This window comes from Motacilla alba, chromosome 12 (assembly GCF_015832195.1).
Source record: "Motacilla alba alba isolate MOTALB_02 chromosome 12, Motacilla_alba_V1.0_pri, whole genome shotgun sequence".
Lineage (NCBI taxonomy): Eukaryota > Metazoa > Chordata > Aves > Passeriformes > Motacillidae > Motacilla > Motacilla alba.
In genome coordinates this window covers 11,733,435-11,803,351 of record NC_052027.1, presented here as the reverse complement: position 1 = coordinate 11,803,351, position 69,917 = coordinate 11,733,435, and the positions used below count along the sequence as shown (strand labels likewise).

General features: G+C 49.6%; 1 protein-coding gene and 2 long non-coding RNA genes across 9 annotated transcripts; 1 reads left to right on the top strand and 2 right to left on the bottom strand.

Moving 5' to 3' along the window:
* Positions 1 to 15,665: 15,665 nt before the first annotated feature.
* Positions 15,666 to 31,234, bottom strand: LOC119706144. 3 transcript variants are annotated; one of them, XR_005258421.1, is made up of 5 exons: positions 28,922 to 31,234; positions 27,180 to 27,362; positions 20,502 to 20,630; positions 18,912 to 19,015; positions 15,666 to 18,221 (listed from the first exon to the last, which is right to left on the bottom strand). It is a non-coding gene; the product is annotated as an uncharacterized LOC119706144 (long non-coding RNA). The 3 variants fall into 3 exon arrangements; XR_005258422.1 differs by lacking the exon at positions 28,922 to 31,234 and adding an exon at positions 28,448 to 28,585; XR_005258420.1 differs by lacking the exon at positions 28,922 to 31,234 and adding an exon at positions 21,183 to 21,381 and having other exon boundaries at positions 27,180 to 27,308.
* GATA2 (GATA binding protein 2) lies at positions 18,937 to 37,994 on the top strand. 4 transcript variants are annotated; one of them, XM_038149382.1, is made up of 6 exons: positions 18,937 to 19,843; positions 26,800 to 27,287; positions 27,969 to 28,568; positions 31,244 to 31,389; positions 34,366 to 34,491; positions 35,320 to 37,994. In XM_038149382.1, the coding sequence occupies exons 2-6, from the start codon at positions 27,059 to 27,061 to the stop codon at positions 35,617 to 35,619; spliced, it is 1,401 nt and encodes a 466-aa protein (XP_038005310.1). In that variant the 5' UTR covers positions 18,937 to 19,843; positions 26,800 to 27,058; the 3' UTR covers positions 35,620 to 37,994. The 4 variants fall into 4 exon arrangements, with proteins under 4 accessions (XP_038005310.1, XP_038005308.1, XP_038005309.1 ...); XM_038149380.1 differs by lacking the exon at positions 18,937 to 19,843 and adding an exon at positions 24,749 to 26,271; XM_038149381.1 differs by lacking the exon at positions 18,937 to 19,843 and having other exon boundaries at positions 26,284 to 27,287.
* A 1,413-nt stretch (positions 37,995 to 39,407) lies between these two features.
* Positions 39,408 to 42,762, bottom strand: LOC119706183. Of its 2 annotated transcripts, XR_005258424.1 has the most exons (5): positions 42,338 to 42,762; positions 41,602 to 41,736; positions 40,457 to 40,597; positions 40,058 to 40,165; positions 39,408 to 39,520 (listed from the first exon to the last, which is right to left on the bottom strand). It is a non-coding gene; the product is annotated as an uncharacterized LOC119706183 (long non-coding RNA). The 2 variants fall into 2 exon arrangements; XR_005258425.1 differs by lacking the exon at positions 41,602 to 41,736 and having other exon boundaries at positions 42,646 to 42,706.
* Between the last annotated feature and the right edge of the window lie 27,155 nt (positions 42,763 to 69,917).

Below are 69,917 nucleotides of genomic sequence, written 5' to 3'. Positions count from 1 at the left end.
CGGGTTTCCAGCGCGAAGGAATGCCGGGCAGCGCAGCCAGCTTCCTGCTGCATGTTTCCTGCCCCTGTCCCTGCCCCCCGCCACGGCCACAGCCTTACTGGAAACTCTGAGTGCTGCTCCGTGTTCCCAGCCCAGCCACCGGCACGGCCCAGGTGCCCACGGGCTGGGGAGCCATGGCCCTGCTCCCACCTTCCCCTCTGCTTCGTGCTACTGCTGGGGCAAAGTGCTTGTGCTCTTTCCAGAGGGCATGGAAGAGAATGGGACGGTGGCAGCAGAGGGGAGGAATGGCACAAACCCTGGCTGCGAGAGATGACACTGGCACTGGGGCCATGGGGAGTTTCAGGCACTCTGTCCTGCTTGGTGCCTGGGCTCATGGGGAGTCACTCTCCATGGAGAGCAGCCAGCAGGCTGCATTTGCAGCTGCATTAGCCAGGCAGAGGTTTGGGCTCACAGAGCTGTGCTGCCTCATAGGAACAGGGCTCTTCATTCTTTGCCTTCTAAACCTCACTCCCTCCATCACTAAAGACCCATACCCAGGTTCCCCTCCAAGGAACTGGCTTCATCTCCTCCTTGTCCATCGTACATCTATCTATCCCAGCTCTATCCCAGCCAGCACCAGCAGTTTCTTGCTCCTCAAATCTGTCTCCTCTTGTGCAGTTTCCTCTGCCAGCCCTGGTCACCGTCACTGGAGGATGCTGCAACCTTCTTGGGACCCACCTTAGCCTCAAAGCTGCTTAGCAACACTGTGGATCAAATCTCACCACTTCCAGCCCAGCCCTCCTCACGCCATTTAGTCTCACCTTGACCTTGTTTCTGCAGCACAGACCTTGTCAGGTTTTTGCAGGGTTTTCTCTGCACAGCTCAAGCCTTATCCCCATTATCACTTTTCTTCCCACAGGGCAGCCCTGAGCCTTCTTGCCCTTTTCTCCTGAGGATGGATAAACTCATCCCACCTGCCTTCTGGGTATCCCAAGCCCTTCCTTCACACCATGAACAGGAGTTAACTCCATGCTTACACCCCACTGGGGGCATCACCTGACAGGTAAAGGCCTTCTCCAGGCCAGACAGCAGCCACCTGGAACATCCGTGGAGCACCAGGGATGCTGGTCCCCAGGCACACATCAAATCAGTGTCATCCAAAATGCACCTCAGCTGGTGGCCAGGAGTGTCTCACTCCGCACTAGGTAACCACCTAATCTCCCCAGAGACAGTCCTCCAAGGCTGTTCCTGTTCAGGCACTGATAAAAATCTGACCAAGATGTTTTCAACAGTAAGCTGGGAGTGATTACAAAGCAACCGACCCCTACCCTCCAGCTGGGAAAGCTCAGTTTGGGGTTTTCTTTAGAAACATGTGGATTTTTTTTTTAATAATTTAAAAAAATTTTTAGTCTCTGGTGCCAGCATGACTTGTTGTTGGGGTGGTGCCAAATGTGGCTTCCTGGGGCTGGGGTAAGGGAGAGGGATGGACCAGAGGTGAGACAGAGCTCTGCTCTCCTCCCACAAGGCAAGCCCCGTGGTGGCCCTTGGGTAGCAGCGTGAGGGGAACAGAGGCTGGACCTGGCTTCACCTCCAGCACACCCAGGCAATACCTTTGCTCTTGGGAAGGTGACAGAGCTCTGCCCACACTAATGCCCAGGGAGCAGGGTGAAGAAAAATGGGATGGCAGAGTAAAATGAAACAGTGGCTCCTGCAGAGGGTTTTCAGCTCCTGCTCCCTTTGGGAGTGTGCACAGCACAGCTCCACCTGCACTCCCATCTCAGACAACAGGTAAATCCAGCACAGAGCCATGGACAGGGCCCCAGCAGTGCCTGTGGCAGCTCTGCCATGTAGAGGCCAGTGAGTGCATCTGCCATGGCCCATCTTCCTCCTCCAGGCCCCCACACCAGCAGTGTTTGCCACTGCCCCATGCTCCCTGCAAAACAGGGCTCTAGTCTCTACCTGCTCCTTCTTGCAGCTGGCAGGGCAAGAGTGTGGCTGTGGGCTGGCTGTCCAGAGGGGAGAGCCATCCTTGGAGGTCTGCAGGCCTTGAGTGAGCAGAGCCAGAGCTGAGCTGATCTAGGATCAGCAACAGTCCTGCACTCTCAGGCTGCAGCCCTCCAGGAGTGGCTTCCAGCCAGCATCTCCAAGACAGATCCCCCTCTCCTGTGGCCAAAGCAGCTGGAGCTGCCTGCCCTGCAGCAGCAGACAGAGCTGCTCATGGGATGCATCCCAGACTCACATCAGTGAAGCTCTCTGGGCTTGCCACAGACTTGCAGTGCAATAAAATGAGTTACACCACCCCAGGCAGCCTTGACCCTCTTGGCTGGGCAAGTACAACACAAACCCATCAGAGCAGAGATGGGCACTGCCATCAAGGCAGGCAGCACCCAGCAGCAGCAACGTGTCTGTGCTGCACATCTCATGCTCTGGGCCAGGGCTGCACATGCCCACGCACACCCACAGTCTCAATAACCATCACCCAGCATTTCTTTGCAGCTCGTGGGATTTATATATGCAGTTATCCATTAATTTAAAAAAGCCACAAAAATCCTATCACAGATAAAGCACTTGGCATGAAGGTGAAGAAGATGGCAGTTTTGGCTGGACCCTCACTTGATACTGCTGCCAACCCACAGCACAAACGTGTCAGTGCATGAAAACCATTCTGTGAAATTCAAAAGTCTCGTTAGTCAAAGGCATTAAGGGTGAAAATTGACCAAAACACCCTGGAAAGTAAATCATGTCAGGGAAAAAAAAAAAAAAAAGGAAAAATCCTCCCAAGCAGCTCTGTCACTGCCACTGTGGGTCTGGCTCAGCCCTGGGGCTGGACTCGGTGCACCCCACATCTGTGTTTGGGCTAAATAAAGTATTTAATTAGCACTCCAACTAGCAAAGAAAGTATCACTACCTGATCTTGGGGAGCAACAGGTATTTTTAAAAACAACCTATTTTAATCCTTGGAGCCATAGGGAAATTACAAACCAGTCACCTGATGATTAGAGGAAAATTAAAAGTCCAACTTCAGTGACAACAAAAATAACACAAAGTCATGAAGTGTGATAAACAGCATGGGGACCAGAAGGCTCTTTAAACAGGTTTTTTAATCTCCTCTCCCCTCTGCTCATAATATTGCCTTTATTATTTTCTGATGTGGAACCTGATTCTCGCAAGTGCGGTGGCTGCTGACAGCGGGGTAATAGAGCAGCAACAGTTTCTCCTGGGCAGACCTCGGTGATTTAATATGCCTGCAGAGAGAGAGAGAAGGGCAAGAGGCAGCTCAGGAGGAGAGAGTGAGGCAGCCAGGAGGTGCCAGCAATAAACCACGGTGATTAAGAGCTGGCCATGCTGGGCAGGGTTCAGCAGCGAAGGGTAAGTGATGGCCACTCACAGCAGCACCATGTCCCTTCCCAGTGCTCTGCCACAGCCCTTGGCATTGGTGAAGAAGGTGTCCCAAGGACAGGGATGGGTAAAGGCAGTGAGAACTCTGTGCTGCAGCTCATTGCCCAAGTCTGCCCACAGCTGTACGTTGCCAGTCCATGCTCATGTTCCTGGCAATCCAGGAGAGCCAGGTTGTTGTACAAGTCCCCCTCACAGCCAAGGCCCCACTTATTTGAGAGGGCATTCAGCAAGAGCCCCAGAGAACAGAGGAACAGGATGGATCACTGGGAGGAAGGTGTCCTATTGCCTGCCCAGCACACTGTACTGACTGCCACGGGGGACAGCTGGGCCACGGAACCAGTGGGAAAGTCTCTGCTGGGTGAAGAAGGAGGAAACTTGGGATCTGAGCAGCAGCTTTCCTGTTGCCATCCCACATCTGGCCTCTCAGGGCTACTATAACCATCATCTCTGCCATGTTGAGCTTTCCATGGCCATTCACAACCACCCAGATTCTGACCACTGGTGGGAAATCAGCAGCTGTGACAGACACTGAAGGAGAACATCTCATGGTGGGATATTGGTGGCTGCGCAACAGAGAAGGTCTGAGAAGCAAAGGGTCCCGGGAGAGCTGATATCCCATCCAGGCCTGCACGAGAGCACCCATGGAGAGGGAGAGCTCTCCTGGTGCTTGCAGTCCCTGTGCTGCCTGTGCCCTCCTGCCTGACAGTGGGACACGTGACTGTGGCTGGAGTGATGGATGGGGCTGGAGTCCCTCTTTAATAGTATCTCACAGTGGTTTCCGTAAGTTGATGGAGATTGCACAACCCTGCCAACTGCCGTGCCGGATATATTTTGCAACCAAGGCTTCTATGCCACATCTGTAGGATGATATGCCAGGGTCTTCTGAGGAGGTCTGGGGAAGTTTTGAGCACAGGAAGAAAAAAAAAAAGAAAAATAAAAGGAAAAGAAAAAAGTCAACAAACCTCTTTCCATAGCAGCTATTTTGGTGAGGCACCCTGGGTGAGAGAGGCCGGCACCAGCCAGCTTTGGAGGCACAACATCCCAGCAGGCTTGCTCAGAGCTCTGCCCACTCCCAGCTGGGAGAAGGTCCCTTTCCCATGGGTGGGTGGCAGTGCATCATGAAACACCCAGACAGGAACTGCACAGTCTGTGCTCACCAGGAGTAGCTGCGAGGCAGGGCTCGAGGTGGCATCAGCCCTCCCTGGGGAAGCAGCGCTGCTGGAGCACTGGGGAGGTGTTGGACAGCTGCTGGGGGTGGCTGTGGGCTGCCCCAGCTGATGGCTCTGATGGGAAGTGCCATCCTTGTCATGCTGGTTCAGCAGCTCATGCCAGAAAGTCAATGCTCCTATAACTTGAGCTCATGCCATCTCCCATCTTGTTGGCCTCTTTCCAGAAGAGGAGGAAGGACTTCAGGATACAGGACTGGGTGGCTAGAGGATGTTGGAGAAGATGTTCAAAGTGCCTAGCCTAGCTGGTACCACACGTCTTGGACATCAGCAGCTCTCTGGCAGAAGCCCCAGCAGTGACCCAAAGTAACATCAACTCTCAACAGCAACCTGTACATCAGCATCACACTGCAAACCCCTCAACAATATTGATTAAATTCACAGCACAATCACAAATGCAAGCTAGCACACCCCACTGCAGTATCTCCACAAAATTACCTTCTTTGGAAAAAATTTGGGCCCAGCAGAAGAGGCAGCCTGTTGATGCCATCAGGTTAAGGAGGCCAAGCAATGAGAACTCCAGGAAGCACTGTGTTCCTGGACTCAGACATGGAACCATCAGCTTCTGATTTAGGAGGAAAGAGATGATCTCTGACACAGGGAGCCTGTAAGACTTGGTAGACCAAAGCAGGCCATGGGGGACAGGAGCACCTTACGGGGACAGGACATGGAAGACAGGTGCTGAATTCCATGTCCAACAGCTTCTCATCAGCAAGGAGATATGGATGCAGAGGGATGCAGAGGGAACCAAGGCTTCAAAGATGCTCAGAGTTTAAGTGTCTGAAAATTAAAGTGCTGGGACATTTTTTCAGCCTGCACTTAACAGTGGGGATGAGATAATGTCAGAATGCTGGGCAGAGAGCATCTCTTGCAAAAGATTGATTATGCCAGCAAAAAACAAAGCTGAAAACTTTATGGCAGTGCCTCTATCACCTTGGAGAAGAGCTCTGCCCTGTCTGGGATCCCTAAATGCTGATCAATATGGGTCCAGTCTCAAGTTCCTCATCACTGATGAGAAATGGTGCTGTTCACATCACTCCTGTGCCTTGTGATGGATCTCCCTGCTCCCAACTCCCACAGGAGCAAGCAGCTCTTTTGTCCCCAAATCTAATGGGCTGGAGACCCTTCATGTAGCAGGGAGTCTCTTGTTCTTCATGGGTGCTAAGAAAACCTTATAAAAACCCAGTAAGACACAACTCAGTGGTAGATCTGCTAAGGACTCCCCAAGCCTTTTATATCTCATCTATTTTCCACCAGACATCCTCAGTCCTACCTTGGAATAACCATGGCCTGACTGGAATCAAAGAGAGGAGAGTTTATTGAGCAGAGGTGTCTCACTGCTATAGGATGGGGAGAGTCTCATGAATTACCTGTTAAATCAGATGCAATGGAATCCTGCCATGGTTCTTCAAGTCTCAGCTACCCCAGAGGTGCCCTGACAACCTGGCCAGTCCTGACCACACCATCGTGCGTGGGTTCTCTCATCTTCAGTGTCCTGGTGCCACCTTTGGACAAGCAGGTGTCCAGCTCTTGGGCTGAAGTGAGGCTCCCCTCTCCCCTGAATTGCAGGGGTGAAACAAAGCTGGGATCACCCTCATTGCAGCAACTTCACCCTCATCTCGAGGAGCCACCTGGGAACACTCAGGCAGCAGAACTGGCTGCTGCCCACATGGGCAAGCTCCAGCTTCTCTTTGATGCTTCTATCCAGCCTGGTTTCAGTCTGTTCAGAGGCACAGATAACACAAACCTCACTCTCTGGCCACGCAGGATGCATTGCCCACGTTCTTCATTCAGGGCCAGCCCTTCCCACCAACATTCCCCGTCCCACTCTCCTTGTGATGCCACCAGCAGTGCCCACAGACTATTTGTTTCTGCTGTCTGGTGCCCTGTGAGCAGGTTTGAGAGCCAAAATGCTCCCTGGGGTCCTGGGCTCAAAGCAGCAATAATTGTGTATGTTCAAGCACAAGCATCAAGGTCCAGTAGGGAGTGGGGACCACAGACAGACTGTGTGACACAGAGTGAGGACATTGGAGGAATAGCATGGAAAACACAGCCTTCAAATTTCCATACACACCCTCACTCCTGGGAGAAAAAAAGGAAAGGGAAAAAAGTATCCTTTTGAAAGCAAGGATATGGTGAGGCCCAAACACTCTCCCCCGACACATGAGCCAGGACACAGAGATGCTGTTTTTTCCAGGAGGAAAGAAGGGATTTTGCTGTATCCTCCACTTAATGAAAAATTCATCTCACATTTCTACAGGTGAGGGCAGCTTAGCTCCACATTCCTGATTGCTGCCCCGTGCCTCAGTTTCCCCACCAGTAAATCAGGTTGGCACTCACCTATGGCAGAGCCAGACCACGAGCCTTAACCTGGAGCTACAAAGCCCTTGGGGGCCTCCACAGACTCCCCCATCCATCAATGTCTGCAGCACGGACACAGAGCTTTTGTAGTGCAAAGAGCAGGTCCCAGACAAGGAGAGGCACTGCCCTTTGGGGCTCAGACCCTCTCCCCTCTCCTCTCCCAGCAACAGTCTCCTTTCCCTCAGCTTCTTCCTGCACAGGCCAGACACAGAGCCAAGCTAATAATTCAGATAACAGAATTAAACTGATCCTGATTAGGAAAAGCCTTTACCCCAAAGAAAGCAAACTCTGGCTCGGTGCTGCCTGTAATCCAATAGTCTCCCACGGCCGTGCAGCAAACCCGAAACCTGCCTCCAGGCAAAGGCACTTTGTCTTGGAACAAGGGAAGTTAAATGTGTCTTAATGGGAATTTTGACACGTTTTGCTTTGATTTCACTAATGTTACAAAAGTAACTGTGAGAAAATATTTCAGCCCCCCCATGAGGAGTCAGGTCCTCGTGTGTATGGACCAACTGCCCAGAGGGGAACTTTGGAAAGGGATTGTGGCTGTGGGGAGAAGCGGTCTTGGCGTCAAATCCTTCACACTTTCTGGGGGGAACTGTTCCTGTATGGGTCAGTCAGGGAGGCAGGAACCCTTCAGCTCCCCCAGTTTGCAGGGGCACCTGTGGGACAGCCAGCACCACAGTTGGGACCTCTTCATGTTTGCCTTACAGACAAAAAGCAGAGAGATAATCCAGGCTGGGGGGGCTGTGACTGCCGGGAAGGCTGGTCTGGCACAGTCTCAGTGGGCACTGAGGAGAAAGGTCAGCTTGATGGGCATCCCAGGGGGCCCACAGAAACACCCATCACGAGAGGCAGGATAAAAGGATAGACATTGGAATTGCTGAGAGGGGGGATGCTAAACCAGCAAGACCGTGCAAGAGGCAAAGGCAGATTGTCTGCAACACGCCCTGGGACAAAGGAGGACCCTTCTCCGTGTATTTTCCACTTCGCTTGTGCAGTTTGGGTATGACAGGGCAGCCATTCCCTGCAGAAGCAACACCTGCTCCTGGGCTCTCCTAAATGCCATCTCCCCTCTCTGTGGAATGGAAAACCAAGTCACTGGGTGCCCTTCTGCTCAGGCATTTGTCACTGTTAAGGACAGAAATGGCCACTGCCGTGGCCCTGAGGGGGTAGGAGAGGTGTCCCCCCTTGCCCCCCATGGAATGCCTTGGCGGCCCCTCTTGGAACTTCCCCCCCCCCACCCCCTGCACTGTTTCCAGCCCCAGGTTCCATCTCATCTGGCAGGATGGAGGTGGATAGTAGGATTCAGCATGGGCAGGAGGGTGACACGAGCCCATCAGTAACTCCCTGAAGCTTCAGCTGCTGCTTTTCATTTGGCACCAGAACAGGACCTGGTGCTTCCTGGTCCTCGGTGACTTGGAGCTGGGGGATGTCCTATGTACATGAACCCCACGGACATTCTGGGTGCATTTGACTCTGAAGCACCTGGGGAAATACAGGAAGAGGGAACCAGATGCCTCCCACAGTGAAGCACTAAGGTCTAGGCAAAAACCTGGGAGAGCAGGGGCAGGACATGCTCTCCCCAGTGTCTGGTACTCCTCCACTCCACATTCAGAGACAGGAGCATCCCTGATGGATGCAGTCTGGATCTTTACTGCTAGTCCAATGAATAGCAGTGGTTGTGTACCACACAACCCCTAATCTCAGATATTTAATGGTCAGGAAGTAGGATTTCCTTGGCTTTCCAGCCCAGTGGTCACTCTGTGGGCTTGCAGCCCATGCCTGGCTGAGCTTTAGGTTGGAGAACTGGGGTTGCCACAGCGAGACTGCTGACAGCTGAGCAAAAAGTGGAGAAATAAAGCTGGTGCAGTTAGGACAGCACTAATTTTAGCAAGGCTGAATGCAACAAGCTCAACTGGAATAAATCAGACAAGCAGCCAGGGCTGTGGGCTTGCAGGAGGAATCTCTGTGCTCCATAGAGATGGCGTTTACTTGCAGCACCTTTTCCCATCCCTGCTCCAGTGGCCCCATCTCCACCAGGCCTGACACAGCCCACATTTGTAAGTTATTTTTTGTTGTTTTAACACAATGCTGCAATTCTAACCCACAGCCTCAGATTGTCAAGCAGTTTTTCTTTTCTTTCCTTCAGAAAAAAAAAAAAAATACAGCTGAACTAATTTGATGAAAGGAGAAAATAAAATGTAAGCCAGACTAAACACATGCAGTTCCTACCTACAGCCAGGGCCCGGCTTCTCCCAGGCCAAAGTCAACACATGTCAATTTTTAACATGACAGGGCTTTAAAGGGAGGTTTGAGCCCTGGATGAGAGGCGGCTGGAAAACATTAATAACAAGGTCTGTCAATTAAAGGCAGGCATGACAAGTCACCAAGACAAGAGCTGAGGGGTTTCCCTTCCTCCCCTTCTCTTCCCTCTTAGTTTGGTGAAAAAAAAAAAGATTTAAGGAAAACACCCTCAATGCTGACAAAAAAAATGTAGCCACATTACCTAATGAAGGATGGGTTTTGTTTAGGAGCCTTGAGAACAGCCCAGCAGGCAAGGGTTGAGATCAACAGGTTAAGGAAAGCATTGCTTTGAAGGAAGCTCCCAGTGGCTCCAGCCATCCCAGAGCCATTGCTCCTACTTCACCTGGGCATGCTGGGGAGGAGCAGCAGCTTGGTGCCTCCTCCTCCAGAGCATCAAGCATCACCATCCAGAAGGAGCTGCAGTTACTGCACTGAGGTGACTTGGTGGTGATGTATCTGTTGCACTGGAAAGGGCTATTTTGGGTTCTGGTCAAGGAAAAAAAAAAAAGGAAAACCACCACCCTGCTTTTATCAGCCCCATAGGAAGTGTTTCTATGGCTGTCATGAGCTGGGCAGGTTTCTGTCCCAAGCCACCCACTGGGCTCCAAAACAGTTGGGAAAAACAAGGCAAAGAGGCAGAGCAGTGGCAGCCCCACCAGTCTTTGGAAATGAAGGCAAAAGTGAGTGAGGAGAGGGGTAAGGGGGAAAGGGGGAGTGAGTGTTGGCACTGGGGGGTGGAGGGAAAAGGGCTTTACTCCCAAAATGCAGCAAACTGAGCTGGGAGGATGTTCCCGTGGTACAGAGAAGCAGTGTTGTCTTTCTGCTGGGAGAGCAGGTAAAGATTCAGCCCAGAGGGGAATGGCAGAGATTCATTTCACCTTCAACACCTAAATAAATACTGCATCCACAGTCACACACTCTGCACTGTGCACATTGTGCTGGTGTGCATCACACATCCACACGGCAGAGGAACCGGCTGGTGCAGCAGCTCCAGCATCCCCTGCTGCCATGTCCTGCCCCCAGCCAGGTGCTCCAGCAGGGCTGAAGAGCCCCCCATAGTCAAGGGCAATGTGCTCTGCCCCCCAGCATCAGCTCTCAGTCTCTGAAGGGGACAGGGCCTTCCTGGAGACCCCCAGTTACAGACATTGCATCCACCCACTGACCTGGCTGGTGGCCGTGCAGGGCTGGAGCAAGACTCTTCAAGTGGCTCAGGTGTGCAGGGGCTTTGAGGGATGAAGCTCTGCCCCTTCACGTGCCATTTGCCTGAGTGTGGCAGGTGAGCTGGGCTCCTGTCCTGCTCTCAGGCTGTGTTCCACTTTTTCTGGCCCAGCAAGCAAAACCTCCTTCCAACACACTCAGGGTTCACTTTGCAAGGACAGGCAGAGACATGCCAGGCTGGTTTATTCCAACAGGCCCTAGGGCAGGCTCCTGAGGTGGTGAAAGGCTTCTGGAGTCACTAAAATGCCATCTCCCCTCTCTGTGGAGTGGAAAACAGAGTCATTAGGTGCTCTTCTGCTCAGGGATTTGTCACCGTTAAGGACAGTAAGAGCAGACCAAGACCAACATGCTGAGTGAAAACAGTGGTGAAGCTGATGCTTTCACCCCAGTACAGATTAAATTCACTGAGGATGGAGAAACCCCACAGGAGAGCCCACCCCTGAGCTCCTGCACTGTCAGTCTTCTCCATTTGGGGCATGCTGACCTCGCTGCTCAACTTTGGCCACTGCCACAGCAGCACAGGCCACTAGCCCAGGCAGCGCCCACCCATGCTCAGCACCAGAGTGTAGTTGTGATATTTTGTGAAAATCCCTTTGCTAGGATTTTCTTCTCCTGAGAAGCTGAGAAGGCCTCAGCTTCAAGTGTAAACAATTTGTTATCTGCTACTGTGAATGCAGCAGGTGCTTTCTTGATTGGTCAATGTGAGATGTTTCTACTTAGTGACCAACCAAGTAAGCAGCAGCTCTCGGACTCTCTGGGAGTCACAGAACTTTGTTATTCATTCTTTTCTATTCCTGTCTTGCCTTCTGATGATTCTTTTCTCTCTATTCTTTGTAGTATAGTTATAGTGTGGTCTTTTTTAATGTAATATATATCATAATATAATAAACCAGCTTTCTGAAATGGAGTCAAGATCTCTCCTTCGCTTCACCAAGTCCTGACTGCCCAGAAGATCCACGGTAATAAATGGTGACCCCAGACGTGGCAATACCAGAGAGCTTGTGATGATATTTCACAGGACCCACTTTCATCATCAAAAAGCTTTTGAAGGCAGAGCTCAGAAAGCCTTTGGCTGTCCCTGTTCCGTGCCCACGGCTTCTGGAAGCTGCTTCATTGATGCTTCCCACTGCCGTGGTCCTGCTGGGACAGCTGTTGGCAGCACCGCTGACATGTCCACAGGCAGTGGCTGGAAAACATTGGTCTGAGCAATGGAAGCACTGTGGCTGAAGTCAAGAGAAGCTGCCTGTGCTCCTGGCCTTACTCATTTAAATCCTTGGCTCTGGTGGCTGCTACCAAGCCCCCTGCGCCACCCACGCTGTGGGCGAGTGCTGGCTCAGCTCACTCCAGTCCCTGCACAAAGCCAGAGTGTTGTGCACCACAGCTGGGACACGGGTAGGTGGCACCTGGGATGATTTGTGCCTTTGCTGCTGAGGCACTGTTCGGGCTTTTGGAGACAGGCTGTCAGTGCAGCTGAAAGGAGACTGAAGCAGGGGGATGATCTCTCTGTGGCCAGCAGGGACTATCTGTATACCTCCATCCCCATGGCTGCCTCTTGTCACTGTGCTGTCACCACACCCACGCTGTCCTCTGGCACACAGGTCGACCCCCAGTCACAGCTCTTAGTAGGTCATTCTCCAAATATCCAGAACAGCCTATCACACTGTCCTCCGCCCTCCCCTTCCCCTCCAGGCAGGCAGAGCAGCCCCTGCTTCCCACAGAATCACCCAGCAGGGTCGCTCAGCACTGGGGAACAAAACTGAAGGAAAGCCCTTTAAACCAAGTTCATGCCTTGTGTCAAGCAAGGTTAGTCTTCCACTCCCCAGATAATGGATACAGATGTTACCCTGATGCCACATTTGATCCCAGCCAAAAAGCCAAGAGAGTTTAAAACATTCATTCATCTCAAACTGTAAGCAAAGCTTATTTTTGCTAATCTCAGTAATTACTTGGCTTCTCCCACATCAGAAGGAACAGCCATACAATGGCAAGGTTTCCTTCCTCCGTAGGACCCTGCTCAGAGCAGGAATCAGAGATTTGCAAGAAATTCCCTTTAAAGAGACATTGCTGGGGTTGCTGAACTGGATTCAACGGGATTGCTTAGGACTCGAAGCAGGACTGGGGCCCAAACTCTTCCCATTCAAGACAAACATCTCTGACCCAAGAGCATCAGGGCTGTTGGTGCCCCTGTATGACCAGAAATGTAAAAATTCACCAGAGATCACTAGGACTTAACTCCCTCTCAAACTCCACAAGACCTTTTTAGGCATGCAATGGGGACAGGGATAAATTAAGCATCTCCAGTGTAGTATCAAGTGAACAATTAGCAGAGAAAAGCTACTCATGAGGGCCTGATGAAACAGAGCAGAGAGATTTTCTTCCCAGACATGTCTGCTAGAAACAGCCTGAAACATTTCCATTTCTGTTGCCTTTTAATAGCAAGGTCAGCTCCTTTCTTCCTACCCTGACATCCTCCATCAGGGCCTCTTTCTGGGAACTCACAGCAATGCACCAGATGTCACTGAGAGACAGAAAAACAACCAGGGGCCAAACTGGGGCATTCACCATGGCCCTGAATGAACCCCAGAGCATTTGGCTCACCAGGGAGGGGAGCAGAGAGCACCCCCTTGGTGGCACTGCCAAGCCTCCCAAGCCCTTGGGGCTGGAAGGAGCCCCCTTCTCCCAGCAGGAACATCCACCCTGCTCCTGGAAAAAGCCAGCAGCCCCACATCCTCCAGGCTCCCCCCAGCACTAACTGGACACCGGAAAAAATCTACATATTTGCAGCCCAAAGGACTTGTTTTCCCCATTTTTGCTGAGTTGGAACAGCACCCAGCATGGTACCCAGCACCATTCCAGTTCCCAGCAGCCCCAGTGGGCACCAGCACACATCCTCCAAACATGCCCACTTGCTGGAGGACAGGAATGCTCACAGTGAACTCTGTCACAGACCCTCCCTAACAGCCACACCACCAGCACTGGGGCAGCTTAGCCCCTGCCTGTCACAGCAGCACCCATCACGAGAGAGCCAGAGCTGTGAGGAAAGACCAACACCACTACCCCAAGAAGAGGGTGCCAACACCTTACTCAGGGAAATGTGGTTTTTTTATGGCTGAGGGATGCAATTACTCCCAGATTTCTAAAGGCTTTCTCAGGACCACAGACCTCAGGTACGCAACCACCATGACAGCTGCTGGCCAGGAGGGCAAGGATGAAGTAGGGGAGAAAAGAAACCACAAGACTTAAAAAAGAAACCCACCTGTGCTTGTTGATGGGCTCGATTCCTCCTTAAAATATTCAGCTCAGGACACATTTCCAGCCTTCTTCTCCTTAGTCCAAACTTTGAGACCAAAAATACATCCACCTTAAAAAAACCCAAACCACCAAGCATCCAAAGTTTAAAAATATGTGGGTCTGTATTAGCCCTAAAAATGCAGCCATCTGCTCTCCCCAAAGGAGAAGGGAGCAGAGAGCAGAGGAAGGGCAGGGGAAGGTGCAGATGTGGGCTTTTACGGGTGCACAGGTGCCTGGGTTAGTGCCCAGCTGGGGAAGCCACCTTGGCATCCCCTCCCAGGTGTGCTGCTGAGAGCAGGGGCTGCTCCCTGCCTTCAGAAGGTGGGCATGGCTCTGGCAACTGCTGTGCAACCCCTTCCTGCAAACAGCTTCTTGAGAGCACCCTGGGGACGTGCTGACCTCTGGCAACACCTCTGTGCCCTCACCCAGGCCGGGGGAAGCTGAGGCAGTGGGGGAACGCAGGGTCAGGCTGGGATTTGGCTTTGCCCACACCAGCTCCTGTCTCCCAGTCCCATTGCAGCTCTCGGCAGCAGGTGTGGATCATCTCCAGGGGTAGACTGGAATACAGCATCCCTGCCAAACCCCCCAGCTGGCCCCTTCTGAGCCGCTCCAACAGCATGGCTGGGGCCACTGGGACACCCTGTGGGGCCTCCTGGGGAGGGAGGGATGGGGAAAAGAAGGAAAAAAAAAAAAGAATCTTCCATCCTTTTGCCACCCTTGAGCTTCTCCCCTTCTCCACATATTTCCAGTGTGTCTATTTTTCCACATGAAAAAGGGCTGGAATAAATGTCACATTGCAGCACCTATCTGTGAACAAAGCCACAAGTGTGAATGGCCACATGCACAAATTCTCCCCCCTGATTTCCCAGGTTTTCAGGAGTGACCTTGGAGAAAGAGTGAGCCGTAGCTCTTCATGGCATGGGTCATAACATGTTTGTCACCATTCAAACTGTCTGAAGGCTGCCCGGGTTTTACTTTATTGCATTTCGAGGTGTCACCAAGACCTGGTTGAATTACGCTGCCAACTCCTTCATAAAAAAAGAAAAGTGCCTTCGCTTTCCCTCAAAGAGACCAGGGCTCACGGGAGCCACTCAGATGTGTATAACATTTTTTTTTCTGTTTTTTTTCCTGCGAGCCTGCAATAGCTAAAACTTGCGGGCGAAAGGCTTTGTGAACCCACTTGCACTAGTCAATAAAAGTGTTTAATCGCCGCGGAAAGCGGCAGACGCAGACTCCGGAGTGTTCCAGCCCGCGGCGGGATGGATTTTATGAATTGCTGCGCTCCGGCGCAGACTCGAGCGGTGCCGTCCCGGGGCGCCCCGGGGTACCCCGAGAGGAGCGGCCGGAGCCCCGGGCGAGCTCGGCTGTGCCGGGCTCCGTGCGGGCCGCGGCCGGGGATGCTGAGCGGGGCCCGGGGCCCGGCCGGGGATGCTGAGCGGGGCCCGGGGCCCCGGCCGGGGATGCTGAGCGGGGCCCGGGGCCCGGCCGGGGATGCTGAGCGGGGCCCGGGGCCCGGCCGGGGATGCTGAGCGGGGCCCAGGGCCCGGCTCCGCCGCGCCTCTCCCGCCGCCGCCAGAAGGTGCCGCCGTCCGCCTGCGAATCGCTCCCAGCCCAATTAGGCGGCAGGTATCGGCTGCAATCACGGCTGCTGATAGAGATAAATGGGCAAGGCACTATCTGCCCAACAATAGTGGGGTTTTTTTTAAAGGAAAAAAAAAAAAAAAGAGAGAGAGAGAGAGAGAGGAAAAAAAAAAAGAGAGAGAAAAAAAACAATTGAACTTTTCATCAGCTGCTAATCATGATTTTTTTATTGCTTTGCTTAGCATTTTCTGGGGAATAAAACCTCAGAGGAGCTCAGTCTTTTGTGGAAAATGAAAGGGCATATAAAAAAATGAATGTACATGGATTCTAAATATTTCAGGTTGTATGACTTTGTGTTTGACCTTAGCAGAAGATGAACTAATCCTGCAATATAATAGACTTTCATAGAGATATGGAAAATGGCTGCTTTTTTATCTCAGTTGCCATGGGAACCATCAGAGAGAAGGCCTAGCTGAGATGCAATAGAAGGTTATTAAATGTGTGCTTGTGTATATTGGAAAAATACAGCTTTTTGTCATCTTGTGTCACTCATAGGTCTTTAATGCGTAATGTTTAGGTTATTAATAAACTAACACAGGTCCATTTTTTACAGAGAACAACTGTGAATACAGCCATACAAAATTAGTACAAGTTGAACGTTTGCAAAACTTTCGAGTGCGGGCAGGGGCTGCTGCTTGCCTGCAACATCCCGTGAAAGTTTCTCTCTCTTTCCAGGCAGGGACCAGATGAGCTTTGCTGGACAGGCAGAGGGGACAGGGAGACTGTGGGTGTCCTGTCCCCAAGCCAGAATCTTGCTGTCCCCCTGGTCTGGGGGTCCAGGGCAGGGCTAGCACTATGTCATGTGCTACGGTGGTGCAGAATAAAATGATTCCGTGTCTGGTTCCTGGGCACAAGCTCAGGTACTGCCAGAGGAAAGAAGGTTGGGTGAGCCAAAGGGACATCTGTCCCTGGCTCTGGGTTGGGGGATCTCCTGCTCTGGAGCTGGGGGCTGCACACCCTGACTGGGAGGCATTTACTGTTATATAGATAGGTTTTGGGAGGGGGAAAAAAGGAAAAAAAAAAAAAAAAGAAGAAGAGAGAATAAGAAACAAGAAATAAAGAGATAATTAGAGAAAGAGAGGAAGAGAGAAAGAAAGGAAGAAAAATCTGATACTGTCCTGAGCTGGAAGGGACAGACTTCACACTAACTCTCGGAGTAAATAACTCCCTTTCTGTAAGGTTTATTTTTGTCCCTCAGAATCACCAATTGTTTCCCAAATTTGGGTTGTCTCAGGTGCCCTGTTCTGCCTGTGGCTGGGAGGTGGAGGGATCACCCAGCCCAGCCCGTGGAGGACCCAAGGCACTGGCAGGGCTCCGTGACCAGAGTTTGTGGGGGAACGAGCTGGGGGAACACGGGGAGTTTTCACTGGATTGACCCAGCTGGACCCTGAGACTGCTGAGGGCTGGGACAGGACGGGGACACAGCTGAGCCTGGCCGTGGCTTTCTGCGTGGGGACAGAGGTGCGGCCACACACTTCATCACTCCTGGAGCAGGGGCTGCCCAGGGATGCAGGTGAAGGAGGCTGTGGGTGCAGGAGTGAGTGTCGGTGCGAGCAGGTGCCTGAGGTGCCCAGGATGATGTTCACAACTCTTCTCCCTTCCCTGCCAATCCACCGGTACCTCAGCAGAGCATCCCCAAATTTCCAGGCATGCTGTGTGGCAGCACCCTGCACGGTGAGCTGCCGTCCCACCCTGCTCCCCTGGATCGCGGATGGGCAGGGGACACTCTTGTCACTCCACGGAATCCACAGCGAAGACCCGCGTGTGCCAAGAGCCCCGGGGGTGTCCCAGGCCCGGCTGGGGGCAACCCTCGTGCACAGCAGCCCCGCATCCATGCATACTAAGTAAAGCGAGGAATACATAGATTTTGCCTATCTGCCGATCAAACGCGGAGATCTGCTCTGGTAAATGATGCATTAGATGCGGTGGCTGTATTTGTTGTGTGAGTTTTGAAAGGGTTCCGATAATCTGGAAGCGAGAGATAAGGAACACCATTTATTCAGCAGCACTTTGGAACCAATTTTCAACCCTGTTCAACCCCATTCTCCAGCAGCCTCCAGGAGCCCAGGAGATAAGGATTGGGCTATTCATTATCTTCACAAGGAACAAAGATTAGCTAGCAGAGATGAAAAATTACCCCTGGATAGTAATAATAAGGAAGCTAACCTGGAGAGCTGCTGAGCCTATATTCTCCTTGCTGCTGGTGCTGCTTCTTCTCTTTTAAAATTCTCTTTTTTTTTTTTCTTTTTTTTTTTTTTTTGAATCAATATTGAAAAGGTTGGGGTTTTTTTTTCATTTTTTTTCTTTTTTTTTAATGGGGGAGGAAATCTTCCCCCACTGTCTATCATATTTTTCAATATGATATGGTTGTTACCGTGAAAGAGAGCAGAGCACGGTCCCCCTTCCTCCCAGACTTTCAGATGACATCTTTAGTACGAAAGCTTAACAGGAAAGAAAAACATCCTTCTCTTCCAGCGGGCATGAGGGGAAAATCCTGACTCCCTGCCCGTCCGGCCCCCAGTGTCTCTGGTGGCACGTGGAGGGGTGACCCGCTCTGTCCCGGGACAGCGCGGCTGGAGGGCAGGCACAGCGCGGCGAGGCTCGGCTGGGCACTGCTCCGGTCCCAGCCCCCTGAGCCCCCGGCCCGCACACCCCCGTGTGACCCCGCTTGGGGAAAAATCTGCAGCCTTCAAACCCCACTTTTCCCGTAGTTTTTCCGCCTGAGCGACAGTTCCTCGTTTCGGAGTCGTTCCGTGCCGGGCGATCCCAGGGCGCGGCTGCCGACAGCGTCTCCTCTTCCTGGGCACAAGGGAAAAAAGAGGGGATATATGTATGTATGTATTTTAATACCACATTCTTTTGTATTTTCCCCCTGCATAAATCTGGTGATGTATCTTCTCTCAGAGGATGAAGGGTAATACAGGAGGAGTAATTAAAACACTTACTTTGGAAATGGGCTGCGTGGGGCTGATAAGAATTATCTGCCGCATATCAAGGACCCTTTTTCCCCCGAACCATATCACAAAGACAGACAGAAAATGCCAGCAGAATAGGATCCCCCCCCCTCTTTTCCCTGCTCACATTTTTACCTCCATTATGATGATAATTCCTCTCCCGCGAAACTTTTCTCCTTCCCTTCCCGAACCATATTTCGTTACCCCACCACCCGCAGGGCCCCCACCGGACGCTCTGGCCTTTGTTTCTGCATTAATATGGTTTTCCTGCAGCCTCGGGCGGGGGTCCCGCCTGTCCCCCCCCGGAGAATCGCGCCGCGCCCCCGGAGCCGCCTCGCCGCGGCCCCCGCGCCCCCGTCAGCCCATGCAGGCAGCGGGCGCTGGGAGAGGGCAGCCCCCAGCCCCGCACACGCACGCCCGGCAGGGAAATGCCCGGCAGGTGAGGGCTGCCAAGCCAGGGCTGGGGCGCGCAAACATTTCCGAAAACATTCGTTCTGGCTGGATTTCTCAGTGCTCTACGAAATGTGTATTTTACCGTCTCTTTCCTAGCTATAACAACGACTCGTGGCGTAATATCTGCTCGTGCCTCTTCCAGCTTCGCTGCTGCCTCACTTACGTGCAGGTGCATAGCCCGAAAGGCTGAATTTGGAAAGGAAAGGTGTGAGAAGAAACATGAGGTTATACAAAAACCAGCTGGTCAATGTTAAAAAAAAATAAAAAATCCAAGACTCCCAAAGCATTTCCTTCACTAGAGAGGGAAAGAAAATTAATACGACTAGGAGTCATTTATAGGAATAATTGTTCCTACGAAGCGGCTCCCCCCAGCCCACCTTCCCTGGGATCAGAGGAAGAAACGAGAGGCTCGGGAGAGGCTGGGGCTGCGGCGCCCGCCGCGCCGGAGCCCGCTTTCCCTGCGCCTGGGATGTGAGTGCGTGTTGTTGGTATAATATCAATTCATTTAAAATATGAAAGTCAAGTCGCGTAGACTGTGACAGCAACCGTAACAAAAGGTGCAAGCAACAGACAATGTGATGTGCTTGTACAGATATTGTAATGATGCAAATGAAGTGGAGGGGACGAGCTGCCGTATTATGTACATAAATACACAGTGGCTCGCCGTGCCATCCGTGAATGCGGGAGAGCGAGAGAGAGAAGGGGAGGGAAAGAAGGGAGAGAGGAAAGGAGAGGGAGGGAGGAGGGAGGAAGGGAAGGGGGGAAGGAGGGAACGGAGGAAAAAAAAAAGGGCTCAGCTCGGAGCTGCTGCCAGTTTCCAGCACAGCCCCTCCGCCGGGCTGCGCGCACCCTCCGCCCGCGGCACAGCCGCCGCTCCCGTCGCGGGCAGGCGGGGAGGCTCCGGCGGCCGAACCCCTCCCCAGCCCGCGGAGCGGCCCCGCGAGGAGCAGATCTGACGCTTCCCACGCACCGTGCGGAGAACTGAAAGAAAAACGAGGATAGGCGAGAGGCAAGGTAAGGGGCCGCGGCAGCGCGGCTTTGCGCGGCCCGGGGGCGGCCCTGCCGCTGCCGAGGCGCGGGTCCCGTTGCGGGAGCGCTTCTCTCGGGGCAGTTTTCCCCAGGGACAAATCTGGCAGCGTTTGTAAAGAACGAAAAAATGTGCGGCCGGACCTCCCGGGCTGCCGCCTCCCAGCCGGCCGGGCGGAGCCCGGTGCAGCGCCCGTCTGCCCGGGGGCACCGCGGGGCTCCCCCGGCTCTGCCCGGCGGCGGGGCTCTCCCCGCATCGCACCCTGCGGGGAGCGGGGCCGCCGGGCCGTGGTTGGTTGTTTTGATTTTTTTTTTCCTTTCCCATTGTCACTGGGGTGATTATTTAAATCTCCATCTTGGAAAGTTGCATTTCACCCAGGGCGGCCAGGCAGAGATTTCCCGGAGACAGGGTGTGCAGAGAGCCCTGCGTCCCCTCCCCGCAGCTACATCCTATCTCCTCTCTCCCTTTGTTGGCAGATTTGGGCATTTAAAAAAAAAAAAAAAAAAAAAAAAAGATGCGAGGGTTTGTTCTGCCCCGAAAGCCGGCAGGGCCCGGCCCCGCTCTCTCTGCACCTGCCTGCCGGGGAGTCCTCCCGTCCCAGTCCCGTGCGGCAGCTTTACGGGGCTTTGCATGATTTAAAATTACCCAGGCACATCGGGGCACGGCCGCTCCTCTCCGCCGACTCTTTCACCCCTTCGCCTTTTTTTTTTTTCTTCTGTTTTTGTATGTGCAAAGTTCCCCTCTTTATCCTCCTTTTGCTTTGGGGTGCTCAGGCTGGAAGGCAAGAAAAAAAAAAATATAAAAAAAGAGAAGCGTCCAGGAGCGAAGCCTGCCTGGTTTTGATGCGATTTCAATAAGAAAAGCGATTTCACTAAGGGAGTGCGAGTTTCGGTGGCGGGGATTGTTCTTCCCCGGCGCACGGAGCATCTTTATTAAACGCAATTTTTTTTTCCTCGGAAGTCTGAGCTCCGGCCTGGCTCAGCCCCGCGGCTCGGGGCAGGCGGCCGCGGGGCACCGCCGCTGCCGGGCGTGAGTCGAGTTCCGTTCACCGTGCAGGGTCGGTCTCTCCCCACTAAAGTTTTGCCTGAGGAGAAACAAATCAAACCAGCGGGGTCGGCCTCGTTTCTCCCTCCTACAACAGCTCCTTCAGAAATAACCTTGAAAGAAAAAAATAATTTAAAAAAATACATAAAATTAACAAGAGATCCTGCAAACGAAATCTTTCCTGGCAGCTCCTGAAAAAGAAAATTATACCTTTTTCTGGACAAAGCTGCGCGTGTGTAACCTCTCCCTTCCCCACGCACGCATTTCTGCTCGGGAACTTACTCGAAAGGCGGTTTTGTGAACAGGCTGGGGGCTGCTCGAGGCTTTTCCTCCCCTTTATTTTGCAGCCTAGCAGCCGGGGGGCTGCGGGCACCAGGCAAGTTGCAGACAGAGTGCAGGTGAAGGCGTGTGCAGGAGCGTGTCGGGAGCGAGAGTGGGACCGAGGGTGCCCACGGTGGGGTACAAACCCCGCAGGAATCCTCTGCGGGATGGAGGATACCGTATTTACAAAAACAAGCAAAAAATTAAATTTTCCGTGATTTATTCCCCTAGTTGTATCTCTAGCGCTTTTTATTTTCTTTTTGTTTTTCTTTTTGGTTTTCCTCACTGCAGTTTAAGTAAGGGTCTTGTGGTTACGAGGTAACTGTCACTGTACAACATTATCAGGAGCCATTAATACGAGCTAGCAACGCAGGACGGGGGAGCCGGGGGAGACGAAAAGCAAAGCGGAGACAAGACCAGAGGGCCGAAAACACCGAGATTTATTATTATTATTATTATTATTTAAGGCAGAAAGTAAGAACTTTCTCTCCCCCCAAAAATCCAAGGAAGTATACCCGGCACGGGTGTGGGGGCTGCTCGCAGGGACCGGCTGGCCGGGGCTCCTACCTGGGAGCCGCTGGCAGAGCCGGCCGCTCCCCAACCTGCGGGGGAGCAGGGGCGGGACGCCCGCAGCAGGCCCTCCCAGCCCCCTCCCCGGCGAGAGCCGCCTCCCCCAGCCCGCCCGGGGCTCTGGCATCGCCCGCCGGCACCGCGAGCGCCGCGGCCCCGGGCGCTGCTCAGCGCTGAGCGCTTCTCTCCCTCTTCTTCTTTCTTTTCACGGAGTTTTCCTGCCCTCCCTGTCTGTGGGCTGCACCTCGGGGAGCAGCGGGCAATGCTGCACGGGGGGGTCTCAGCCCCCCGCTCTCCGTTCACCGGGACAGAGCGGGGCCCCGGGGGTCGCCGGGGGCACCCCAGGAAAGGGGTGTCTGCACGAGCGTGCCCTGGGGTCTGCGGGTTCTCCTCAGGTACAATTTGTCCCAGATCCAAATACCCAGAATGAAGGGGGGGGGGGAAGAGGAAGAATCCCCTCTCCGGACATGTAAATAAATGGTCCGTGTGCGGCGCCGGATTATTTGTTTTCTGCCTTCTCCCCTGCCCAGGAATAGGTGTCAACTCTATCACATGGCGCTACTAACTGTTGCTAAAACATGTTGTCGTCTCCCCCCTCCCTTAATGATATGACATCACTTGTCAATCAAATCAAAATAACCAGTTGTGCTTCCAGATCTGGGAAAGCTCCCTTATTAAAAGAGAAAAATAAATTGCAACAGCAATAATAATAATAATAATAATAAAGGTAATAAAACGGAGCCCGTAGTGCCCGGGGGAAGAAGGGGGGAAGGAAGGTAAAAGGGGGTTGGCAGGCGCGGGGTGAAGGAGTGGGGTCGGGCCGGACCCTCTCCGGGGAAGCTTTGGCAGAAAATTGAGGGAAGAGCTGCTTAACCAGCCGTGCGAGCGGCGGGCTGCGGAGCGGAGCTAAGCCGCTCGCCTCCAGCAGCCAGCGCAGTTCGCTGCTGCTCCCGGTGGGTGCATTAATTCAATTAAAAACCTCAGCCGTGCCGCCGGGGCGTTGAGCGGCCGAGACCAGAGCCGGCACCCGCTTGGCCAGAACCAGGCAGCGGGGACGGGACGCGTCGGGAATTTAAAAAATAAAATTGGATAAAATTATAAAATAGAACAAAATAAACCAACATTCTGCGAGCCGGCCGGTTAGGAAGTCTCCCAGCTCAGCCGGTCTCTCGGCAGAAATCTTTCATCCCTGCTGGAGGGGTCATTTATTTTACAAAGGGCTTTAATGGGAGGGGTTGCAGAAGGCGAGAGGTGGGTGCGAGGAGAGGCGCCGGCCGCCGGAGGAGAGCACCCGGCGGCGGGGAGTCGGTAGCCGGACCCCCGGGCCGGAGGTGGGGCGGGCGCCGGGGAAGCCGGTCCCGAGGCGGCGCGGCCGGAGCCGCCGCCGCCACCCGCTCGCCCCTTTTGTTTTCCTTCGCCTGCCGGGCCTCGGGTAACCCGAGACGGGGGCTTCAGGGAGCCCTGGCCGGGCAGCGCCGGGGTCTGCCTCGCCATAAATCAAGCCGCCTGATTAATCTTTACAATTTGTCTTTTAAAACAAACACGAACGAATTATCAGCTCGTTAACTGCGATTTTATCACCTGCCTAAAACAAACAGCCCACCCCGTCCCGTCCCCCCCCCCCAAAAATAACCCCCAAAATCGCGTCCCCGTGCTGACGGCAGGAGGGCAGTAATTAAAACATCCAAATTAATTAATAAGCATGTAGCGAGGAGCGGGATTTCGCTGGCGGGCGGGAGCGGGAGCCGGCGAGGCCCGGGCGATCCCGGCTGACCGCCGCCCTGCTCCACCGGCCGGGACTCCACGGGCGCGGCGCACCTCGGCCCCGGCCGCCTCCGGCGTGGGTACAACGAGGCGCCGAGGGGATCTACCTGCAAAGGCCCGCGTTTATTTTATAGTCACCTTTCTTTCAAAACATTAAAAAAATCCATTTTCGAGTGATACTTGAGTGAATTTGGTGCGTGTAGAAAGAAAATGCTTCGGAGGGAGAAGGCGGATTCCTGGAAAGCCCGCTTGGTTTTCTCTCTGCCTTTTAACTTTCCCTTTTTTTATTTTTTTTTTTTTTTCAATTTTTGCTTTGTTTCCCTTTCCTCCCGGTCACCACCGGACTGAGGCTCCCGGGCGCTCTCCGCAGCGCGGGGCGCATTTGCCCTCCCGAGCCCCGGCCCCTCTCCCACCAAGCCCGGCCCAGCGCCTGTCCCCGGCCTGCCCGGGCCAACCAGCCCGTCCCGGGAGAAGCCCGGCCCCACCGCCCCTTCCGCGCCCGGCAGCCGCCGGAGGAGCTGCTGCCCGGCCCCGCCGCTTGCGACCCCCCCGCAGCGGCAGGAGGGGGCGAGGGGCGCCGCGGTCCCGGCGCCACCGCACAGCCCCGAGGTCAGGGGGCCGGGAGGAGCGGGACACCCGGGCTTCGGGTGGAGGAGGCGTCAGAGCAGAGCATGCGGAGGGGGAGGGGGCGAGCGTAATCGCCTCCCCCTGTCCCAGCCTTTCGGTCCCACAGTATGGCCCCCGCTCCCGCGGGCTGCGCCGTGGGTTCCCCCGGGGGGCTGCGTTTAGGGTCCCTTGGGGGAAGGTTACAAGGGGACAACGAGTGTGGGGGGGGGAATAGTAAGAGAGGGAGCCCCAAGTCGCTCCGACCAGACGTGCTCCGCAGCGAGGAAAAGGAGCTTTATTATTATTGTTGCCATTATTATTATTATTATTGTTATTATTTTTTTAAAAGTTCATTTCCTGGCGAATTTGGCAGTGACGGGTGACGTCAGAGCCCCGGCGTCGTAGTGACTGGGGCGGTCGGGCCGGGGGAGGCCGGCTCCAGCTCCCAACCCTTGGCGCTGCCCGCCGCGGGGGCGGCCCCGGGGGCAGCAGCAGCAGCAGCATCCTCGGGGCCGCCCCGCTGCCCCCGCCCGCAGCCCCCCGGTGGGGCCCGGAGCAAGCCCGCACGGCCCCGGCCGCTCCCGCGCCCCCGGCCGCGCCGTCGGGCTGGAGCCGCTGCCCCGAGAGCGGAGGGGCTGCTCCCCGCCGCCCCCGCCCCGACCCCCGGGCAGGGACGGTGTCCGCGCCCGCGCTTAGCTAGGAGGGCTGGAGGATTGCGATCAGCGTTTCCCTTTTTCCCCGAAAGCAGCGGCTGAGGAACGGGACAGGAGCGCCTGGGAAACGGGACACGCAGCAGCGCCCGGCCTCGCTCCGGGGAGTTGTTTGTGCCTTTCCCATTATTATTATTTTCCGCCCCAAAGGCGGACCGGTTTATCCGCACCTTCGCGGGTGGCGAAGCCAGACCGGCGCCCCGGCTGCTGCCGCTGAACTGCACCACAAACTCCGCAGAAAACGCCTGTTGATTCGGGATGCACCTCCGCTCCCCTCCCCAAAGCACACGAATAATTGCAAATATTGAAACCGTGATGTTTGGGTTTTGTTATTAATTATTTTAAGAAAAATTTGTGAGGTTGGGGAGAAAAAAAAAGAAGTATTAGCGATGTCGCAGCCCCACTGGGAAGGCTGTACTCCGTCCCAGCGTCCTTGTGCCCGGCCCGGCTCCCCGGGCCCAGGGCTGCCAGCCAACCCCAGCCCGGGTCCGGCCCGAGCAGAACGGGCCGGGGAGCGAGCAGGGTCCGTCCCTGCCCTGCAGCCGGCTCGGCGCGGCCCCGCTGCCCGGGCCCTGCTCGTCCCGTCGGTCTCCGGGGTCGGCGCGGAGCCTCGCAATTATTTGTTTTTAATTATTTTTTCCCGATCCAGACAGTTATTTCAAACTAATGTGACCGGGCTGAGGTTTGTCCCGCTCCCGGCTTCGCGCTGCTGCGACCGATTTAAGGGATTTTAGCATATTTATCTCCCCGGTGCCGATTTCCAGCCCCGGGCATCCCGGCGGCGGCACTGAAAGTCACGGCTCAGCGGCGGGGCAGCACCCGGCGGAGTCGGCCCCATCGCCGAGCCCTTCCCGCACTCCATCTTCGCTCGCCCCCCCTCTCCCCACTCCGCATCCCCGCACTCCCCGGCGGGACCCCTCTGTTTGGCCGTCCCCGCCCCGCAGGGGCGTGCAGCGCCCGGGCGGGGAAAGCCCCCACGGCGCTGCCGGGCGAGATGCTGCGAGCAGGGGAAGAGGGGCGGAGGAGGGGGGTCTGCCGCGCTCCCCCCCCCCGGGCCGGCTCCGTTTGGGGCCGGGGGTGCGGCTGGGGGCGGTGTGGGGCGGCGGGATTGGCTGGCCCGGCCGCCGGCCCTGCGCACCCCGGCCCGTCTGCGGCGCCGCGGCCAGCTGGCGCCAGCGCTCATATAGGATGCGCGGGGATGGGACCGAGTCGGCCAGAGCAGCGGCTTTGCCATCTGAGTAACACTCTCCATCCAACCTCCTCTGCTCTTCCCGCGCTCGCTCTGCCTTTCCCCCCTCCTCTCCCTCTTCGCTTTTTTAATTCCCCCTCTGTTCTCCCCGTCTTCGCTGCACTCGCATCCTCCACGCCGGCATTCATCGCCACCCAGCCTCCCGCGCCGGGTAAGTGTGGGGCGCGGGGGGGTCGCCGCGCCACTGCCAGGGCGCACTCGCTGCTTTCTCTAAACACCGTTCTCTCCACTCTTCTTCTCTACCCCCTCCCTATTTCTCCCCCTCCTTTTCCTTTTGTTCAGTTGGAGTTCTTGCTAGAACTACGCTATATTAGTTCTGCCGTTCTTCCTTTTCTACCCCGCTTTTGAAGCCAGCTGGAAAAACTCCTATTGACGTTTCTAGGAGGGGGGGGGAGAATGAAACGATTTCCTTTTTTCCCTTTCCCCCTCCTCCCCTTTTTTTCCTTTTTGTTTTTAGTTAAGAGTCTGAAATGGATCTCTGTTTATTTTGTGGGGCAATGAGCAAGGAGAGAGCAAGGCAAGGAGTTTTGGGGACAGGATATTTTTGGAAGGGAGGAGGGGCTCTGCTTCCCCCTCCCCTTCCATGTACCTCTGGGAAAAGAAGCCGGCCGGGAGCCGGCCCGGCGAGCAGCGCACCCACGGCTGCCGAGCTGCTAAAGCCTCCTGTCTCTCCCTACAGGTGCTGCCCTGGCGCTTCCCCGGACCTGCCTCCGCTGCCCGCCTGCTGACGGAGGGACACGCTGACTTCAGGGGTCCTCTCCCACGCCTCAGAGGGCGCGCTCCAGTCACCCGGCGGTTTTCTTTCTAAGAAAAGCCACCCCAATCTCTCGAAACCCACCAGGCAGCGTCAAAAGCGACCCCCCGAGCAGCGCTCCCCGCCCCCACCGAGCGCCGCTCGCTCCTGGCCTGGGGGTGGGTGAAAGGGGAGGCCCAAGGCCATGGAGGTGGCCACGGATCAGCCTCGCTGGATGGCCCACCACGCCGTGCTCAACGGGCAGCACCCCGACAGCCACCACCCCGGGCTGGCTCACAACTACATGGAACCAGCGCAGCTCCTACCTCCGGATGAAGTCGACGTCTTCTTCAACCACCTGGACTCCCAGGGCAACCCTTACTACGCCAATTCCGCCCATGCCCGGGCCAGGGTCTCCTACAGCCAGGCGCACGGTAAATCAGCACCCCGGCCCCTTCCCCGCCGTCTCGGGCAGCGCTCCGGGCCCCTCCGTACGAGCCGCGGGTGTCCTGCGAGGGGGCGAGAAGTTTCACTCGGGGCCGCTTCGGTGTGTCGGAGCCGGGGAAAAGGAGATCGGAAACAGGATAGACAAGCAGGCACGGGTGGATTTTAACCCTAGGGATAACCAAGGGCTAGCGGAGGGGAGGGAAAGAAAGGGGGGAGGTGAGAGAGGAAGGGGAAACAGTGTGCGCACGGGCTAAAACTTCTCAGACACGGCTGCTTCCCGGATGCAAAATACAAACCGATTCAAACCGGCGATGGATTTTATTTGGGGGTGTTTTTAGAAGCCGAAGAAAGAGCATTACGGCAGCTGAGAAAGACAGAGCAGAAAGGGGTTTGCTGCATTTTCCCAGGAATGGGGTGGGAGGAAAGGGATTGCCTGAGTGCCCCTCCTGCTCCCCTTGCTCCTTCTGGCCGGGCTGGCTGGTATGTCCCTCAAATGGGATAGGGGGAAGGGGCTGCTGCACCAGCCTGGCTGTTCTTCCCTGGGTTGTGAAGTCTCTCCCGTGGCCTCCTGTCCTCCGGCTGCCCAACCACGGGGAGCTGGGGTCTTCCCCAGCCGCTCCGGGCTGAGCCGCCACACGCTGACCCCAAACGCTCTTGTGTTTCTACAGCCCGCCTGACCGGGAGTCAAATGTGCCGGCCTCATCTCATCCACAGCCCCGGGATCCCCTGGCTGGACAGCAGCAAGGCGGCACTGTCTGCCCATCACCACAACCCCTGGACCGTCAGCCCCTTCACTAAGACACCCCTTCACCCTTCGGCGGCCGGAGCGCCTGGGGCCATCTCGGTGTACCCGGGCAGCAGCACCTCCAGCACCGCCTCCGTGTCTTCGCTCACACCGGCCTCGCACTCCGGCTCCCACCTCTTCGGCTTCCCCCCGACCCCTCCCAAGGAAGTGTCCCCAGACCCCAACTCCACCAGCGCCGCCTCCCCTTCTTCCTCCGCCGGGGCTCGGCAGGAGGACAAAGACAGCATCAAGTACCAAGTGTCGCTGTCGGAGGGGATGAAGATGGAGAGCGCCAGCCCGCTCAGAAGCAGCCTCACCAGCATGGGGGCCCAGCCCTCTACCCACCACCCCATCCCCACCTACCCCTCCTACGTGCCGGCAGCCCACGACTACAGCAGCAGCCTCTTCCACCCGGGCAGCTTTCTGGGGGGCCCCGCGTCCAGCTTCACCCCCAAGCCGCGGAGCAAGGCCAGGTCCTGTTCGGGTGAGTGTCGCACGCCGTGGCCCTCCCGCCGTGTCCCGCCTGGAAGGGCCGCGCTCCCGGGGCTCCGTGCGGGGAGCTGCTCCGGCTGTCGGGGTCGAGCATGCGGGCTGCTGCCAGGCTGGGGGCTCGTGTTGGCCCGCGTCGGGACAGAGGGACAGGTGGCAGCTTGGTTCTGCTTTTCTGGGTTTGTAAAAGTAGGAGATGGAGCTTGGACTGGGCTCCTGTGGGTGCCAATGCACCCGGGCACTGGCCACAGGGCGCTCGAACGGGCCGCGGGACACGGGACCAGGGCAGTCAGAGCCAGCAGAGCGCGTTGTACAAAGAGGGATTTATATGGAGAAAGAAACCCGAACCTTTTCCTCGGAGAAAAGCAGGCCTCAGGCTCCCGAGGGGCTCAGGCTCGACCCTGCTCCCTCAAGTCAGGCAAACCCCCATGGATGACACATGGGGACTTTCCAGAGATAGGTATTTCTCCCTCCGTAATTTCCACTTCTCTCCATTAACACCACCCAAAGCTCCAGTGCAAGATGAAAGCGAAACTTCCCTGGCCTGTCCCCTTCAGATCGCAAAGGGCCTTTTTCTCTTCGCGTTTTACAAGAGATAAAGTTCAAATATAGTTTACATACCAGTGCAAAAGACTAAGGTGTCCAGTCACTGCTAACTTACTCCAGCCTAACTTTAACTAGAAAATACTTCCCCCCCCCTTTTTTTTTTTACCCTGAATCAGACATATCTCTGCTTCCAAACAACTGCCTGCAGACCTTTCCCATGTTCACTCTTCCTTGCATTTCTTCTAAAAGTGCAGTCCTGAATCTGTAAATTAGACGATGATCAAAGTTTTGACCCCTCTTTGAAATCACAGTAGTTATACAGCTAGATACAAATTATGACAATTTATGTAATTCTACTGACTTTCTTGGTATAATATTATCACCAATGGAAGGAAATTAACTGCAATATATTGGGGCTGAATTTAGACAGTCCTTTAAAAATAAATGGCCCTATAGGCGTTAGCATATGTATTCCATTGAACATATTTGCCTATGAATACACTACATGTTTTTATTTAAGTAGACAATAATTTAGAAATGTGATCTCTTCGGAGTTTTGCAACAAAAATACCAGCTATTTTACAAGCTCATCAGTACTGTTTCAAATGATTCCTCGGAAGGGAAAAATACATTCTTTCTCTGCCGTGATTTCCAGGCAGTTGCTACTACGTGTATGCATTTTTAGTGCACAGAAGAGAAGCTACAGGCAATGAGTAGCCCAAACCTCCTGAGTCTGGAATCTGGCTCAAGATCCAGGTCTCTGAAGACAAGAAGGATCCTGAGTAGCTTTTTAAAAATTTTTGTCCCATAGCTGCTGCTGATTTTTAGATGGGGGAAACAAGGACCTTTTTTCTTTTGTTTTACAGTTGCTTTTTTTCTTCTTTTTTTTTTTTTTTCTCCCTCTGTAAGGGAGCTCCCAGCGTAAGGAACTGGGGAAAGTTCGTGACCACTCAGTGTTTTTGTAGGAAAACTAAGACTCACGACAGGACGACTCCTGCAGCTTCCTGCCCTAGGAGGGACAAGAGCTACAAATGCAGTGCCGCAGAGTTCCCCTCATTTCTCACTCTAGACTGTGTTGTTTAAAAACTACCCATTCCCTAGATTAAGGCAGACACGAGCCCCGCTGAACTCAACATGGCCTGCTTCAGTTATTAGCAAAAAGAATTTCCTTTCCAGTTAAAGACTGTAGGATTTGCATAAACGGTATTAAGAGAGATTTCTATATTAAGCAGACCTGCCCTCAAACCATCCAAGGCAAATGAACTTTTAGCAGGAAGCTTTCTGATGCAGAAACAGATATCTTGGATTTACATGTTGTGTTTTATTTAATGCAGCCATTCTACAATGCTATGTTTACCACACTGTACTAAAACTAATAATGAAGGTAAACTGCTCCTTACCAAATCCAAACTGGACTGCTGAAAAATCACAGAAACAGAAAAGCACTCAAGCCTGTTTTTTTACAGTGATGTCCAGTGAAACTGAACTTTCTCAAAGAACAGCATTTTAACAGCGTTTTTATGCCTTTAGAATAAAAATCATAACTGAGACTCTGGTATTTTGTATCCATTCCCAGTCTGCTCGGCTCTACTTTCTCATCCCGTAGCATTTGCAACAGAAAAGAAAGTGCAGAATTGGAGGTCTTTTTGCTCAGATTTATTTCTAGAAAACCTCTTCCTCTGACTCTGTCTCTAAGGTGTTACGTGTTTGCAGGTGTGTGTTTGTGTGCATGGTGTTTCTGTGGCTGGGGCACACAGGATTTCACCACCGGAGTGCAATAGATCCGGGAGGGGAGCGGTGCCCAGTGAAGACTCAGGGAGTTCTTGCTGTAATGATAACTTCCATCTGACACAATAAGAGTGTCACTCTTTCTCACTTTGCAGAGAGTGCTGCCTATTCCTGATCATGACATAAAATACTCCCTGGAGCCTGGGAGTTCTTAAAACACTGAGCTCCTTGCTGCCTGTACTGTAGATGTCACTGCTGTCTGGTTGAGCTTAATTAACAGAATTAACACACTGTTTTGACTTCTGAAAAATGCCCAAAGGACAATGCAGAAAGATTTTGTGAATTTGTTTTTAAAGAAAAAAAAAAAAAATCTGTTTTCTTGGTGTTTCCATTTAGAAGGCAGAGAGTGTGTGAACTGTGGAGCCACTGCTACCCCCCTCTGGAGAAGAGATGGCACCGGGCACTACCTGTGCAACGCCTGCGGGCTCTACCACAAAATGAACGGTCAAAACCGACCTCTCATCAAACCCAAGCGAAGGCTGGTAGGTGTCTTTATTTCTCCTGGGTTTGGGGATAAATAAGGCAACGGGACCACACACAGGCACGAGCCGGTCGTGCCTCATCTCAGCTCAGCCCCTGCGTGGAGCCGAGCTGTACTGTACGGGGTCAGTCACGGCGAGGTCACTGCCGTGCCTCGGGGCACATCTCCCCCTCCGCCCCCATCCCGGCAGGACCACCGAGCCCGCCTGTGTCCCGAGCCTCCCTGCCGCTCACGGTGCATGCGGGATATCGTGTGTCCTTCTCCCCGTTTGTCCTCAGATGACAGCTTTTAATTTAATTCCTCATTCACTCGGCCTCTTGGGACGGTTTGGGCACACACTGGGAGCGAAAGGGTTATGAGCATGAATGTCCTCCACCATGTACTAAAAAAAAGTTCCAGCTCCAGAAAAGCAAAACAAATCAGATGAGTCAAAGCTACTGCTCCCTACTTTAAAATTATTTCTATAAAAGCCATGAAGTAATTTTCACTCTTATATTCTCTGGCAATATTAATATTGGTTCCCTCCCCAGACAAACCCCTACTGTTAAAAAAAATCTTATTATTTTTCCATGGAGTCACCTATACTTTGTATTTTCATTTGACTGATTAAAAAAAAAAAAAAGTCCTTTCTAAGCTCCTGGTAGTAGTTTCCTATCCGGATATCTGTACGTTAAAGATAATGAAACTTTGTGTATCTGTTTCCTGACTCTAAAAGCTTTAGAGAGTTTCTATAGGCAAGCCTTGCCAGTCATGCTTGCTGTTTTGAAATTTCTAATACACTCTACTCCGCAAATAATGCGTAAAATGCTAAGAATAATAAATATATTTTTTGGAGCTTTGTGATTTATGGTGCCTAAGTCTCCTAGCTATTAGTGGGCAAATATCAATGAGGTTTAGAGAGCAGAAAATTGGCATTACTGTTCTAACACTGGGATGGGATATAGAAGATTTCTGTCCTGAGTCAGAATTTCAGCTATGTAAGCTTCTTAATGACTTGCCTCCTTAAGTGACTGACATATAGAAAAATGTTAAGACAACAGTGTAACACTATCGTCTCTCAAGCTCAAGTGCTTTCCAGACTGAGCGGGACAGGCCATAGAGTTAAGCAGCATAGTTGAGTATCAGTAAGCCATCTCAAATATGCAAACACAGGTCTCCACCTTCCAGTGTGTTGGGAGACTGTTATACTTAGCTCGCTGTGCAGGGTTTGAGGGGCACTAGAGAGGTTGTCTTGTAGCGTTTAGCTGTTTAAATGTTTAGTTTTAATTGATTTACAGCTTTGTTTATTGCCCCTTTTTCCACTGTAGTTGGCTTGTTTGCGGGGGAGAGGAGGTGGCCATCTTTGGGAATTCGTTCATCTGCCATGCAATAACAAAGTGATCATATTAATAATGTCAGCATTTGGACGTCTGGCATTAATTGTGTTTGGGTTGCATGAGCGCATTTGCAGTGGGGGGTACCCCCTCTTTCTGCCTGTGGCCGGTTCTCACAGGCGAGTAAGGCCCCGAAATAGATGAGTCTCCTAGGGCCTGATTCTTGCCTAAAGCTGCTGAACCGTCCATCAGCTTTGGGAAAGTTACAGGGGGCCATGGCATGAGTCAGGAGCAAGTGAGAGCAGAGCCCTGTGCTCCTCTTCGGTGAGCGGGCCGAGCTGTGCTTGCAGCGGCGCCCGCTCCCCGCCGGGGCCGGAGCACCCCGGGCCAGGGGAGCACCCCGCGTTCTCGGGAATGCCACCGCCTGCGACTGGCCCTGTCACGGAGATGCCCTGTGCATTCCTGTGAGCTTGGCTGGGCTTCACCCCATGGCTCTCCATGGCTGACTCCATGCAGAAATACCCAGGGAGCAAGGCCCCGGGAACGACTGCGATTGATGCGCTTTAGGAAGTAAACTCCCATTTAAGAAAATACCGAGCGCTCAGTCTTCATTCAGCAGCACAAAATAGACTTGGTGTTTCGACCACTTCTAGAGGCAGGGCTGAGGGTTTCTAATACAAAATAATTTCCCAAAATATGGGGTGCAGTTAGCCTGTCCATAACACTTTGTACGTCACTGTCCATGCACAAAGGACGCTTTATCGCGGGCTCTGTGGACAAGGGCCCGTCCAGGAATCACGGGCGCCTGCACTGCTACTTTTCCTGTTCTTGTTTTGGGAGGTGGGTGAATGTTTGGGCTTTTTTCTTCCCCCTCACCTTGGTTTCAGCAGAACAATGGTTTTATGAAAGGGTGGTGGATTTTTTTTTGGCGGTTTTGTTTAATTTTAAGACAGTTGTTTGAGGGCTTGTCAGCCAAGGAACTAAGTAGGGACAGAGGCGGCAGACGGGGGGGTCAGCGGAATCATTGCTGCAAGGCATGAAATTTGGTTTGCTAAATATTTAAAGAAAGTTGGAGCCGGTTTTGTTTTCTCCCTTTCACTTGTAAATGCAAACTGAATTGTCAGCGATGGCTCTGATAAATACTGCACCCAGCTAAGCAATGTGGTTCATTTTCTTTTGTGTCCACCTTTCAAGGGCCAGAGTAGGGGTAAAAATCACATTCTTAAAGATTCTCTGTTTTCAAACCCAGTCCCAACATTGGCAAAGACTAAATTCGTCATTGAAGGAAAAGAAAAAGGCAAATGCAATTTCATGACTGACGCGTTCTAGAATCCTGAAAAGGGAAAATTTGAAAAAGTCAAGATTATTTTTCCTCCCTCTAAAATTTTTTGTTTGCAGAATCAGAGATTCATTGTTTCTCTCCTTACTTCCGTTGCACACAGAGTGCCATGGGGCTTGAAAGTTTACATAATATAATATTTAAATTTAAATAAAAACATAATATCCATAAAACTTAAACCGGCAGCAGCTTTCCTCCGGCCCTGATGATCTGTAAAATCTTAGTAACAAGTTCTCCCCAAACTAAATATCGAGTCCAATTTGACCTTTCTCACGATCTCTCTCCACCTGGTGATACATTTTAATTTTCTTTTTCTTTTGGTTAGTCAGCGGCCAGGAGAGCAGGGACTTGTTGTGCCAACTGTCAGACAACCACCACGACCTTATGGCGACGTAATGCAAACGGGGACCCAGTTTGTAATGCCTGTGGACTCTACTATAAATTGCACAATGTGAGTATTTACTCATCTCATGTGTCGCTGCTTGCCTAGTGTGGATTGATGTCTTAACTGCATGGTGTACACTAGGCTTTTATTGGTTTCAGGGGTTTGGTTGTTGTTTTATTCCTTCCCCGTCTCTAAGGTTCCCCTGGGAAGTGACAGCCGTTCTTTGTCAGCATAGTGATGCTAAGTTCAGTGACATTACAATGTATTAGCTTGGCTTCTAGCTTGGGCAAACCAGGCCAAACAGAGCTGCCACACTTGGTTTTAACTAAGTGGGTTTTGTGTGCTGCTTCCCTCCAGAAACAGAGGCCATTTGGAAGGGGCCCTGTGCAAAAATTAATCCTGATGGGCTATCTCCATTCTGACTTGTAAAAAAATAATTGTATCTAAGGCTTAGTTGTATTATTTAATTTTTTAAAAAATAAATTAATCCTAAGCAGCAATGCTTGATACGTTAGAACATTATTTACGCTGTAGGTAACAGAGGTTACTGGTACAAGATTGCTCATGTCTCAGGACTGAATTTGGGTCAGCGTGTGCCTCCTAGTTTGATCTTCTATTAGGAAATTAATGAGGACTGAGGGTAAGCCTACAGGAAAGAGAGTCATCAGCTGCCAAATTCAGTTCAATTTGTTTTTCATGTCTAGGGGTTTTTTGTGTGTGTGGTTTTATTAAACAAATCAATATAAACAAGTTCTGCAGAGAGAAACACCATTTTTTTTTTGCCAGAAAAAGGTCTCCATCCAGGAAAAACACATGGGGGCTGTCCAAATATTTTCATTTTTGCACAATAAAGTCATTTGGTCTGCATGAGCCTGATTTTCTCATTTCTTGCAGGTGAACAGGCCTCTGACCATGAAAAAGGAAGGAATTCAGACCAGGAATAGGAAAATGTCCAACAAATCAAAGAAAAGCAAGAAAGGCACTGAGTGTTTTGAGGAACTGTCCAAGTGCATGCAGGAGAAGTCGTCTCCCTTCAGTGCTGCTGCCCTTGCCAGTCACATGGCACCCATGGGGCATTTGCCCCCTTTCAGCCACTCTGGACACATCCTACCAACGCCTACCCCCATCCACCCATCTTCCAGCATCTCATTCGGACACCCACATCCATCCAGCATGGTTACAGCCATGGGATAAAACCTGATGACCAAGAGACCCATCCAGATATTGAGAACATGGGACTTTGCCTAAGATGACACCAAGTAAGACAATGTTCTGCCAAGAGGAGAATGTAGGGATGGCAAAAGGAGACCTTTGCTCCCATGTGGTTAACTTTTAATGCTGGACTAAAACCTTGCAAACGATGGGTCTTCTGCAGAAATGTGTAGTGGTGCCTGTAATGCACTTTGCCCCCTCAGGTATAAGAAAAAAGAACTCACCTGTTCGATACTTAATGGTCCAGCAGGAAGTAAAAGATGGCAGAAGCTGAAAGAGAAGGCTTGGAACTGGTTTTCCTTTCTCTCTTTGTTATTACTGTGAATATTGTAAAGAGATATAAGCAGTCTCCCAGGATGGAACTGGCTCACTGGGAGCCAGACATGCTGGATTTCTATTGCGGACTTTGTTTGGGATAGGGAAAAAAAGAAGAAAAAAAGCCAAAAAAAGAAAAGAAAAGAAAAAAAAACCTAAAGAAAGAAAAGGGCATCTATTAAACCATAAGTTTTAAAATCAGACACAAAGTCATATTTATTTTGTTTTCCACAAAAGGCCTCAACCCCTCTGATTGCATGTTTTTGTGCTGTCATTTGCAATGGCTACCCTGTAAGAAAAGCTGCCTTCAAAACAAGGAGAGGGGAAATGTACTCAACAGCCCTCTTGGATTAGCTCCATCTATCTTCCATACCAAAGTTACCAGGAAGGGGGAAAAGATTGTGAGGGCAAGGAACAAAGCAAAAACGTAGCCATAATACGGGATTTTAATATACCCAAGATGGTGATTATTTTGACACAATTCTTTCATTCTTCTCCCTAACATGAAAGATTTATTTTAAAAAAGAGCCCCTCTCCCAACTACCCTATTGTTCCTCAAACCAGACAACCTAGGTCAGACAAATTGTCGGGAAAAAACTCGAGAGAAGGCAATCCTGCACTAGCAAGGGGTGATAGCTGCAACACAATTTTGGTAAATGCCTGCAGAAGTTCTAGCACAGCCAAAACTCTAATGGGGCACAAAAAACATCCTGCTTGCAGACTTTAGAGGTTGAAGCATTTTGTTCTGTTGTGTTGGCAGCTGTCGCTTAAAAATGCAGATTAGCTGCTTGGGTAAACTTGGGGCAGTGTGGCCACCACATCCACATGCAGCCAGCGCGTGCTGTCTCAGGCACCCACCCCGCTGGAGTCCGCCGGGAGGAAGGGCAGAGATGAGGCTGAGATCACTGGAGAGGGGAAAAAGAGAGACAATCAGTTTGAGCTTCACACATCCATCAAATCCCAGATGCAGAGACAGCTGAGGGAGAGCATCGTTCCAAGGGGAACGCCTGTTTACCGTAGCGGATTTTATACGAAAACAAGAAAAGAATAAAAAAAAAAAAATTCAATCTCCCATTATGAAACCATATTGTACGTAAATGACCGAAAACAAAGCTATTGCCAATGCGAAGTGTATTCTATTGATTGTTATGATCTGATGCCTCTCGTGAACACAAGCTCCAGTATAACATACGGTGTACATATTTAGGTATACTTCTGATGAAAATGCCCCAATGAACAGAGGGGTTTGATAATGTAAACCACGTAAGCTTAACTCTGTGAAAAGCTTTTTATTTTATTTTTTTAAATTTTAACTATTTTGTTGTTGGGTTTTTCTTTTTCTTTGTTTTTTTTTTGGATCAAGCCAAATTGTATCTTTACTGCAAAAGTCCTGCTTTAAAGAAAAAAACAGAATGAAACAAAAAAAGGATGTATGTAAATTTTTTTAAGCCTGTAATTTTTAAGCCTACTAAAATGTAGTATTTTATAATTAAGAACCAAGCAGCCATGAAAATCCTGCTTTCCTCTTTTTTTTTTTTGGTCTCCATAGGCATATAGGTGCACTTTGTAAAGAAGTGGAAATAAATGGGAAACTAAATTGGTTGGGAGAAATCATAAGAATTTTTAATCTACTGAGGTAAAAAATTAGGTCCTTTTTACTTTTTACCTTTTACAATGGTACAGTTGTACATTATTTGTACCCAACTCAAATTTCTGTAGGATTTGGGCAGAGGGGAAGGGGTGTGGGTGTAAGACAGGGATTACTGATACAGTTGACAAAGTGCAATATATTGTCAGTCACTGCAGCATAGACAACAGCAGTTGAGATTTAAATTATTTTGTACTTGTATCAGCATAAAAAAAATTCTTCAGTATTTTCTGTTTTTATTTTAATTTTTATTTTGCTTATTTTTGGATTAGTGAACTAAATTATTGTTAATTATGTACAACATGTTTATATATTGTCTGTAAAAAGTGTATGCTTTCCTCATATTCCTTCAAGGTGAATATTGCTAAGAATAATAAATACCTTTTTTGTGAAACTACCTGTGCCCTGCTTCATGTCATAAAAGCTGCTTTTAGTAGGGAGAGAGGAAAAATTAATGTCATTGTTGCCAGTAGAATTATTAGGTTATACTTTATGCAGAGCAGGCTACGATATTTTGAAACCCTAACAGGGTAGGACAAAACAAGGCAGTTAAAGAATGATTTAGTGTTGGAAGCACAGGTACAAAAGCTCATTCTCCAGTGTTTTGGAGAAACTGGAAAACAAAGGTCAAGCAGTTACGTGTGCCTAAGTTTCTAAGCTAGTTTAAATTCTGAGGGAGCAGCCACATTGGAGATGATGAACTGTGGTTTCTCTTGATTTTTTTTGGTGTGTTTTATTAAAGTGTTTAGAGAAATACTTGTACATTAAAAACACATTTTAAAAGCACTGTAAACATAGAAAAGAGGCCAACTGCTTAATGGATTTCAAGGCAAGACCTGTATTAGACCAGGGAAAGTTCTCCAAAGGAACACTCTCCACCTGGAAACCTGTTTCTTGCCATTTGTCGTCATCAGTGGCATGAAGGGAGCAAGGAGGGGTGGACAGCCTGGAGCTGCTCAGTGCTGCCCTGAGTGCAGGGAGGTGTGCACATGGACTGCCATGTGAGGATGGAGAAAAGTGCTTACCAAACAGATCTTCCATGACACCAAAACTTTGCAGCTGCTTTCATCACACAGTCAAGTTTGACCCACGCAAGGAACCCACTGGGGCCTTACAAAGTGAAGCAAAGTCCTGCAAAGTCACCCTGCCATGTGTAGGGGTGGGCATTGCTGCTGCTGCTGCAACAATATTTTCAAGAAAACTGCTAGTGAATTTTGGGTTTCCTCCTTTGACCTCCTCTGGAAACCAGCCTGGGGATAACTCTTTACTCACTAAGGGAAAAAATGACCTGGGTTCCTTTTTCTGTGTGTGTGTGTGAATTCCAGCTCTTTCTAGCAGTGCTTGTCTTTCCCCCTGCAGCCTCCTGCCCAGCCCTGGTTGCAAGCCCTGCTTGTGAATACCACAGAGCTGCAGCAGCTCTCCATGTGCTGAAGGAAAAACACACAGCTGGGACAAGGCCTTCCTGCATCATTTCAGAGGAGTTAATCATCTCTCTAACTTGTTCAGCAAGGCTTAGTGCAAACACCCATTAAAAAAAAAAAAAAAAGAAAAAAAAAAGAGGCAGTTTATAGCATACTGTGCAAGTTTCATTTAAAAAGAAACATGTTCTTTTTCAGACAGGTTTAAAATGAGATTATAACTAAACTCAGCCTCCCTCCATCTTTGAATAGCTGAGAAATGAGAACTAGCAATATCTCTTTAAAATTTGGAATAATCAAGCTGTTTGCTTTGGTTGCACAGCACACATCCCATTCAGGTTGTGATGGTGGCTTACCTGGGGGCTGCCTCTCTGCCTCTTTGCTGCTTTGGTTGGATCCACTGACAGAACTGGGGCCATAATCCATCAGGCTGTCAGGAGGGGTGGTGCATCCCCCAGCGCCCGGAGGAGCGTGCTTCTCTGAGCGGGGGCTTCAGCAGTTCCTGCAACGCAGATAATAAATAATCCCATGTTTGTCAGGTGGCACTAATCTGTGAAAGATCAAACCATCTCTCTGCAATGTGTGTATTGTGTTTGTCTCCAGACATTTCGCATAGCAGAAGAAAAACAAACAGCAGGGAATGGAAATGGAGCAAGTGTGTAAAGTTCAACGTAAAGTGTAAGCACAGAGCAGATATCAAGGCAACAAATTGGGATTTATAGTCCTTTCACTACCACCAAACACTGGGGGACAGGATTTTTGTGAGGGGGGAACCCTGACATTACTTGCCTTTGGTTCCTGTTGTTGGGATTATTGTTTTAAGCGGTGCTTAATTGTCATGTCTCCACGGCCACATCAAAAGCCAAGAAGATTAGGTTACAGGGAGTGTTTGATGTCAAAATACAAAATAAATAAAAGGGAAGCTGAAAAGGTACTGTATTTTCCATGATATCTACTGAGGTTTTTGCTTCAAACATCCCTCTTTTTATTATTATTTTGCAAAGGTTGCACTTTTAGTGACAAGATTTTATTTACTTACTTTCAAATGGCTCCACTCCTTTCCTGCAAGAGCTCGAAAGGGTTAATATCCCCTCTTTGATGGCAAACATGGTATAATTAACGCAAACTTCTTAAGTATCCTGGTGACCTGTAGATGGCCACATGAGAATTTTGTTATTTACTGACTTGCCAAACGTTTATTGCTTATAGAAGGACAAGTGGGAAGCAGGCATTAATTTTGATGCTGTTATCTGTGATTGCATGTAAAGTTCATAGCAGAGAGTGCCTATATGTCAACTGCAATTAAGCATTTTCCCAGTTTTTAAAAAAATTAATTCACTTTGGTGGAGGGGGCTGGGGCAGCAGATTTACAAACTGAGCTCCTGCCCATCCGCAGAGCAGGCGTGACACAGCCAGAAATAGGACAACTTCCCCTTACCTGCAGGCTGCAAAAGAAAACAGTCTGGCGCCATGGAGCATTTGATCCTTGGCTCCTCTGCAGAGACAGTCAAATCAGGACCAACTGTGGCAGGGCAGAGAGGGATATTTTGAGGTGAGGCATCTCCCCTTGGAAATTAGCCTGAAAAACAAAAATGAAGCCAAAAGCGGCTATCAGGTGAGTATGTTCATTTATCACCAACCTGGACTGGATTAGAAAGCATGATCTAGAAGTAAAATGCTTTGTTTAGCCCAATTCCCTGGGCCATCTGGTCCTTGCAAGTAAACATTTCTGAGCGTGGGTAAGTGACTGTTCTTTGGGCATGGTGATATGAGTGCAAACCAGGCTGCTCTGAGTCTAACAGATCAAACCTCAGCACCAGGGCAGCTGGCTGGTGCCGACTCAGAGACACCATTTGCTTGAACAGCTTTGGGTGCAATTCCCTGTGGTGCCAGCTTTGCAGTCAGCCCTGGTGGTTCAGTCTGATGTGTCCCTGCCAGAGCCAGAGCTTGTCCTAAATCCAGGGCTCACATTGCACCAAGGTGCTGCTGGGAGGTCTAGGACCCCTGTCAGAAGAAACTCATGGGAGACACTGCAGAAGTGCCCTGCCCTGCATTTGCAGTAAGAGCTAAGTTGCATTTCTGAGCACCGAAAGCGCATCTGAACAAAATGTGGCTGCAGGGTGAGAGATACAGCAGAGAAAACTTCCAGCAGGTACAAAGACAATAGTGAACTAACCCCTCCTTCAGGGAAAGGCTTTGACATACCACTGAGGGAGGGAACTGCTACTGTTTGGTCTATAAAAACCTGAATCAGGGAAGTATAATGTTAGCCCAGCCTATACAGCAGCACCAGGCAGAAAACAGCCACTTGCCTGTGTCCTGCATGCTCCTCTCTCTGTGGTTCTGCACTCTGGGCTGCAGGGAGTTATTTGGGGAAAAGCTGACTCTGGCTCAGGAGGGTCAAGAGCCTGTGTAAATCATTTGGAGTTGGGCCTATCAATCCCACAGTGTGAACATGGACCCTTGTTTCTTCTAACACCTGCTTCACCAAAGTCTTCCCCATTGCGTTTAGTTTCCTCTGGCTCTAGATTCAGCTCCTGTCTGCTCTCTGTCAGGCAGAGAGTACACGGCAGATTTCTTTACCTGGGACATTTTGTTGTCTATTTAGTTGTGATTTTTGTCTCTGGTTCTTTAGTTCGCTCCCACTGGTCCACATTGGCATTCTGGTGGCTGGTTATACTGCTAGGGTGATCTCAAGGCAATCCCTACTGGATTTTGCTGTAAAATACAGATTATTTTAACATCTCCTGCTTTAATTCAGCCCATCCATTATTTTATTTTATTTTTATTTTCTTTTTTTATGGATCCTTGAAAAATTTGGAAGTAAAACCACCCCATGCTGAGTGTTAATCATAGGTAGAAGAGAACTAGATGAACAAAAAGGAACAGACCAAATTGTTCACATAACCTTTGAGCCCACAGGCACTGTGGACGGCACACTATTTTCTTCTTTCCAAGCATTACTCCCAGCAGCACATGAAATATGTTCTTGATGAAAAAGCACATCTCTGAAGGCAGACCACTGCCTGACTTGTGCCAGGACTCACCCCATTCCCTCACACACTCGCTTTCTGATAACAAGCAGAATTACAGCACTCTGTGCCTCAGTTTACCCTCGCAAAGCAGGCATAAAGAAGACATGACCTGCCCTATCAGCTACACACAAGTGTTAACTTGCTCCAGCCTAGCAAACTTCAGGGCAAGTTCTAACAAATGTCAGTGTGTGGTGCGTACTGATAGGCATAGGGAAAGGGCACAGCACTCTCTAGGTTAGAAGCTCCTCCCTGCGTCTGCTGGGGAGCTGCTGCACTGCTCTTACCACCTCCATACAGCTGTTTGTGGCACAGATGACACACAGGAGACATTAATCATTGGAGTACATTCCCCGGCTGATTCCAAGCGCTGACCACACAGCCTCACGGAGAGCCCCACGCACACGCAGAGCCGCACGCAGCGCCTCCAGCCCGGGCCCATTGTGAAGCAGCCCTCTCGCCATCTCCCATGCTGTCAGCCCCTGACCTTCCTTTCACATGCTCTAATGGTCACCAGAACACTGCAGAGAGAACACAGCCCTGGGATTAAATAACCCTAATTTGTCTCCAGGCCTTTCCCCCTCCTTCCCCTTACCTCAGTCTCCCGCGACTTAACGTTTAAAACAGCTGAAGTTTACAAAAAAATCAAAGCTCCCAATAGGCCCAGATTGTCTAAATACGGAAAACAGGAAGTGAGTAACCTTCAACGGGAAATTGTTCATCCGATGGAGGCCAAGACCCAGGGCCCGGTGCTTTGCAGTCCTGCCCAGCCCGGCAGACACAGCGTGTACCGAGTGGACACTCCGAGCTTGGCAGGAGGGAGCGGCTGGGGGAAACTTTTGCTTCTCTCGCCATCATGTCGCGGCTGTCTCAAGAAAGGAGATGGTGCTTGCTCCCATACAGAACAGTAGAAGGGCAGCTGGAAGGGTTATTTTTAAGAATGCTGGGGATGGGATGGAGAAGCAGACAAAGGTCGGAAGGGAAAAGGGAGAAGATACATGAATCCTAACTAAAATGGTCTCTGGCTTCCTAGGAGAGTGAAGATGGCAAGAGAGCACTGCAAATGGCATTGGGCTCCTTCCAGAAGGGCGGGGAGAGATTTTGTGTGACAGCCCACTTGATGATGAAAAGGAGAACACTTCATTTCCTACGCAGTGAGAATAATAATTTCTTTTTGTTGAGTAACTTGCCTGCTTCCCCCCGCCAGGAAAGATCCCAATTATTTTACCGGGTGTTTATCTAAGGCTTATATTATTCACTCCTGAACTGCAACCATTAGTGGGGTGGAACACAGCAGCTGTTTAAAAACTCAAAACAATGCCCCTTTTTTTATGGAAGGTCATATTAAGATCCTCTCTAACTGAAGGTGAACTTCTTGCTACGTGCTGCATCCACTGGAATAAAACTTTGCTCACAATTACACTTCTGCAAGAGTCACCAAACTGTCAAAGAAACTAGGATGCACAAACACACCCAAGCATGCCTGAGTCCTTCCACTCCAACTCTGGACTGGGCTAATGAACCATGTATCACAAAGGCCCCTGTGTCACAGGCAACCTTCTTCTGACCCCCTTGGAACCTGCACCTGTGCTCATATGCCAGTTTTCCTCTGGGCAGCTTATGGGGTAAGCACCAGCAATGAAGCCTGGTCTCCAATTTGAGAAACAGGCAGGGGAAAAAAGGCGTGGTTTGGTTTGGAGTTTGGCACCGCTGTCAAGGAGATGGGGGTTGTTTGGTCCTGTTCTGGTTTCTTGCCCGAGGACTGGAGTGCTACAGATAAAGGGCAGATGTGTACACATGGGACAGACTCCAGAGGACATTCATGCAGAAAACACATCAGACCTGCCTGATTGGGATGCTGCACCTCTGCAAAGACAGAGGCTACAGCAATCCTAACTGTTGTGTCTTTTGAGGAAGACAAGCTAGAGATGAAGCTTCTACATAGATCTCTTTGCTGCAGAATTTCAAATGCTGCACTGAAATTACCCTTTAAAAATATTTTTTAAATATTGGGTTCAGGCAGAAATATTTTCCCTCTTGCTCCGACAGTCTTTTTCTGCAAAGATTTCCCCAGATTTCTTGTGGTTTATATAGGTAAAGAAAATGGAACTAGTGGCATTTGCTCCACAGAGATTTTCTCTCTTGCATAAAGATGAAGTCTAGTTGGTTGTTTTGCTAGCAAACCAGCTGGCTGGGAGAAAGATGCTCTTAATCAAACAGCCCTGCTGCCTCTCTGGAGAGAACTGTGTCTTTTTTCCCATCACAACAGGTTTCTTCTTTGTTCTCTGGTGGGCAGGTGTTGTCCCTGTGGGATGTGAAAAAGGGCAGGCTCTGATCCCATTAAAGATAGCCCCATTGGTAATAGATCAGAGGGGCATCCCTAGGTTGTGGGAGAGTATGACTGTCTTGCTTCACTGGCTAGGGAATAATAGAGCTGGCTCTCAATGATACTTGCAGGGTTTTTAACAAGAGTCCTGTTCTCCAGAGGGACAATGAAAGGGAAAGGAACCCAGAGAGTGATGGCTGTGTCTGGCATTGCATTGCGAGAAATCACAGCTGGTCCTGCAAGTGATGGGAACCTGGACGATGCCTCTACCCAGGAAAGTTGCAAAGAAATGCTCCCCCACTGCATTATCTTCTTGCTTTATTCTCTTTCTCCACTAATTCCACAGCAAGCTGACTTTGAGGGATATGAAAGTGAATTTTGCTCAAGTGGAAGGCAAGATATGGATAATCCTGATATAGCAACACTGCTGTCCCCTGGTCTCAGCCCCTCCTCGGACCTTCCATCTTGAGGGTTACAGCAGCTCTGATCTGACTTCCTGGGAAGAAAGATTGGGTGTGTGGGCTAAAGGAGGTCAGGGAGTTCCAACCACATCCCTGTCCTGGATGAGGTGGTCACGGAATCAGGGCTGTGGCTTGCCCAGTGGAGCCTGTCTGCTTGCAGTCCAGACATAGCATGGAGCAGCTGTTTTTCTGCTGACCTTGTGCTCAGAAGAACTGAGATAGCAGCAAGGATCTCCAGTGCATTTCCTTCTTCTGTGCCTTCTAAAGTCCTCCAGGAGGCGAGTCCACTGTGCTCAGCAGCGACAGACTCCTGAGATTTAGAACAGGCTTCACACCTGCTTAACTCAGACCCCTACAGTCTGTGCTTGCTTAGTTGAGGTAGGATTTTTCTACATCATGTAGTGTTGTGGCAATCCATTAACCTGTGTTAGTGCAGGCCTTGGACATGGTCACATGCCAAGAATGGAAACTTGCAGCTGAATACATGCAGCAGGCAAAATATGCAGCTCTGACTGCAAACCATACCATAAGCACATTCCCAAAGTGTGCACCAGCACTATGGGCCCAGAGGCTTGTCCAGATGAAGCAACAGCTCTTACAGACAACGTGTTCAGGCACAGGCCTCATGAATTTCCTTTCTTTGTGAAGATCCCTGTTGCCAGAGTCATTCCAGCTCCAGCAAAGCTGTTCAGGAGGGACATACACCTACCCAGCAAAGGCCCTGCATAACAGAGTTAACCCTAAGCTCCTGACTCGACTCCCAGGAAAGCAGCCACCTTAGGCAGTGTCACTGGGGTCACCTTGGAACACTGCCTTCACAGGAGCCTGCACAACTTGGGACTCAACAGCAACTGCACTCAGTGTGTCAGGACAAGAACAGAGATGGTACTGGAATGTTAGACAGCTAGCTGTCTTAACACTGTCTTTTTACTTTATTTTCCTATGTTCTTCCTTAGTGTCACTTGGAAATTACACTCCTTTTGCCCTATGCACTCTGCACCACTTGGACATCTTTTCATCTGCACCCTCATCCTTGTTCTCTTTCTGATGGTTCACTCTCCCATTTACATCTTTGCTGAATTTACCTCTGTGGCTTATAAACCACCCAGAATCCTTTAAATCCAGTGCACTAGATCCTGGGAAGACTGGTCATTCTCCTTGTGAAGCCACTGCACTAGATCCAGCCCTGCCTGAAATCACCACCCCTGTGCAGCATTCCTACATCCTGCCTTCACTTTTACCCCGATGCTGAAAAGCACAGCTCTCTCTCCGTGTGTGTGTGTGTGTGTATGTATTTATACACATGCTCCCCACCACAGAAGCAGACCGATTTTGCAAGGTTTAATATGCTCCCAGTTCTGCTGTGGACTCTTCCTCTTTTGTTGCAGCTGTGGTTTTAGGGCAGGCTTTGTGGGTTTCAGAGAGTCCTTGGATGTCTTAGGAAATGTTCTGCAGAAGTGCGCTTTCTCTCCATGCATTTTGCACTCCAGCCACCAGGTCCTGAAATCTCAGTGCACAGGATTTCCCCTATTTAGATGAACACCAAATCTACTTGACTTTCAGGCATTGTTTCTGATTGATACCACTCATTATGGCTCCAGGGTCAGGCAAAGAAACAGAAGAGGCAGCTGGACTGCCTCCTGCATCAGCAGTGGCTCTAACTGAGCCACAGCACAGCATCAGGATGCTCTGAACGGGCAAAGAACCACCACCTCCTCACAGCCACAGCAGCCCTGGGGTGGCTGGTGTGAGCTGCTTTGCCACAGCTCTGGGGAGAATAAGATCTCACCCATGACCCCTAATGTCTGTCCCTGACACAGGAGAAGCAGTACAGTCTACCTCGTATAAAATAAGGGAAAGCCTGCAAGTGCCAAATAACTGCAACAGAAACACAGTCTGCCTCTCCTGTGCTTGTCCTAGTTGCTCATGAGGGAAAAGGAACCCTGCCTTAGAAAAGCTGAGGATTAGCCCAACACACCTGGGTACCACCTGCTGCTTTAGTGTCTCCAGCTCACAGTTTTGTGACAAGCTGAGTGCTTGACAATATCCCTTTGAAATGGCAGGTATAGAGCTGAAGGTTTGGAAAAGCATTGCTCCAGCACAGGGTAATTGTCAAAATGCATGAAGACAAGCTTCCTGAGGCTGGCTGGGGGCAAGAAGGGGGCAGCTCGGGTGGAAAAAAATGCTTAAACCATGGCACAAGGCATGCCTGTGCTCCAAACCAGCTACCCGGCAACTTGGAGTTAGAGCAGCCTTGAGGTGGCTCTGACAGGCAAAGCACACAAATTCTGTGATAAGAAAACAACCCCCAAAGCAACAGAATGTCTCACAAGGTTTAAAAGCATAGTTGTTCAGCCTTGCCTATTTGTATGGGAAGCAGGAGCTGCAGCTCCTGGACGTGGAGCTGGCAGGCAGCATAGGAAAGGAGAGGGAGGCGAGATATGTGGCTGAGGAATTTGCAGCCTTCAAGTTCCCTCTCTCCCGCCTCCTCCTCTCGCAGGAAATGAAAGAAGCCTCTTTTGTGGAAGGAGGCTGGTAGGTGTGCATGCGTGAGTGTGTGTTTGGGAGCAGCCTGGCCTCGCTGCTCCCCTCCCGGCGTGCCGGGCACCTCGAGTCTCCGTGGCCTGGGCTCGAGTCTCTCCTGCCCTGGGCTCAAGTGTCCCCTGTCCTGGGCTCGTGTCTCCCCTGGCCTGGGCTCGTGTCTCCCTTGCCCTGGGCTCGTGTCTCCCTTGCCCTGGGCTCGTGTCTCCCTTGCCCTGGGCTCATGTCTCTCCTGGCCTGGCCTCGTGTCTCCCTTGCCCTGGGCTCATGTCTCCCTTGCCCTGGGCTCGTGTCTCCCTTGGCCTGGGCTCGAGTCTCTCCTGCCCTGGGCTCAGCTGTAGGAGTGTTCTGGGCCGGCCCAGGGCAATTCTCAGAAGTTTCCCCATGTGTCTGAAAAGGTGGATCAGGCAACAGAAGTGGCAAAACCACCAAATGTGCCCAGGCCCTGGAGAACTGCCTTTTCACTTTTTTTTTTCTTTTTTTTTTTCTGTAAAACAACTCCTCAAGCTTCTTCCTCCTTCCCTTCCCCATTCTACCTTGCTGAACCGCAGTGCTAGAGAAGCAAAGCCTGAAACTGAAGGAAAGTCAAGGGCAAAAAAGTGGCCATGGGCTTAGCGAAGAGTGATGACAGGGACCAAGGCCAGCAGGACTGGCTGTGGGCATGGCCGTGGGCAGTTGGTGCTGCCCTCACCCAGGACTGAGCAGAGAGTGGAGCCTGCTGTCTGCTGTAGCCTCTAATTCCACAATAGCAGGAGCAAAAGAATGGGCTGCTCATCCCCACTCGCTGCATCCATCACACGGTACCTGCATGGCCTGCTGGCCTCTCCTTCAGGTGTCCTCGGGAGGGAGAGGAAAAGCATGGCTGGAGATTGCACTTCTGTTTATATCTCTCTGTTAGCAGTAATATCATCCTCTCACTGCTTGCTCCTGAGGGAGGTGGTAGCAGTGGGCTGAGGAATGAGAGGGTGGCCCAAGCCTCCTCCTTGTGCACCCTAAAAGAGCAGACAGGAAGGCAGGACAGGATGTCTCAGCACGGTGATGGTGAACAGGTCTGCACCATCCCTTGATCCACAGCCACAGTGTGCTGGAGAGCTCTGAGTCCACATTTACCCCTTCTGGTTTTCTGGGTCAAAAATAAACCCTACATAAATAATATTTTCTGAAAAATGAGTAATTTTTACTTTGCATGTTTTCTGTAGAACAAAAGGTATTGGGTAAAAGAAAGGAACTGTCTGAGAAGGTAGGAACCTCCCAAGAAAGAAGGGCAAATCCAGCATTGAAAAAAAAAAAATTGCATACTGCCAAAGGAAAAAGGTGAATGAGTTGAAGTCAATTAAAAAATGGAGCAAGTAATGTGCCATGTAAATCAGTCCTGAGATCTACACATCCTGAGATGTGTGTAAGGTAGATGGGGTCTACCTTACACAGCAATGTGGGAGAGGACAAGAAGAGTAAATAAAGAAGAAAAATGCAAGAAATAAGCCTGCTCAGAGATCTGAGGATTAAAAAGAAAACCTTTAGTAGAAATGGAAAACAGGGAGGCAACCAAACAAGAATATTCAGTCAGTTAAGGCTTGCAGGGAAAAGATAAGGGCAGCAAAAATGCAGAATGAGTTAATTATAGCCAAAGGGATTAAGGAGAATAAGAGGCCTTTTACAAATATATCAGGGGAAACAGAAACACTAGGTAGAAGGTGGGTCTGTTAATAATAGGTCAGAGGAGGGAAGGAAAATAATGAAACAAGGGGACAAACCATGCCAACAGCACTGTGGGCATCTTCCTGTTACCAGCCAGTCCAGGACCTCCAAATAACAGGTCCATGGATGGTGACTGGTTTCAACCCAGAGACTGCCCATCCACAGGGGCAGATCTGAGCTGCCACCACAATAGAGCTGCGTATGGAAATGAATCTCCCCATGCAGTGCCTGGTGCTTCCTACAAGAAATCAATATGTTTTCAGAGATGTTGTTGCCTCAGCCTGGTGTTTTGTGTTTTGTAGGAGGCTGGAGAAAGCACATACATCCGGCTTAGGCCACACATGTGGTGCAATGGCCTTGGAAGAAGACCTGGTAAAACACACCACTGAGTGATAGACTAAGTGACCAACTAACTATGGGCTTCTCATCAGCTCTTGTTCTTTGGCCTGGCTATTTCCTCTGTCTGCCTCTCTTACTTCCACTGAAAGCAACCAGAATAAAAACCAGTAAATCCCCTGGGATGAAAGCAAGGATTGGCAAATATTAGTACTTTGAAAAGCTTGCATTAAATTGATTTATGGGTCAGATTCTCACCTCTTAAGAAATTTTGTGCAAGAATTTCAAATATTTGAAATATGCACGCACTTCTGACGTCAGGATTTTGGCTGTCTCCCCCTTCAGAACTAAAGTTTGGCTCCAAATGCCGGGTTTCCCTCTCAGTTTCTATTAAAACAAAAGGCTCAGTTAGTAAAACTACAGACTACTTATGTCTTGTCAAAGTCAAAACAGAACCATCAGGAGACAAAAACTGTTTCACCCAGGTCCTTCTCAGGAGGAAACCCACCCCTCTCCTGTCTGCCTGTGGGTGCGTTTTGCATACTGGAGCCTTTCCTTGAACAAGACCCCTCGGGCACCTTCCATCTGCCAGGGAGTCACGCAGTGAAACAAAGGGCCAGCTCCTTTGTCTGAGGAGACAAGGTGAAAACCTGCCTGTCTGTCTCTGTTTACCAACGGGAGGGATGCTAGCAGGGTGAGAATGGGGGCTGGGACCATTGCAGGGGTGGGGACCATTTGTCCTCTATTCCCGGCTCTCAGGCGCTTTCCCCACCCTGCTGTCTCCCTCTGATTTTCACGTCTTGCCAGCTTGGCTTTTTGAAATGTTTTAAATAGATGTTTAGGAGGCTGCTGCTTTAAGATGGATGGATGGATGGATGGATGGATGGATGGATGGATGGATGGATGGATAGATATATTCTATTTCTGAAAGGGTCCTGTGACCCTACAGCTCCATCCAACAATGATACAGGGTTCTTAATCCATGGATAACCTTGGATGCACACAAACAACCCACTCCTTATCCTTTACTCAGTGCTTACCTTTTCCTGTGTCCCTACTGCGTTTCCTGTCCAGAGTAGACAGTGAGGAGATACCTGGGGCCAAGTCCTAGAGCACATGACAATCATTTGTTCCCCAAACACAGCCATTTGTCCATTTGTTCTGGACAAACACAGCCAGAAAATTGTGTGGGACACCAGCACTAGAGACTTTCCTTCCATTACACATCCTACTTGCCTTGGAGACCACATGAGTGACAAAAACAAGTCAGCCTTCACCCCTTTTTACCTGTGTTGCATGTTACAGGGTGAAATTAATGCTCCCTATCTCCTTGCTGCCTGTGCACTTTCAACTCAAATACATAAAACTGAACAAAGAAGGAAAGGTTAAAATAACAACACTCCATTATAAATTATATCCTGTCCTTTATAGGTCTTCCCTTTACACCATTGGTTCTTTTACCAGCATTATCTCTGGTGGCTGTTATGTTAGAGGGAGTCCTCAGAAAGATGCTGAACAGGATACTGGATTTTATAAAAATTAAAAATATATGCTGCTGCTTTGTATTGCACCCTCGACCTAACAAATAACACACAGGTGATGCTTCTAGAGGCAGATTTGCCTATGTTCCCCTATCTCTTGCTATATTTGCCCAGCAGGATCACAACATGAGTCCTCCCACTTCTTCTGTCCACTCTGGCACTCCAGGGCTCAAACAGGAGTGGGAGAATCGCAAAGTATTGCTGCTTCCCTGGCTCAGCCCCTCCTAGAGCAGGGACAGAGCTCTCTTGCTCTCAGGACTCACACAGCTTTTATTCTCCCATGCACAGAGACTTTGCTGCAGTAGATCTATCCTGCTCTTAGTTTTGTTCTCCTCCTATGGCTCCTAATTTCCCAGGAGATGGTTTGCAAAATCTGGCCAGGAGAGGTGGTGTGGGGAGAGAAGGGGAGGCTGAGCCCAAGCACCAAAAGCAGCAGCCACAGCAGAAGGCAGTGCTTTGAATGATCTCATGAATCAGCCACATTATCTACAGTGAAATGCCTGGGAAGGGGTTTCCCATGTCCTACCCTGACCTGGAAGGTTGAATCCTCAGGGGCCTGAAGGGCATTTTGATTGCCAAAGACAAAGGCTAAATTAGAAGGAAATGGTATTTTATTTAACCTCTGCATCACGATGGAGGCCTGAGGAGAGGGTAGAGGCAGGGGGGTGGTGACAGAGGCATTGGGATAATAAAGGGAATTCAGAAGAGATAACTCAGGAACATATGGGCTCTCACTAAAGCAGCGTGTCCCACTGAAAAGCCAATTTCCCTTGACATGCTGTCAGCCACTGCCAGGGGAGGGCAGAGCCCTGCACCAGCCCAGCCTACTCTGCCAGGGCTGTGCTCTGCCATGCCACCGTGCTGTTCAGTGCCAAGATGGAATTCCCTTTAGGGAAAGGGCTGTGGTGATTGTCTCTCTGCACTGTGCTTCCCAGACACTGGAGCCCATATACAGGCAAACCTCCCAGGGACACCCTGACTCGGCCTGGAAGGCAGCTGGGGCTGCGAGCACTCAGGATACGGAGGATCAGGCTGCAGGACTGCACCTATTGGTGCAGGCACCAGCTCTCCTGTCCTTCTGTAGGTGTCCTGTTCTCAAAGTGTGGCTGGTGGCCGTTAAAAAAACCAATATCACAAGAGCTTTGGAGCGTGGGGTGAGTTTACCTCTTTGTTTACATGGCATTTTAGCTGCAAAAGCTTTAGATGCTTTCCTCACATGACATTGCTGTAGGAAGTTGCTGTAGATGTCCTGAGGACCCAGGCAATCTGGTGACTAGGTGGGGAAGGACTATCTAGCAGGGAGGGACTAGGAGGGAAGGCAGGGAACGCAGCAGTGCCTCCAAGGGAAGGTGGGGCCCATACCACCCTGAGTGGTGGGCTTTATGCAAGAATGGCCCAGAGGATAGGTGGGGACCGTGGCTGTGGAGTACAGCCTGTGGTGCCAGCAAGGTGAGACCTGGGTGGTGGTGTTAGCTCTGGTCTGAGCTCAATTCAGGGAAGATAACAAAGGTATCTCAACATCTCCAATGCTTCTGTGAAATCCAGCCTTCCCAGGATTGCTCTCTCTCAAGTTTTTAGCCCGGCTGGAGGAACAAATAGGGTGGGGATCAGAAAACAAGAGGCATGAGAAATGTCAAAGGCTTTCACTATAGATCACCTCATCTGGTATTTCATCAGACAATGCAGGCCTACAATGGCACCTTAGCACTTCTTTTGGGAGGTAATTTCCCTACCTTTAAATGCACCCAGGAACAGGTTGCATTTTGCCCAATTTCTGTTTCACTGTAGAGTAGAAAATAGTCATGGATGTCACTATGAGTTTTTGCGAGTGAAAAGACCTTAAAAGTGACACCCACTTCTTCCCACCCTGTCAAAACATGTCAAAGATCCTCTTCCTGAGAGCTGAATTCCCCCTTCACACAAAGTTCAAGGACTGAGGCTTGTTCCAAGCATTTCTATTTCAGACTCTTGGTCTTTGACCAAATCATTGCATTTCAGGCTTGTGCTGAAGACCTGAGGACCATATTTGTTTGTATTCCCTTTGCACTTAGGGCTCCAGGCACAGCCCCATACTCAGAGACGTACAAAGGCAGCAGAAAGCCTCAGCCTGTCCTGAGCAGGTTGTCCCAGATAGATGTTTCCTTAGAGGTCCTGGATACTTTGGGGACAGGTCAGGCACACACCAGTTCTTCAGCTCTGCTGTGTAGGGAACCCACAGCACAAACTGATCTGTGGGGATCATGACCCAAACTGTCAAAACAGGGCCTTTAACATTTTCCACTGCCACCAAACCTGTTTGACTGAATTGCAGGTTAAAAAGGCATTGTGTCTATAATTGTTGGCTTTAGAGAGCATGTCTTTTCTTTTAATGAAATACCTTGCTCATTCCATTCGAAAAGGAACCAAAGACTTCTCAGGTTTATGATGAAGTTGTAAAAATTTTATTTACCCCATATTTCCTGCTGGGTTATTTACGAGGCATTTTGTCAGTTCTCATAAAACTGCCTAGTAAAATATATTTTCTTACAAAAAAAATAAAATCATTTGTGCGGAACATCTTGAGAGCAGTGAGGACAGAGTTAATGGAATACACACACGTTCCGACCCTGGGAGAAAACAAAACAGAACGAAAGCCAGGCATTGTTGTGCTGCATTAGTTAATAATAGCTTTAGAGCTGAAATCCTGCTCCCACTGATGTTACTGGAAGTTGGTCCTTAATATAAAATAATCAGAGAACCAGCTGCCATGAATTACAGAGCCCCAAAATGAACCTGAAATGCATCAAAGCACCCAGAAGACACACTTCTGCTATTGAGATTTCACAGGAAACGCTGGCTCAAGAAGGTTTTCTTGAAATTATGGTGGTTTGCGCTTATGCAGTTGGGGATGGATGCAAATTGTCACTCAGTCTGGAACCCCAGGTTGGTTGATTATCAATACAATAACTTTTACCTAGTTAAGGGTCAAGAGACATAACATGCTCCTTGATGTAAACCTGAAGGGAATCCCATCCTGGTAGTTGCTGTCGAATAAACAGCCTGGGCACAGGAAAAGCATGACCCACCCACTCCAGGCACAGCTGGAGTGCATTTGCCTCTCTTGGAGCACAGTTTTTCAGTTTTGGATCACATGTTTGCATCTGCTCAGTTCTCTGTGGTCTAAACTTTTGCTTTTTATTCCAGCAGTGCTCATGTTCCCTAATCCCAGTGGGAATCTTGAAGCACAAAATTTGTTGTGCAGTATTACCCCTAACACCCTTCATTTCAACCCTTGCAGCTTCACTCCAGCCACACTCACCACTTGCAGATAAGCAGGACACAGGTAAAAAGTCCTTTCCACGTGGCAGGCTTGGCTTAGCTCAGTCAGGAGCTCAGCAAAGGTATTCTAGCTTGGAGGCATCAGAAATTTAAAGGAAACAAGAAAATTATGAATAAAATATAAAAAAACCCATACAAACAAACCAGGGGAGGTTGCTTTTAAAACAAGACCTGGATGCTGGGAAGTGGCCAGAGGTCTTCTTTTCTGTTCCTGTACAGCACTTTGCACAATTCAACCCCAAATTACAGCTGAGCTCTTGCTCCTGCTACCCTGCAAACATTAAGAGGCAGCAGCTGAGTACGGGAAACAGGTTTGCAAAGGTATTTAAGTGTGTAAAGACACAGGGGGATATTTATTTACAGATGTTAGTAGAGGTCCTATTTCCTACAGGAGCCAAGGGGCATTAGGCTCTCACTCCAGCAGTTTATCAGTACCACCAGGATCTGTCTTTAGATACAGATAGAGCTGGGCTCACCACTCCTCTCAACAAGATTTGTGTTTTAAAAGCCTCTCTTATCATGGGCTTGCTCTCTGTGTGTACATTTTGCAATGCAAGGTCCTTTCTCAGCCACAGAACCTGTGACAGGATTCAGCAGTGACAGGTCCCGGCTGCTTTGGGCACGTGCAGATGTTGGGCTGAGCTTTCCTTTGGCACAGCTGTGCTTCTCTTAGGAGGCAGGTAACTCATGAGGTGTCTGGGTGATCCAGGGGCCTGGAGCTACCCAGAAATCCCTCTCAGCCTGCTCTTGGGGAGTAGAAGGGGGGAACTGTCTGTGAAACAGAGCAGGGGGTGCTGCCTGGAAAACACCTACATAGAGTGGGATGTACCAGACCTGAGCTTTAACAAGCAGTTCAGGAACTGGCTGCAGTTTTAAGTTTAACCAAACTGGACCAAACTTCCTCCAGCTCAACCCTGACAGAAGTGTCTGATAGACCAGAAAATGTCCTCCAACTGCTACATTCTCCCTAGACTGAACTAAGTCCAGTACAGTAACTCAGCAAGCAAATTCAAGTTGGACTCACCTGGAATATTTGTCAGTTGTCTAGAAATAAATGCAGTGGAACTCCAATGCTGCTAGTCTGGAGAGGAGCAATATGTCTACAGGATCTCTGGATTTGACTTGGAGTGTTGAATAGGTGGAGTTGCAGTAGGAAAGCCATTTCTATTCCAGATGTCAAATAAGCTCTCAGGAAAATTCCTTCTAGAGCTTAATTCATTTTAAAAGAGAACACCTTTGCCTCCCAGCTTTCAAGAGGTTTTAGCATCCTCTACAACCAGCACAGTCAGTTCCAGAATCAACAGTTTTGGTCAATGACTGACAGGGAAAGGCTGCTTTGCCTCAGTGCACCAGGAAGAAACCAGCAGACATGTGGCAGACACCTTATTTGCACTGGTGGGACTAATGCCTTTGAGTCAGCTCGAGAAAGGTGAGCTGGCAGGATGTTAGCATACTGCACGCTTCGACAAACCCCTGGTGATGAGAGAGCTGCTGGAGACCAGAGCAATCTGGCCCAGGAGGAATGTTTCTCTCCATTCCACCAGACCGTGCCTGTGCCTATTAATGGGGCAAATTCCAAAATTAAAACTACAAAAAGCACCTCCCTGTGCTCCAGGCAGGGGTCAGAACATATGGTGCTTAAGCTCTGAAGCTGGCTGCTGCTGTCTTTAGGAGGGGAAACATAAAAGGACACAGATAGTGGAGATGCGCAATGGCCCGTGCTGAGGTCCCTGAAATGCTGCCATTGATGGGAGTCCTTGTCAAATCATTCCAATCATATGAGCACACACCAGGCTCGTAGCTGCCCCTAATTTTTTTTTTTCTTCTTTGCAGCAAGCTGTGTTATTTCTCTTCCCTGCTGCCAACTGGCATCAGAGAACAACTTATCCACAGCAAACACAAAGATTTGGGTTGTCTGAAGCCAGGCAGGACCCTCATCTAGGGAACACTCTGGGGCTATTTAATAAAGTTAAGAGACCAGAGAAGCTTCCAAGCTTTCCCACCGTAGTAGAAGAAGATGAAATTCTTTAATTGTTTGTGTTTGAGTGAAACTCATATAAAAAGAGTATTTGGGATTCTGGGGAAGCTTTAGAGTGGAGTCTGACCTTAAGCCATGTTTCTGAACAGCATCGCACGCTCTCACACTGTGCTCCCTGCACCCACTCTGGGAACTCAGCCTTCACCCACATCCCTCTCACTCAGGCACATGGAGGGATTCAGGCAGGCAATAGATTCTTTATCCCATAGTTAGTATAAGATCTTTTGGGGCTCGTAGTCCAGGCAACTTAAAAGAAGCTGTGCTGCTCACAGGCAGACAAACATACAAACACTCTGCATCCCATTACAGCTCAATTATCCAGTAATGCAGAAGTCATAAAGTGGTTTGGATTCCAGGTTGGGGTCTCTCCTTAACCCAAATTTGAGCATATCTGCAACATTTAACCTATTCTGCTGTCATTCTACTTCACACAGTCCTTATCACAGTGCTGAGACTTTCCCAAAGAGTAGTAAAAAGAATAGACAAATCAAGTTTAGCATGTGAATTTGACTCTGAATGGCAGAAATCTCATAGGACAATCAGTTTTCATAATTCTGTCCTCATTTGGAATTGAAGTTCTGGGAACCTGCTAAATTAGCTGCTATTTAGACCCAAACAAAGTCCTACCTGCTACAATGCACCCAAATTTGGAACTAGTAGTGGTAGCATGAAATCTAAGAACACAAGCAGAGCAGCCACCAGCTCAGATGCATACTGGAAACAACAGCAGAAGGATCTGAATCTTCCTAAACCACAGACAAGCTCATTAATGCTGTAGTCAGCCTTTGTGTCATCTCTCAATCTTGATAAAAACCAAGTGGGTTTTGGTGGTGTTGGTTTTTAGTTGGTCGAGTTTTTATTTGCTTTAATTGGTAGGTACAGGGACCACTAGGAGCTGTTTTAACTTTTTAATCTTGAAAGTCCTTATGGGGTGGGAACTGTGCCTTCCATCCTTCACCATCTCACATTCACAACTCACTTGCAGAGACGATAAGAAGCCTTCCTCTTACAGATTGCATGAATTTTGTAGTCATTAGAAATATTGTTGCTTCGGATATCATCAAAGCTGTGGCACAAGCACTGGCTTGAAGGTGAAACACAGAACCTTTCTTTGGCTCCAAAGATGCCAGGATTCTTGCCTTCAATACTTCAAATACCATCTGGCACAGTGGACATCTCACTGACAAAAAGAGCAAATAACCAAACTGACAGTAGAGGAAAAAAGCCCAGTCATGACAGCACTGACTGCATACTGCTTTTCCTAAAATTGCCCTATTTTAACCTACTATACCTCTATGAGAAACAACTAAAGAAACTGGGGTATTTCTGGGAAGTAAATGAGAGAGTAAATGATCACAGACAGCTATAAAATGCTGTGTGCAACTGGCAAAGGTGAGTCAGGAACAGCCGTTGAGCGGCTTTTATGGCAAAGGTAGGGAGCAACTGGGGAAGCTGGGAGGAGGCAGACTAAGAACAAACAGAAGGCAGTGTCTGGGCACTGTATGCTACAGCCTGGCCCCACTGAGTCTCTGTTTTGAAAAATAATCCTGACAAGGGCTACCAGCCCTGACGAAGCTGGGCTGAACAAGCACCAAATCTCTGCACGCTCAGCTGAAGGGCAGGTCTGGTCAATGACAGGGAGCCTTTGTGAGGGGTTGTCTCAACTGCGGGGAAGACAGATGCTTTCAGTCAACCCTAAAAAAATAATTGTAGCTTTTTTCCCCCTAGCAGTGACATACAAGTGGATTAAGAGCCTTCCACCTTCTCATAATCGTGGATGGCAGGAATGTTTAGCAGTCAAAGCATGGCACAGGCTGGTTCAAATTCTCATGCTGCAATCCTGGTTTCACTACCAGCTTATTGCATGGCATTACAAAACACATCCAAGGTCTTGGCATATATATGATGAGTGTCAATCAAGCAATAGCCAGGGTTCTGTAGTCTAAACTTTGGCTCAACTGGAGAATGTTGGTCTTTGTGTGCTGGCATCTCAGGAGGGTGGGACTTCCCCTGACACTGCAAATGTTTAAGGGTGCCCAAGTGTTAGTTGTGCACATTTGAATCAAACTGAGTAAACTAACCCCAGTTTTTCAGCGGAAATTGGCAGAAGGCAGAACAATCTGCAAATGGAGAGATGCAAACAAGGAGGAAAAAAGTTCAGCTTTGCATCCTGAAAGAAAATACAAATCTTAGGGTTTTGGTTTTTTTTTTGTTTCTACTTGAGTTTCAGTGCTGATCTTCTCTGATTCTACACCTTGTGGCACAGGAATGAAACCAGTCTAATTTCAGTGATGGGCCAAGGAATGCTCAGGCTTTCTGAAGTCCCAGCCTACTTGGTTAGCTCTGTTTCTGAGACAGAGAAACAGCAATCTTTCTACTTTTAACATCAATAACACCAGTTATTCTCCCAAAGAATTATTATCAACAATTCCTTTGCTATATTTACAAAGAAGCGGGGCTATTCTTAGAGGAAACACTAAAAAAGCCATTTTATTTAGCTTTCTTGGCAGTTATACAAAAATGTAAGGAATGTAGTCAGTTAAAAACATCAAATCCCCAGCACGAGCCTATAAGAGCTTTCTAATGCATATTTACAGTATAGAAAGCAACCACTTTCCTGTTTTGTAGAACAAACAGGGAACCTTCTCTTTTCCTCCTAGCTGTTCCTGAAGACCAAACATTAAGTTAGACACAGAATATCGCTTTTAATGGTGTGGGTTGTAAACTTTTAACGCCTAGAAAATGAGATTTTATATTACAGCCTTCCTTTCCTAAAAAGGAATCGGAGGCAAATTTTACTGCTGGTTTTAGGAAAGTTCTGAATTGGCAGCCCAGGGTATCCAAATACTCCTTTAGCCACAGCTTGGTTTGCCATAGGGAGCAGCACTGCTAACTTGTTCCATGCTGGTGTTGGCCCAGGCAAGGGCGTGCACCCAGAGAGGCGGGGACTGGGGACAGCTCTGCATTCCCATAGGGACCCAGCTCAGCGTGGGGACACCAGCAAGGGACCATCCCATTTCTCCATACATGCAACAGCGTCTCAGTACTTTGCTCCAGGCTCTGATTACCATTAGGAAGAATTTCTTAGAGGCATTACTTACTGCTGAAGAAGGAGACTGTGTCATCATGTCATCCAAATCACAGCTTTCCTGATGATGCTGAAAACAAAGAAACAAAAGACAGGCATTATTGCCTCAGATTTTGGGGTGGGGGTTAATGTGTTCATCTTTTAGCTGGTGAAAATGGACAAATACCACCAATGATACTTGTATTGCATAAAACCCAAAAGATTCCCAAATAGTTGTGTCAATACCTCCCTTAAAGAATAGTCTTTCTCACTTTCTGCACAACGAAACTCAGCTGTTGGGATTTTGTAAATTAAATGGTATAGACAACATACTGCACAGGATAATTCTCTACAGGTAGGATTTTTTTTCAGCTATAACTAAACCCCCCCCCCCCCCCCCCACTCCATTTATCTCTTAAGTTTGCCAGTGTTGGAGACCTGCTGGTCTCCTGAGTCAGCTTGAAACTGAAGATGTGAAAAGGCTCCAGATCCCATTCCCCATGCTTGAAATCAGCTCAGGTGTCCCAGGTTGGAGGGAGGCTGGAATCATACTGTCCTATCCCAGCCTCTGAACTGTATCACCATTTGTTGCTGTTCTGCTGCTAGAAAGCCTGTTGTTTAAGATATGTTTTCAGTGGGTCCCTCCTGAACCTTCCTCAGCGAGGTGATAAAACTGCTTTGAAGTTCTCTATAAGCTTTTGTTTTTATAACCAATATTCATTGCATTTATTTGGATTATTTTTTTCTCTTCTGATCCTTGTGTAAGATAGTGGCTGAAAAGGTCAAAATCCTTCACTGACTTACACTGAATCAGTGCTCCAAAACTGGAAATGTGTTTGGTTTCCTTTGCCCAAATGGCACTGGCCACAGTCCTGAGGGCTCTGTCATCGTCCTCCCAACCAAGGGTGCAGTCTCCCTCTGTGCCACAGCCCTAACACTGCAGCGGGAAACAAATATATCATGCAAACATTTTGCAGAGTAACATACCAGGATCTGACAAATTAGCCCATCACAACACCCTGCTGCTCCATTGGCATGAGCTAAAACCAGCAGGAGAGCAGCTTGGCTCTCGCTACCCTGCCATGGAGCAAGGCAATGCCAGGTCGGAACAAATCCTAATATGGCCCAAAATCCCTCTGCAGTGAAGGGATAGGACCTAGGGGAGTAATCGCTCCTTGAAGCAGATGATGCAACCCCAGGCAGGATTTCTATGGGCTTTTGTGATTTGTACCATAACCACATGCTTCTTTTTCTACTTCAGAGTGATCAGAACTGAGCAAGGCCTCACCCAGAGAAAACCAGGCAAGAAAACAACCACAGTGAAAGACATCAAGAGGAAAGGAGAGACTCTTCAGCCTTTGGCTTCCAGTTGCTGTCATGTAACAGTCTCATCATTGTAAGAAGTGTCAATAAGATATCAACAGGGTCAGAAAGATTTTCACAGAGCCTGTGAACTGGACCATGGCTGCTTCATACACAATGCCAATGCAGTGTCATTTCTAATGGGGGAATTTATACAGTGTAATTATGTCAGAATGTCCTCCAGGCTACACACTGTTGCATTATAAACCTGGCCATTGCCTGTGATTAGTCAGAGCTTTAAATAACACTGAAAGTAATTATATCAAGCCAGAGGAAAAAAAGTGATGCATTCCTGTGCTTGCCACATACCAGCCCCTGAAGGGGACTAGCTAACGATGATGCTCCTTTATTGCTGGAAGTTTTGATACCTTAGGTCACATCCTCATCACCTGGATCACCTCACAAGCCATTTAAAGACCTTATTTTGGCCCTTGTAATTACGGAGCAGAGGACTTCATGCAAGTGACAAGATTCCCAGATGATTGGCTGTAGATGGATGGGATTGAAATGCAAAGAGGTGGAGGCTGCCTCACACAGAAGCGCATGGCCAAAGGGGCTTTGCATCAGAGAGATCTCCTGGAATGTTTGTAGGCATACTGGATGTCAGGCATGCTCTCACCAGTGACTTGAGGATTATGGGCAGCTCTGGTTGCAGCAAAAGGTCACTTTTCTGTCCTGATGGTGGTACTGGAAAAAGCAAGGCTCCTCCAGGCCTGCATGAGCATGGCATCTCATTGCCAGTGCTCTGCAAAAGTGAATGCTCCATCCAGGAGGGACAGAAGAAGGATCTAAAAGAAAGTAATTGCTGGATGAAATATGAGCAGATTGCGGGGTTATGTGATACTTCTATTTTGAATTTTCTGTTAAAAGAGTCCTAATCATTTGACATCTGTGGATCCCCATTTCCAAGAGAGAGAAAGCAGATCCTTTGCTTTCCAAGTCATGCTAAGCTTCAGCTCTGTGATGGGGACAGAGCTGGCTGATACCTTCCTTGCTCTGGCTCTGGCCCCACAGGGCTGTTATAAGCTATTCTGGTTTGTAGCAGCTCTCCTGAGGGCTGTTACAATGGTTGAGAATTGCCACCACCACACAACATTTTTAGCCTCACCCAGTCCTGCCTTAATTTCTTGCTCTGTGTCACAGGGGGTGCTACCCCTTCACTTTACTTTCTCTTTCCACTAAAGCTCACTTGGACATGAAGAAGTGTGTGGAGAGCTCCAGAGATCGTGGGATGAGGCATCTGAGATGTTGCAGCCAAATTGATCTGAGTCACAATCAGAAATGGTGCTATTGCTGGTGCCTTACAATGTCTGCTCTAGAAGAGGCTGAGACACTCAAGACTGTACAGATACACTTTTAGAAACTGTAGGATAATTCATGAGAAATCCCACTACTTCTGCTTCTTCCTGACCTGAAGAGCTACAGCACCAACAATTATTTGTGGTATCCTGGTATTTCTACTTTTGTCTGGGATGGGAATTAAGCCAGGTGCTAGATTGACAACAGAAATAAGAGAGTGGTGGAACATTAGCCAAATATATTTTTTTTTTGCTGAGATTTTAAAAGTTGCCCTTAATTTTATGAGCCAGCATTCAGAATAGTTTTCATTTGTTCGGGACTGATTCACTCTTCCCCTTCCTTTGACCTGATGGAATGGTGACTGAGGCTCTAGGCTGTGCATCCTGTTCCAGCTGCAGCCAAACTCTGTGCAGAGGTGTCTGTCCACAGCTGCTTTTCATGGCTCTCATCCAGAGGTTGCCACCTGTTCTGATCTACCAGCACAACTATTTGTGCTATCAACTATTCATGTCATTATTTCCCCAGCTCTATCAAAATAGTCCTGCATACAGAAGACTGAATTAAATGGGTTTTAAATACAGATACCACATAGATCTTCACTGGGATGGGAATAAGGGAAGGACTTCTGTTAAACAGCATGTTCTGGTCAATGCATTGAGCAAGAACCAGAACAAGCATCCATACAAGATATATAATGTACCAGCATTAAAGTTGGTACAGGGGTTGTCCAACAGGGTTGGAGGCAGCATCCCCAATCTCTCTGCTGAGCACAATCTCCTACCTGGTCTCCCTCTTTTCCCCCCCTTTTTACTTGACCCTGTAAAGAACTGCCTCAATACACTGACTGAGCTGGCCATTAAACTTAACAAAACCAAAAATTGCTTTCATTTTGCTACTCAGCATCCTGAACAGGCTCAGAGAAGCATCCAGTGAGCCCCAGAGCTGGTGAGAGGAGGGAGGCTGCTCTGCAGCCACAGCCCAGAGACATTGCTGTAACAAGGTGTGTCTCTCTAGGTCTTGGTCACAAAATCTGCATTTCCAAGCTGCTGTGAAAAAAAAAGATGCCGTGGGCAACAGTGTGGGAGAACTGAGCAGATGCAAATTTTTGTTTTAAATGAGAGAAAGGGGGTGAGGTGAAAAATAAAGGGCAGTGAGATGAAGAATGGATTTTTTGAAAAAAGCACCCACTATTTTATAGGACACGGTTTCTTGAAGTCTAATAATTTTACATCCACTTCTGGATGGTAATTCCTAGTAATTTTAGCTCATGCCATCAACTGTTCTAAAAGAGCCCACCTTGTAAGATTGCTGCTGTATTTATCAAAGTGCAGTCATATTATGCACATGCATTGTGTCTATCAACTGGAAAAAGGAAGTAAAAACCCAATACCTCCATCAAATTTTCTATCTGAGGTGCTTTATCTCAGTGTAAGCAGTTCAAAAGAATAAAATCCCCAAATCTTAGCTGATAAGTAAAGGGATAGGTTGGTTGGCTTGCTGTGATTTACTTCCAGTACCTCCCTGGTCTGGAATACCTGGATGTTCACCTGGAACTGGTTTTCTTTTTCATCTGGAAGGGGGTTTTGAGAACAGGGATGCGCTCTGCCAAAGGCTCCTTGTTGCTTGTTCATAAATTTGTCATATGAGTGGAAATACAACTCAGCACTGCACTGGGAGCAATAAAAGCCTGTTCTGGCTGGAGCTCTCTGTGTCTGTGCTGTTCTCACTCTGACCATCAGAGTGCTGAACTAGCAGCCCTGGTCCATAACAGTTGTGCATTTGGCTGGTTTCTTACCACAGCAGAGCATCGAGAGGTGGTTTGGCTTAATATTGCCAGTGGTATCCAGCCTGTCCTGCCCAGCAAACAGGGTAAACCAAGCAAGGTTTCATTCTGAGCTGCTGACCTTCTCCACTGTGTAGACTTTCTGAGCATGGCAGGTGGGGGATGCTCAGTCCCAAACTGTGCTGGTGACATGTGGCTCTGAGGGCCTCTGTGCTGGCAAAGTCCCTGTTCTGAGACACCCCAGGAAAGATTTAAGGGATCTTCCAGGTTCCCTGCTTGAAGGAGAAAGAGAAGTTAACTTTTCTTACTTCCTTAGACTTCTATTAATAGTCACAGAAGTCACAGTGCTACAGCTGCCTGGGACAAAGAAAAACCCCACTGCACAGGACCTGGTAACTGCAAAAGCAAGTAGAACAAAACCCCACTGCACAGGGCCTTGTCACTGCAAAGGCAAGTAGAACAAAAGAGAAGCCAAGGATGTGTGTGGGCACAGCTGCTCCAATGCACAGCCCTGTATTCCTCTTCCAAACACCTCAGGAAGGTGTTGGTGACCATGGTTCTTGGATGAGAGAAGGAGGCTTTGCTCTAGGGAGTGACCCAAAGCCTGTGAAGTCTGTCCCCAGCCCTGGAGTGCCACTGGGCCGTCACCCAGCCCTGAGTTCTTGTTCCTGTAGCAGTAATAGAAGGCTGGCACAGCTTTGCTGAGGAACAAGCAAGGCCAAGCAGCCTCTGATTCTGCCTTGTGCCAAATTATTTTGGTCCCTTTGACACAGAGTTGGAAGGAACAGATCCTCATAAATGAGGGGGCGCATGGGCTATCAGAGGCATCAGTCAGTTGGTGCCAGGTGGGGAGCCAGGGACTTTAAGCCTTGGAGGTAATAAGACTCCATCATATATTGCACCACAGTTCTAAAGCTGCAGAGAAGATGGATTCAGCCAGATATGAGAAGGACACCATTTCCCTTTTGTTTGCCCTTCTTTAGCCATCTCTGTCACCTCTCAAACACCAAATTTCTTGTGTTGCAGAGATGCCTGTAATATTTGGAGGAGAATCACTTTTGGGGTGGGAATCTCAGGTGTGCTGAGCCACAGCCTCACAGTCACCTGCACCACAGCCATCAAACTTAGGGGGGACTGCAGGAACTGGGAGGTGGCATTGATTATCCTTATTATCCTTGTGGAGCCCAGGTGCCAGTGATGAGACAGAATGAGAAAAATGAAATGGAGAAAAAGAATTGTTTCATTCTCCTATACTAACATGGCCTAAAAAGTTAATTGGCATGGCTTTGCCCCATCTCTTGAGCTTTTCTGAAACAAAACCTGTGGTTTTGAGTGCTAAAAAGGGAAATTGATGAAGTGATGAATGAAATGTGATGAGGTGGAGAGGATGCACCAGGACGAGAGCAAGAAAAAAGGCATACCAGAGAAAAAGGAAGGAAGATTGGTGGAAGGAGAAGGCTGTGGTGTGGCAAAGAAACCCCTCCAGCAGCAGCATCCCAGGAGCAGCAGCCAGCCAGCGTGGCTTGCTCCCGGCCTCCAGCCTGGTCCAACTGCAGCAACATCTGTTACACTTGAGCTCAGTTAGTGGCATGTTTGTTTAATTGTGGGCCTGGTTTGTTATTTTGCTTCCCATTAGGAAGCTGAAGAAAGAAGGAGGAGGGTGTTTTCTTTCTGGGGAGCATTTTGCCAGGACAATGAGGTTTTTTTCCGTGGCACTGGGTAGTCAGAACTAAGCTGTACTGCTCCTCGCGACAAGGCAGACGCCTCCAAAGCCCATTGTTCAACCTGATGCATTAAGGGCTCACACTTGTAATTTTGGCACTGATCCCCTTTGCCCATTGTGTGAGCAGAATGGAGTGAAAAAGGAGAGTCTGTCCTCTTTATCTGCCAGCAAGAAAAGGAAGCAGCAGTGGTGGCAGTGACTCCTCTGCTCGCCAAGGTTTCAGCTCTTCTGTGGCAGTGGTGGGGAAGGGGGGGTTGGTGGCTTTGAAATTTTCCCTGGTCACTCCCAGGAAAGTCACCCAGCTTTCAGTCTGCTATAATTCCTTGGCCTCCCTCCAATTTTCCCAAATTCATCACTGTCTATTTTGGAAAAATGACTTCTTCCTGCCTGGGCATTCAAGCTTTTTTGTTTTAATAAAACAGAGAATTGTTGAAAGGGGAATTTTCTAGTGCTGAACAGCAGCCCTGAAACCAGTACCCTCTGCTGCTCCACGCACTGCTGTCAGAGAACAGCAGGAACACACTCCCATGCCGCTGTCCCCACTGTGTTCTTTCTCCAGATCCGACCAAGGTGGTGCAGAGGGCGTCCATGATGTGAACATCTCCTTCCTGTGCCAGGGATGGTATCCAAGCCCTCTGAGAGATGTTGGCTTGTCAGAGGAGCTGGCATGTGCAGGCATATCCTGGTGTGTTTGTCTTGCTCGGAGGCAGGACAGCTGACCAGGTTTCTGACTCAGCACCAGCACAGACCTTCCTGACAGCAGAAAGCATGTCCTAGCAGCCACTGGGACGAAAGAACATCAGGAAAGGTGATGGGACAATATAACTTTGTACAGTACAGTTCTCCTGCTCCTTCATTATTGATCAAAACTACAGACAGCAATTCAAAGCCCTGGACCCACTGCTGCAGCAACATGCTGAACTCACAAGTGACACTTCAGACATCTGCTTAAAAAGCAAAGCAAGAAACCTCTTTCCTTAAAATTAGGGCTGGATTGAAAAAAAATAACAAAACATCAAAAACTTAAATATAAACTTAAATTATTAAACAGGCAATACAAATAGAGCCCTGACTTGGCAAATATTTGCATGTACAAAACCCCTGGGCACTTGGAGCTCAAGGGCAAGGATCCAGTATCTAAATATACTTATGAGGACCAGCATCTGCCAGGACACTGTAAAGGCTTTGGGGTGTTACAGCAAGAATCCACTGCTGAACCCCAGCAGGAGCCCACATCTGACCAGAACCTCATTAGCAGAAATAAAATGTCTTGGATTTTAAGCAACCTGGACAGAAACATCAGAAAAATAGTGGGGGAAAAATTACAGTAACATCAGAAGAGAGATCCAGATTTTGAAGACAACTACAAAATGCTTCCCAGTTTCATTGTTGCAGACTCAGGAGTGTCCAGCCCTGGTTGGGCAGCACTGTGCTCTCTATGCCCAGTCTGTCCTCCAAGGAAGGACCCAGCCATGGCTGGGCGCATTGTGTGGGTCCCCAACCTCACCCTCAGGCCTGTTGGCTCCATGGTACCTTTAGAACAGGAATTTCCTTGACTGCATTTGTGGGACTGCAGCTGATCCCTGGGCTGAAACCAGCACTTCAGTCACACCTGGAGTCTCTCTGTGCCAGCTGCATTTGGAGCTTGGTGTTTTGGGTGAGCTGCCCCATCTGGTAGAGATTTGGGCAAAGAGTCTTGCCCCTTTCAGATCTTTCTGGCTGAGCATGATCTGACCTGGGAAGGAAAGGGGGACACTTTGATGGGCTTCTTTCCCCAGTGCCTGAAAGTCAGTTATATGCTGGTAACCTATGGTAGGAACTTTAAATAACTAGGAGTCTTGCTGCCAACTATTAAACTCACTTTACTGAGCTAATTCCATCCACATAATTAGATGTCTAACTCCAATTAGATGCCTTGACCATTAGAAACTACAGCTTCCAGCCCCACAGATCAAGAATTATCCAGGGGCAATGGAGGACTTTTGAGGTTTTCCTATTTCTAAAAGTCAACCTCTGCTGGTTTCAGCTACATTTTAACAGCCAGGCTGGTAGGGCAGGATTCTCTCTTCCTTCCAAACATGTGCATCTTACATTTTACACCATCTTGCCACGCCTGTCTTAGTGCATAACCTCAAGGGACAGGAGACATCATCATACCTGCTACCTTTGCAGAGCAGCACATCCTCCTCAATTGCATTTGAGCTCCGTAAGTGTCAGCCTGGTGGAAACAGCACTGTCTTTTCCTTGCTGGAGCCACACGTGAACAGACTGACCCAATAACAAACTCCCATCTGCAGGGCAGAAATCCAGCCTTAGCTCCAGCCCTGCCAGCCACGGCTCACTTGACTTTCTGCACAATGTGAGATGTAGTTTGCTAACCTGTCCCAAGGCAGTGGAGTCTGTGGGTGCTGCCTGTGTGACTGCTGTAAGCCATGGAAAGTAAATTTATTTGGGATCCGGCACTGAAACATCTTTGTGGAACACACTGCAGTTCCCATGTTCTTGGCCACCAGCTTCAAACCCCGAGAGGACCATTGGCACAACAACCTGTGGTCGGAGGCTCAACAGCCCCGTAGCTTGATTGTAAGGCCTACATGGACCAAATATTAACGAGAGGTCTCGACGCTGCAGGGCTGACTGCGGAGGCTGGGTTACAGAGCAAGCGTCCATTAGTGCAGCAGGCAGTGCAGATGTTATCTGGCTGCAGGATCATCCCTCACTGTCCTAACTTCACTTTGGACAGTTAAGATCTTGATGACATTACGAGCAGGGCTAAGGGCAAACTGTGGCCACAGCCAGATTAGTGGCACACACAGGGCCTGGCTGGGGCAGTGCTGCTGCTGCTGCTCCTTTCCTGGGCTGCCCCATTCCTGCTCTGCAGAGCAGTGCCCCGTGGCTGGACCACAGCAACGCCTTGCAAGCCATCACACTGAAATAAGGTGAATTTAAATAAAACCACCAGGGAAAACACGTGGCCCAGTTACACACGCAGCCGCAGAAAGCAACAGGCAGAGACATTCCCTGCTTTGCTGGGTGAAAGGTGTGATGGCAGGATAACCTCTCCCATGGGTTCAACCCCGCACCTCCCAGCAAAGCTTTTACCACCCTCAGCCCAGGGGCGGGTGATGTTTGCTTAAGCTCAGGCTGTTTCACGTTTTCACAGTGATATGATAATTGCGTTTAGATAGCCCTGTCTCTCTCTGCTGGGCTTTCACAGGGCTCTCCTGGCCTCCAGCAGGGCTCATTTAAAAGCGGCTTCTCAGTGATATGCCACAGTGTTTTCAAAAAGAAACAACCAACAGTGGCTCTCTAGAAAAATAACAAAGAGACCCAATTACAAGCAAATGTGTTGAAGGGTCCCAGGGCCGTCTGTGGGCAAATTAGGGCCAATTAAAGGTCAAAATGATTTAAGGTATAAGGACAAGAGAGAGAAGGGAAACAATTGGTCAGATTCTTGCACAGAATAAGTGTCTGCTGCTAGGTTTGAACATGTTTTAGCACCCAAACAGAGAATAAACTTCAGAGTTGAGGTTGTGCCTGATTTTTAAAGTGGGTAATTTTTACTTTCTCTCCCATCCATGCTCGAGAAAGTGTTTGGTGTGCTTACAGTCAGCAGTCTGCCTCTGATGAGCCCTGCTAGGACCTGGCACATGGCCGCCTTCATGGCCCCTGTGCAATCCCAAACCCTTGGGCAGTGGTGAGCACACGAGTTCCACTGTCATCTGTCATCCAAAAGCTGTGTGGAGGATGTGCTCTGGCTGTCCCTGATATGCAGAGGGGCAGAGGGGACTCAGAGCAATACTGCAGGTCCTCTCTGGCCAAGTTACAGCTGAGGCTTGGACTGGCTGTTCCATCAAGTTTGTTGAACTCAACGCAAAGCTGAATATTTTCCTGGCAGAGTCAGATGGCTCCCCAAGGGACATGGTGACAGCCATGCTGGGTGACGGCCTTGTCCCACCCCTCCACTTCCCCTCCCATCACACCACTGCAGTTCTGACCTCTGCCTGTGCTCCTGTTGGCTCCATGACTTCCTGGCATGTCCATGGACAAGCTGGCCATGGCTGTTGTGCGCAGATGGACTGCTGAGCCTTTACACTCACATTCCTGCAAAGGCAGCTTGAAATGCAGGACTGGATGTAACCCTGAGGGGTAATGCTCACCCACATAATTAAAAATTTTTCAGCAAATCATCTCTTTGGGGTGATTGTTTTGAAATGCTTAAAGTCATACTCAAGCGAGGTGCACAACTCTTCTGAATGAAACTGTCTTCCCTCCTGCTACCCCAGCATCAAAGCAAAGGGAAAAGCAGCTTTCCCTTCCCTCACTAGGATGTCTGTTTCCATGCCCTCATAGATGAGATCATCTTCACCCGCT

Bases quoted from the DNA above. Each gene is read 5' to 3' on its own strand.
- GATA2 (XM_038149382.1), top strand. From the start codon at position 27,059: ATGGAGGTGGCCACGGATCAGCCTCGCTGGATGGCCCACCACGCCGTG. The intron at 31,390-34,365 runs GTAGGTGTCTTT...TCTTTTGGTTAG, and splicing joins TCAAACCCAAGCGAAGGCTG to TCAGCGGCCAGGAGAGCAGG. The intron at 34,492-35,319 runs GTGAGTATTTAC...CATTTCTTGCAG, and splicing joins TCTACTATAAATTGCACAAT to GTGAACAGGCCTCTGACCAT.